General features: G+C 45.7%; 3 protein-coding genes across 5 annotated transcripts; all 3 read right to left on the bottom strand.

Moving 5' to 3' along the window:
• Nucleotides 1-548: 548 nt before the first annotated feature.
• LOC115466477 (CD5 antigen-like) lies at nucleotides 549-9875 on the bottom strand. Its single transcript, XM_030197724.1, has 6 exons — nucleotides 9710-9875; nucleotides 9089-9112; nucleotides 8141-8464; nucleotides 3879-4193; nucleotides 2409-2726; nucleotides 549-1003 (listed from the first exon to the last, which is right to left on the bottom strand). Exons 1-6 carry the CDS (start codon nucleotides 9738-9740, stop codon nucleotides 978-980), a joined length of 1038 nt encoding a protein of 345 aa, XP_030053584.1. The 5' UTR covers nucleotides 9741-9875; the 3' UTR covers nucleotides 549-977.
• Nucleotides 9876-18019: 8144 nt separating this feature from the next.
• On the bottom strand, nucleotides 18020-50476 carry LOC115466458 (soluble scavenger receptor cysteine-rich domain-containing protein SSC5D-like). Of its 2 annotated transcripts, XM_030197690.1 has the most exons (10): nucleotides 50337-50476; nucleotides 48298-48324; nucleotides 47356-47715; nucleotides 34592-34714; nucleotides 33837-34151; nucleotides 33226-33393; nucleotides 32032-32346; nucleotides 28932-29786; nucleotides 19274-19465; nucleotides 18020-18572 (listed from the first exon to the last, which is right to left on the bottom strand). In XM_030197690.1, the coding sequence occupies exons 1-10, from the start codon at nucleotides 50395-50397 to the stop codon at nucleotides 18154-18156; spliced, it is 2835 nt and encodes a 944-aa protein (XP_030053550.1). In that variant the 5' UTR covers nucleotides 50398-50476; the 3' UTR covers nucleotides 18020-18153. The 2 variants fall into 2 exon arrangements, with proteins under 2 accessions (XP_030053550.1, XP_030053551.1); XM_030197691.1 differs by lacking the exons at nucleotides 47356-47715; nucleotides 48298-48324; nucleotides 50337-50476 and adding an exon at nucleotides 47227-47249.
• Nucleotides 50477-55708: 5232 nt separating this feature from the next.
• Nucleotides 55709-67149, bottom strand: NAT14 (N-acetyltransferase 14 (putative)). 2 transcript variants are annotated; one of them, XR_003941556.1, is made up of 4 exons: nucleotides 67048-67149; nucleotides 62374-62496; nucleotides 56320-56932; nucleotides 55709-56287 (listed from the first exon to the last, which is right to left on the bottom strand). XR_003941556.1 is itself a non-coding variant. In XM_030197739.1 (3 exons), the coding sequence occupies exons 2-3, from the start codon at nucleotides 62452-62454 to the stop codon at nucleotides 56402-56404; spliced, it is 612 nt and encodes a 203-aa protein (XP_030053599.1). In that variant the 5' UTR covers nucleotides 62455-62496; nucleotides 67048-67149; the 3' UTR covers nucleotides 55709-56401. The 2 variants fall into 2 exon arrangements, 1 of the variants encoding a protein (XP_030053599.1); XM_030197739.1 differs by having other exon boundaries at nucleotides 55709-56932.
• Nucleotides 67150-71468: the final 4319 nt, after the last annotated feature.

Genomic DNA, 71468 nt, shown 5'->3' with positions numbered 1-71468 from the left:
GGGGGGGGGGGGGATCTCAATGCAGTCCTCAGGACACACCCAGCCAGTCAGCATATCCACAATGAATATGCGTGAGCATGCATGCATATTCATACGGGGTACCCTGAAACCTTGACCTGTTGGCTGCCCTCAAGGACTGGTAGGAAAGGACCAAGGGAATAGCAGGTCATGTGAGAAGAAGGTCACTGGTCTGGGGAGGGGGGACAAGGCAAACCCACATCATTATTCAGAAGGAATGGATCCTCAGAAGCTTAGTGGAGATTGGGTGGCAGAGGGGGAGGCGGGGCTAGTGCTGGGCAGACTTCTACAGTCTGTGCCCTGAAAATGGCAGATACAAATCAAAGTCAGGTATACACATAAAGTAGCACATATGAGTTTATCTTGTTGGGCAGACTGAATGGACTGTACAGGCCTTTCTCTGCCGTCATCTATTATGTTACTATGTATGTATTCTGGAGGCAGAGTTTGTGTCGATTTAAGTATCTGGGATGTGTTTCTGTGAGTGTCGATGAGAGCATTTGGGGTCTTAGGAAATGCACACAAGAGAATTGCAATGACAGGATGTTTATTAGGCAAATTATATTAAACAGGAAGAACATTTTAGTTTTGTATTTTTTCATGACTTTCTCAGCGGACCAGAGAAATCACTAGAGTGACTAGACAAGCCAGATACAATCAGGAGAGAGGGGTGAGGTTGGACAGAATGTCCTTTCTCTGTCACTGACCTATTCTTCTCCCAACACAAGTAGAAATTGCCCTGCCAATAACATTTTGAAGGAAGGAACACAAACGGAGCTTAGCAGGAGCGGTGCAGGTGCAGACAGGGTGGGGAGGGGGGAGGGTGGGGAAGAGGGAAATAATTTTCACACAGTGATTTCTACAGAGATTAAAATATTTTTCAACATTAGCCAGCAGGGTAGTGGCTGTCTCCTCCTTCCCAAGGTGCCTGTGCAGGACAGAGCAGCAGCTGCAGTCCCTCATCCCACAGACGGCGGTGACAGCACTGTGGGAGCAAATTACAGAAACCGGTAACTAGCTAGAATAGAAACGGAGGCTAGAAAATGAGCACCTCCCCCTCTACACACCCTAAACATACAAACACAAACAAATAACTTTCACAAATCTCTGAAGACACATTTCTTCAACAAGGCCTACAAAGAGAACCAATAGCTTCACTAATCCACTTTACCAACCCACCCAGCTACGAAAGTCCACCTCTATACTCACCCACCTAATCACTTCCTCTTTCTTTCCTCACTCAATCTCTGCACACTACTAATTGTATCTGATACCCTGGAATGATAATGTCATAACAAAACTATGTAAGCCACATTGAGCCTGCAAATAGGTGGGAAAACGTGGGATACAAATGCAATAAATAAATAAATACTACCACCATCCTAAATATATCCTATATATACCCCATATGACCCACCCAAAACACATCAAATATACATATGTGCACGCACACACACACACACACACACACACACACACAGACTGTCCCCCATACACACCCTATACACACAAATACTACCCTCACCCTAAACATATATACCCATACACATATATACAAAACATCCACACACACACACACACACACAACCTCACCCTAAACATATCCTATATAAGAACATAAGAGTAGCCCTACTGGGTCAGACTCAGACCAATGGTCCATCCAGCCCAGTATCCTGTTTTCTAAACACTGGCCAATCCAAGTCACAAGTACCTGGCAGAAACCCAAATCGTAGCAACATTCTATGTAGAACCCCAAAGAATAGCAAGATTCCGGAATCCCAAAGAGTAGCAACATTCCAGAACCAAAAAGAGTTAACAAGATTCTGGAATCAAAACAAATAGCAAGATTCCATAAAGAATCTCAAAGAGTAGCAACATTCCACGCTACCAATCTCAGGGCAAGCAGTTGCTTCCCATGTCTGTCTCAATAGCAGACTATGGACTTTTCCTCCAGGAACTTGTCCAAACCTTTTTTAAACCCAGATACGCTAACCGCTGTTACCACTTCCTCTGGCAAACGCACCCCATTCTACCACCACCCTAAACATATACAGACACACAATTACCCTCACCCTAACAACACACACACACTGCCCCCTAAACACATCCTATACACACACAGCCACACCTGCATCTCCCATGCTGTGTGTGGAGGACTGCAGGGTGCAAGGGTGAAAAGGCACTTTGGAGCCCAGACTCCACAAGTCCTGCATCTCTCACTCCAGCCAGGGCAGTTGGCTGGTGTATTGTGAACGTAGATTTACTGGTGTTAAGACCTCCCATCGCAACAGCCATGTCTGCAGAATTATTGTGACCACTCCGCCACTGTCACACCCCCTTCTCTATTGACCATCACCCGAATTTCCCCAGGTCACTTTTTGGGAGCCTACCAGAGCAGCTGATATATATGTCCTCTCGGTGGGTACAGTCATGGTACCCCCACACCCGATGGCGGCAATTTTGAAAGGTTCTCTCTTCCCCAGAACAGACCACATCGTCCAACCAGATAGGTCCTGTAGCACTGGCCAACCGGCGCTGCCGCTTCTTGAGGGGTTCTGGGGAGCCGCACCCCAGCTCCTGGCAGACCACCTCGGTATTCTTCTGCTGCCAGTGGTCATTGCAGACTGTTCCCCATTGCGCTTCGTGGAAAACCTCCAGCCTCCCAGCACAGGCGTGAGGTCCTTCACTGAGCCTCAGCTTAAATGGGTCTTGAGGGGTGGGGTGGGGAAGAGAAACAAAGGTACAGTTATGGAGACCCCTCCAGAACATTCACTATTGTCCACACAACACAGTCTCTTCCAGCATTTTCAGCCCCTGCACTCTATTAGAGTCTCCCTCTAGTATTTTCAGTCCCTGCACTCTCTGCATTTTACTGGCGTCTCCTCTGGTATTTTCAGTCCCTGCCCTCTCTGCATTTTGCTGGAGTCTCCTCTGGTATTTTCAGTCCCTGCACTCTCTGCATTTTACTGGAGTCTCCTCTGGTATTTTCAGTCCCTGCACTCTCTTTATTTTACTGGCATCTCCTCTGGTATTTTCAGTCCCTGCACTCTCTGCATTTTGCTGGAGTCTCCTCTGGTATTTTCAGTCCCTGCACTCTCTGCATTTTACTGGCGTCTCCTCTGGTATTTTCAGTCCCTGCACTCTCTGCATTTTGCTGGAGTCTCCGCTGGTATTTTCAGTCCCTGCACTCTCTGCATTTTGCTGGAGTCTCCTCTGGTATTTTCAGTCCCTACACTCTCTGCATTTTACTGGCATCTCCTCTGGTATTTTCAGTCCCTGCACTCTCTGCATTTTACTGGCATCTCCTCTGATATTTTCAGTCCCTGCACTCTCTTTATTTTACTGGAGTCTCCTCTGGTATTTTCAGTCCCTGCACTCTCTGCATTTTACTGGAGTCTCCTCTGGTATTTTCAGTCCCTGCACTCTCTGCATTTTACTAGTGTCTCCTCTGGTATTTTCAGTCCCTGCACTCTCTTTATTTTACTGGCGTCTCCTCTGGTATTTTCAGTCCCTGCACTCTCTGCATTTTGCTGGAGTCTCCTCTGGTATTTTCAGTCCCTGCACTCTCTTTATTTTACTGGCGTCTCCTCTGGTATTTTCAGTCCCTGCACTCTCTGCATTTTGCTGGAGTCTCCTCTGGTATTTTCAGTCCCTGCACTCTCTTTATTTTACTGGCGTCTCCTCTGGTATTTTCAGTCCCTGCACTCTCTTTATTTTACTGGAGTCTCCTCTGATATTTTCAGCCCCTACACTCTCTGCATTTTCTTGTAGTCTCCCTTTGGTATTTTCAGGCTGTACTCTCTGCCGGTTTCTGATAAAGAAGCAAGAATCAGAAGTAGAAACAGAGGATGACTGGGTACCTCGGCATACTACCCCAACATCTTCTTGATGGCTGCAGTCGTGCTCCCCACGGTTCATGGCTGCGCACTGCGTAAGACTCGACTCCTTCCCCGTGCACTGCACCTCGTCCAGCCAGATCCTGCTGGTCCCCTCACCAAATCTGCCGCAGTTGCTGGTTCTCTGCACGCTGGCACAGCCCAGCTCCCTGCACACCACCCTGGCGTCCTTGATGTCCCAACTGTCATCGCAGACTGTGCCCCATTGACCAGCGTGGAACACCTCCAACCGCCCGTTGCAGGCGGTCGAACCATTTGTCAGCCTGACCTGCAATGGTTCTGAGAACAGAGAAGGAAAACGTGGACTTAAAAACACATAATCACTGTCATAAATACTAGCATAACTCGACATTTGGAATACTTTACCTGTATCTTGACGTAAAAAGACTGTAAGTGGTGCAAAAAAAAGCTACAAAAATGGTATGGGATTTACGGTTGCAAACCGTACGAGACTTGCCGACCTGAACATGTATACCTTGGAGGAAAGGAGAAACAAGGGTGACATGATACAGTTGTTCAAATATTTGAAAGGTATTAATCCGCAAATGAACCTTTTCTGGAGACGGGAAGGTGGTAGAACTAGAGGACATGGATTGAAGTTGAAGGGGGGCAGACTCAGGACTGATATCAGGAAGTATTTTTTCACGGAGAGGGTGGTGGATACGTGGAATGCCCTCCTGCGGGAGGTGATGGAGATGAAAACGGTAATGGAATTCAAACACGTGTGGGATAAACACAAAGGAATCCTGTTTAGAAGGAATGGTTCCACAGAATCTTAGCGGAGATTAGGTGGCGACGCTGGTAATTGGGAAGCGAAACCAGTGCTGGGCGGACTCTGTGGGTGCTTGAGCACCCCCAATATTGAGAAGATTCCTTGTATGTGTCCAGGGAGGGGTTATTTCCACTGGGCTTAGCACCCCCAATAATTTTGAAAACTTGGCTCCTATGGTCTACGCCCTGATGGTGACTGAATAGATATGGTGGGCTGGAGTGTAAATTTTAAGGTGCTTCGACATTAGCTTCAGAACTTAGTACAAGAAGAGTGCTGGGTGGACTTCTATGGTCTGTGCCCTGAAAATAGCAAGGACAAATCAAACTCAGGTATAAAGTATCACATACCATGTAAAATGAGTTTATCTTGTTGGGCAGACTGGATGGATCGTACAGGTCTTTATCTACTTCAACAGTGCAATTCAGAAAAAAAAAAAATCTCACATGCATTTGCTGTTAAATAACCGATTGCTGTGACTCACTGGACTTTTGTCCCTGCTGATACATGCGGTATAAGTTTTTTTTTTTACTGGTGTTGCTGCTTTCTTTTATTTTACTAAGCCAAACATCCACACACACACACAACCTCACCCTAAACATATCCTATTACAAGAACATAAGTGGCGTCTGAAGCGCGTAGGTCCTTACCGGCCAAATTTTTTACCGCTAGGTCTATGGCTGGCAGTAAAGTCAGAGACCCAAAATAGATGCACGTCAATTTCGATTTTGCCGTACGTCCATTTTCGGGGGGGGAGGGGGGGGTAGGAAAAAGAGGCCTTTTTTACAGGCACGCTGAAAAATGATTTTGCGTGCGCCCAAAACCCGCGCCTACACTACCGCAAGCCACTTTTCAGCGCACCTTTGTAAAAGGACCCCTTAAAATTAGGTGCCAGGACGATGACTGCCACGCGAATTCTATATCGGCAATTGCATGCATAACTTCCGTTACAGAACGTCAATGTTGCGTCTGCAGTTACGCATCTAACTGTAACACTTGTGCCTAATTGTAGGGAGTTAGGCACGTTACTGCAAGAATAGCTGCTGAGAGGGGGGGCAGGAGGGGAAAACTTCCCTGGGCCTGGGCCTCCAGGGGGGCCCGGCGCAGGGATCTCTCTCTCTCTCTCTCCTGACGGGACCCGGGTGATTGCGTCTCGACAGGAGCAGGAGAGAGAAAACTTAGGCACCAGGCCCCTCTTGCATTGCCTGCCTAGCAGCTGCTGGGCCCTCAGACCGCACATGCTCAGTTTTGACACCGAGCACGTACGACCTGAGAAAAGCAGCCACAGGGGCAGGAAGGAGCCGTGCTACCTGCAGCTGGTGGGGCAAGCCAATGTATTTCGGGCAAGCGGGAGGCGGCAGCGATGACAATTTGGGGGGGGGGGGGGTGGCGGCGATGATAATTCTGCCCTGGGCCTGGCGGCAGCCCTGCCCCAGCTCAGCCTCTTGGCAGCCCTGACTGCAAGCATTTAAGTATTTTAAATTCATTTTTGCAAAACCTTCATTGGCTACCAGTACAAATACAGGGCTAAATTTAAAACTCTATGTCTGATCTTCAAGGCCCTGAAAGGAAATGGCCCCGAGTATGTGAAGAATAGGATGATCCTCCACACACTGCCAAGGACACTAAGGTCCTCCCAAGGACTTTCACTAACTACACCCTCTCCAAAACACATGATGTGATACCCGCAAGCGAGCCTTCTCCGGAGCAGCCCCCACACTCTGGAATGCATTGCCTGAAAGGCTCCGCTTAACAAAAGACTATCTCTACTTCAGGAAGCAGGTGAAAGCTTAGCTCTTCAACCAGGCCTTGAATGGAATAAGTAACTAACTTGTTAGTTTCACTCACACACACAAAGATTGACTCGGGCTGCACATACTGCAGAAGGATATGTTTATTCACTCCTACCCTAGCTGAGATAATATTTAACCATCTCTCTGACCTCACGTGCAACTTTCTTCAAATCAATCACCTTACTTTCTAATTCTTCCTACTTTCTTACTCATCTATATGTTACAACTTTGCCTTACCCTTCACTACCAATTATAATGTTCTAGTACATATCTCCAAGAACGGGTACGTGAAGGGGTGGGCCAGACCGTATTTTTCGAAAAAGATGGGCGTCCATCTTTTTTTTCGATAATACGGTTTGTGCCGGGCAAATGCATCGGATTTGGGCAGATTTGAGCTGGGCGTTATCGTTTTTCAGCGATAATGGAAACCGAAGGCGCCCAGCTCAAAAACGAACAAATCCAAGGCATTTGGTCATGGGAGGGGCCAGGATTCGTAGTGCACTGGTCCCCCTCACATGCCAGGACACCAACCAGGCACCCTAGGGGGCACTTGTAACAATTACAAAAAAAAATTAAAATACCTCCCAAGTCCATAGCTCCCTTCCCTTGGGTGCTGAGCCCCCCAACCCCCCCCCCCCCCAAAACCCACTGCCCACAACTCTACACCAGTACCATAGCACTTATGGCTGAAGGGGGGCACCTAGATGTGGGTACAGTGGGTTTTGGGGGCGGTTTGGAGGGCTCCCATTTACCACCACAAGTGTAACAGGTAGGGGGGATGGACCTGGGTCCACCTGGCTGAAGTCCACTGCACCCACTAACAACTGCTCCAGGGACATGCATACTGCTGTGATGGAGCTGGGTATGACATTTGAGGCTGGCATACAGGCTGGAAAAAAAAAAGTTTTTAAAGTTCTTTTTTTTTGGTGGGAGGGGGTTAGTGACCACTGGGGGAGTCAGAGGAGGTCATCCCCAATTCCCTCCGGTGGTCATCTGGGCAGTTGGGGCACTTTTGGGGACTTGTTCGTGAGAAAAAAGGGTCCAGAAAAAGTGACCCAAATTCTCGCTTCTGGCGCCCTTCTTTTTTCGATTATCGGCCGAGCGCACCCATCTCTCCTCAGCCGATAAACACGCCCCAGTCCCGCCTTTACCACGCCTCCGACACGCCCCCGTCAACTTTGTCTGTTCCCACAACAGATTGCAGTTGGAGACGCCCAAACTCGGGTTTCGATTATACTGATTTGGGCGCCCATCTCCCGATTTGGGTCGAAATATGGGTGTCTTTCTCTTTCGAAAATGAGCTGGATTGTGTTGTCATTGCAAGTTGTCATTGTTGTTTGAATATTTTTACTGCTCTAATTGCCTATTGCTCATGTTTGATCTATTCTTACTGTACACTGCCTTGAGTGAATTCCTTCAAAAAGGCGGTAAATACATCCTAATAAATAAATAAATTTGATAACACTGCAAAGTCAAGGAATATCTAAGCAGTTTACAGAGTAATAAAATAAGGATGGGGGGGGGGGGGGGACAACAAAATAGAAGGCAAACTTTTGAGTGAAGTTAACAGGCTTTCAGTGCTGTCAACATGTGAAAAGAAGGGGGGGGGGAGCATGGTGAGGTAAGTAATCCTGTCGGTATTTTGTTAAACATTTAGTTATTACCTTCACACTTCACTCCAGCATCTTCGTCGTGTTTACAATGAGGCTCACCCTCTTCATTATACCGGCAATGCCCCAGCAAGCTTTCCGTGCCCCGGCAGTTCACGTCCGTCAGCCAGATGGGTTGGTCCGTAGCCCCTTCCCCGTAAACACCTGAACTGTAGGAACCGATTGGCGCCCCACAGCCCAGCTGCCGGCACAACACCTTGGTGTCATTCAGGTCCCAGTCATCGTCGCAGATGGTGCCCCACTGTCCTTCCCGGAGCACCTCGATGCGGCCTGAGCAGGATGAGGGGCCGTTGACCAGCCTGGCTCGAAGTTCGGTACCTGAATCATACAATCACAGAGATCATGTAGTCAAAAGACTGACCTGGAAAGACAGCGAGAAGAATCCATCTCTCTAAAATCAGGAAGCAAGTGAAAGCTCTGCTCTTCTCCCAAGCCTTTAATAGAAGAAGCAATTAACCAGCTAATCGCACACGCAAAGACTAACAACGGCTGCACATCCTGGGACAGGACTTGTTTTTTCCTTTCCTACCCTAGCTGAGATCATATTTATGCGTCTTTCTAACTTCATATGCAACTTCCTCCACCTCCGCTTGCACCTTGTGCTATTAAAGATGTTTTCTTGTGCATTGTGTTGACATTTTAAGTACCATCTGCTTTTATTTGAATATTTTTATCCCTGTAATTGTCTGTGGCTTGTGTTTGGCTTTTTCTTGCTGTACACTGCCTTTGGTGAATTACTTCAAAAAGGCAGAATAATAATTAATCGTCATCAACATAAATAAAAGTGGAAATGGGATAGCAGCCAATCATGAAAGTACTTAATTGTGTGGACTGACATATGCGTTTTTCTATTACATTATAACACATTAATGGGACGCAATGGGCCGATGAGGGTGGGGGAGACCAGTTTAAGCGCTGGGAAAAGCATAAAGAACAATTTACCTGAGGCTGAAAGTCCAACGATGACTATAAAAACATGAAAAGAGACAAGTGAAAAATACAGATTAATAGTGAAACCAGAGAGCAGGATCAGAGAGTAGGGAAAGATGAAATGGACTCCATTCAATTATTCTGATATAAACTTTATAAAAATAATTAGAATCAGGAGGTAAAATGACTCTGCCCAGGGCAACAGAGAATCAGGGACAGAACTGGGGATTAGAACTGAAGCACAGGGAGATAAAGCGACTCATTCTAGGGTCACACACAGAGTCGGTATCAGAGCTGGGGATTAAAGCGGAGGTACAGGGGGATAAAATGACTCACCCCAGGGTCAGACATTGACAGAGTTGGGGATTAGAGGTGAGACACAGAAAGTCCGTAACAGCGCTGGGGATAAGAACTCAAGCCAAGGAAGATAAAATATCTCACACAGAGTTATACAGAGCCGGTGATAGAACTGGAGATTATAGTTGAGTTACAGGGATAGTTGCATTTCTCCTCTTCCTCAGAACAGTTTGGCATTCTCCCCTCCCCTCGTTCCAAATTTCTAAGGAGCAATCAGGAGCTCTTTGGATAGTGAGTTTGCAGGAGGTAAAAGTCAGGTGCCCAAGCCATACTTACCCAGTAGAAGAACTGTAGCAGGTAATGCCATGTTGCTTGGTGCCTGGTTCTGGACCTTGTATTCAGCTGGGCATGGAAAGTGCTCTAAAGAGACCCCTGAAAGAGGAACCTTCCCTCCCTTGGCAAGGCTGACACCACACGAGTCATACACCAGGCTCCAGCCTGGCAGACCCGCGGGTTACTTAGAGGGGGAGGGGAGGAAACTGGTGATTTGAGATAGAGGGGCACAGAGTGAGAGACTGATTGAAGGGTGATAAAATGGAGGGGAGAGACAGAGGGCACAGAGAGAATAGGGGAACAGAGATAAAGGAGAGGGGAGAGGGGTAGAGAGGAGAGATTAAAAGGGACAATGCAGATGGGGAGACGGAGAAAGAAGGGCAGAAGAGAAGGGAATACTGATGGGGTAAAGAGAAAAACAGGAAGGGGAAGGAGAAAGGATGATGGAAAGAAAAGAGGTGGGGAGGAGGAGAATAGGATTATTGAAAAGGGTAACAGGTGGGGACAAAGTGGGATAGAGGTGAAGGAAAAAAGGAGGGAAGGAAAGAAGGCTGGAGGACAGGAGGAGAGAGGAGAAGGGACAGAGATAGGAAGATTAGAGTGAGATGGGGTAACAGGGACAGAAAGATAGGTGAAGGGAGAGAAGGGCAGGTGATAACAGTGTTAGTTGAGAGATACTTGAGCACAAATAGTCATAGAGGAGAGAAATACATCAGGGTAGCTTCCAGGGATCTCTCAGATTATATCACCAAAGGGTCTAGAAAATTTTCAGTCCTCCAAGGTTCAAGGGATCATCACCTCCCACGGATGGGATGGTGTCTTCTATTGTGCATAAGTGAAATCACATGCTAGCAGAAGTCATGACCCCTAAATTGATCCAAAGCTATTTTACAATTTAAATGGTCAAAGCTATCTGTGTAAAAGGGCTAGATTTTTATAAACATGCATTTATGTACATGGCACTGCTAGATCACTCCTGAAACTTCTTTTTATTGGTCACTGTACCCTTTGGCTGATTTTTGCAATAGGTTACAGATTGTTAAGAACAGGACTGCAATTTTATTTTCAAGGTTTTTCAGAACTCTGGGGTGTAAACCGTCTGGTCCAGGTGATTTGCTGCTGTTTGTTAGTTTGCTCTAATACATCTTCCAGTTTCATCATGATTTTGTTTCAATTCCTTTGACTTATTACCCTCAAAGAACAGTTCCAATGTGGCTATGTCCCAAATATCTTCCTCATTAATGACCAAAACAAAGAATTCATTTATAGCCTGATATTCAGCCATGGCAGTTGACATTTATTAAAACACTGGTTGCTATGGTTAAGACATACCCAGATATTCAGCACCAGTATCCAGATATTGGGCAGACTAGGCAAAGCTATGAAGTACCCAAGAAACTCTTGGCTCCGACCTAGACCACCTGGGTGCACTCTGGATAGTACGAGTGGTTTGTAGAGATTTTCAGCAGCATTTTCTGGATAATGCTGCTGAAAATCTGGCTATGGCCCAAGTCAGCAGCAATTCTCTAGATAGCTGATAAGTGCCACTAAATACAACACTCTTAGCTTTTTCTATAATGGCCTTGTCTACTATAATAAAACGCACCTCCAACATTCTGAAGCTGACTCCGTGGCTTCAGTGAAGGGTTCATAACGGTGTCACATCTCTCTCTGCCCCACCCTCGCGTTAACACGTGATGACATCGACACATGATGATGTCAAGGGTGGAACAGTAACAGTGAAGGAATCGCTGGAGTTGCCAGGCAACGGTATGCCATGTCAGACGCATAAGGACCTATCAGAGGGAAGTGTATGGTAAGAAGGGAGGAGCGTCAGGAAGGATCGCTGCACAGTTGCCAGGCAATGGTATGCCACGTCATACGCATGAGGGACCTATCAGAGGGAAGTGTATGGTAAGAAGGGAGGAGTGTCAGGAGAAGGGGTCATTTTCTGTGCAGCACAACACAGAAGAGGAACATCGCTGGAACGAGAATAACATTGTTCCTATGTGTTGAAAGTTTGGGAAAAGAGGTCATTTTGTGTGCAGCACACTGGAGCGGAACATCGCTGGAACGAGAAGAACATTGTTCCTATGTGTTCAAAGTTATGAGGAACTTATCGCTGGGTGGCTGGAGGGGGGGCAGGGGAGACTGCAGAATTGCTGGGTGGATGGAGGGGGCAGGGGAGAAAGGAGAATCGCTGCATGGCTCGAGGGGGACAGGGGATACAGGAGAATCGCAGGGTGGCTGGAGGGGGGGGCAGGGGACACAGGACAATCGCTGGGTGGCTGGAGGGTGGGCAGGGGAGACAGCAGAATCACTGGGTGGACGGAGGGAGGCATGGGAGAGAGGAGAATTGCTGCATGGCTCAAGGGGGGCAGGGGATACAGGAGAATCGCAGGGAGGATGGAGGGGGGGCAGGGGAGAGAGCAGAATCGCTGGGTGGCTGAAGGGGGGGCAGGGGAGAGAGGAGAATTGCTGCATGGCTTGAGGGGGGGCAGGGGATACAGGAGAATCACTGGATGGCTGGAGGGGGGCCAGAGGAGACAAGAGAATAGCTGGGTGACTGGAGGGGGGCAGGGGAGACGAGAATCGCTGGGTGGCTGGAGGGGGGGCCAGGGGAGAGAGAAGAATCGCTGGGTGGCTGGAGGGGGGCAGGGGAGAGAGGACAATCACACACACTCTCTCTCTCACAGACACACTCGCACCCAGTCTCACTCTCTGTCACACACACACACTCGCACAGTGCTGCCAACCACGCGGGGGGGGGGGGGGAGAGGCAGGGAGTCCTGAGACCACAGGGGGGGGAGGGGGATCCTGAGACCAGAGGGGAGGGGATCCTGAGACCAGAGGGGGGAGGGGGTCCTCAGACCACAGAGGGAGGGGGGAGGTATATCTGTCACACACACTCTCTCTCTCTCACACACACTCTCTTACAGTCAGTGTCTTTCTCTCTCTCACTCTCACACAGTCTCTCACACTATGTCTCACACTGTATCACATTCACTCTCTATGTGTCACACAGTCGGTCTCACACACACTCTTGGTCTCACAGAGAGTCTGTGTATCGCACACATACTCTCTCACACACAGTGTATCTGTGTGAAACACACTCTCTCTCACAGTCACTGTGTCTCACATATGCACTCACACACACTCTCATTCTCACACACACTGTCTCACAGACACACTCGCACCCAGACTCACTCTCTCTCTGTCACACACACACACACTCGCACATTCATTCTCTCTCTCTCACATAGTCACTCTCACATGCATTCTCTCAAACATACACACTCCCAGGAAAACCTTGCTAGCGCCTGTTTCATTTGTGTCAGAAACGGGCCTTATTTACTAGTCTTTTAATAAATTACACACCCGGTCATCTAGTGGTCCAACTGATTTTCTCATAAGTGTCACACGGTTTTATTTTGAGTTTTGCCTCTATGGCAAGTTTATTCTCAAATTCTTTCTTGGTTTATCTATTACTACTGTTTTACTCTGACTTGCCAGTGTTCTTCCTCTTTCTTCTTATTTTGACTTACTTTTCACTGCTTAAACATGTTTTGTTTTTCTTGCTTTAATAACTATTTTGCAGCACTATTAAACCATGCTGGCAGACATTTGGTCTTGTTTCAATGGTTTGTAGTGTGTTTATATTTTGTCTGGACTTTCAAGGTATTTTTAAACAGTGGCAATACCTCAAGCAAACTTCTAGCCTCCATAACTGCTTTTTCTTTCCTAACTGAATTACTCATTTTATCATAGTCTCCCTTTTAAAGCCGAGTACTCCATTAATTTTACTTTATATTTTCCCTCTGTTGTTTACGTCAAATTGGTTTGCATCATGATCACTAAAGCCAAGCAGACCAACCAGTCTTACCCCTTCCACTAAGTTTTGCATTCTACCAAGGATTTGTTGGCTCTAGATCAGCTTGCTCCATGAATTAATCATTTAAGGCATCTTGAAACTTTACCTTCCCAGCACATTCTCACGGGACAGTCAATAGGTATATAAATATTTCCACCCTTGGACAGACCAAAAGTCCATCAAACCTAGTATTCTGTTTCTATAGGGGAGTCATTCTGTCCTTTTTATCATTTTGGACGCTCATCTCTGAACCTTTTGTATTTCAGGTATATCTTTTTTGAGATACAGCGACAAGAACTGTACGCAATATTTGAGATGCAGTTGCACCATGGAGAGATAATGGAGGCATTATAATGTTCTCTGTTTTATTCTTCATTCTTTTCCTAATTCCTAATAGTTCCTAACATTCTTGGCCACTGCTTCACACTGAGCAGAGGATTTCAATGTATCATGAACGATGATACATCCTTTTCCTGGGCAGTGACTCCTAATATTGAACTTTGCATTGTGTAGCTATAGTTTGGGTTCCTCTTCCCTAGGTGCATCACTTTCTCTTCCCTAATTCCCTATTCCAGATGGCCTACTCCCAGGCTCCAAACTAAAACCCAAAGTCCTTCATAGCAGCATATAAATGGACCATTTTGGACTCTTTTACCTTTACCCTTTATACCATGTTCTTTCTATCCACTCTGATTGTCACAATCTATTGTAGTTGTATAACTACTGGACTGGCGATAGCCTTTTTGGTCTATTGTAAGCCACATTGAGCCTGCAAACATGTGGGGAAATGTGGGGTATAAATGTGATAAATAAATAATTGCTCAGATTAAATTTCATCTGCTATTTGGATGCCCAGTCTCCCACGTCTCATAAGGTCTTCTCGCAATTTCTCTTATGATTTAACTTTAACTAACTTTGTGTCCTCATCAAATTTGCTCACCTCTATCGTTATTCCTATTTCCAGGTCATTGATACATATATTAAAAAGCAGTGGCCCCAGCACAGACCCTTGGGGAATCCCACTATTTTTTTTATTACATTTGTATCCTGCACTTTCCCACTCATGGCAGGCTCTATTTGGCAGGCAATGGAGGGTTAAGTGACTTGCCTAGAGTCACAAGGAGCTGCCTGGGCCGGGAATTGAACTCAGTTCCTCAGGACCAAAGTCCACCACCCTAACCACTAGGCCACTCCTCCACTATTCACCTTTCTCTATTGAGAATATTGACAGTTTAACCCTACTCTCTATCTTTTAACTAGTTCTCAATCTGCCTTCTATTCTAATCAGGTTGGTGGTAGTAGATCCCTATTGCTATACCATTCTCCATCACACTTGAAATTTCTATCCATAAAGATTCCACAGTACAGTTTATTTCCTGCAGAAGTTTTGTTTTGCTTCACTCTAGGCCATTCACCCCTCCATCCTTTGAATTTGATGCAGTTTGTACCCTAAAATTACATTCCCCTGATATTCAGTCGATGGTAGTCGGTGTTTTTTTAAACGCTTACTGTCGCCGGCCAAGGTATCCCCCGATATTCAGTGCCAGGCCGTAGGAGGAGCCAATATTCTTAGTAGACTGGTCACATAAAAGATCTCAGGTACACATCTCACTGTTGTTCCCTTTATATTGTATGCTGAGCCCTCCAAAACCCATCAAACACCTACTGTACCCAATTGTACAGCACTACATTAGCCCTTATGGCTACAGGTGTCACCTATACATGGAGTACATTAGGTTTTTGGTGGGTTTTGGAGGGCTGACACTTTCCACCACAAGTGTAACAGTTACATTATGGGCCTGGGTCCCCATCTCCACAGTGCACTGCACCGACCACTAGGCTACCCCAGGGACCTGTTTGCTGCTCTAATAGGAATGGCTATAGCATCTGTGGCTGTCATAGGAGCTGGTATGTACTGTTTCGTTCACATTTTTGGGTAGTGGGAGAGAGGTCAGTGACCACTAGGGGAGTAAAGGGAGGTCATTCCTTTCCTGGTCATTTTGGGCACTTTTTCTGGCTTATTCGTTCTAAATAACAAACAAAACAGCAAAGATGACTAAAAGAAAATGGACGACGCTCCAGATAAAAATCCAATGTTTATTGATTGATGAACAAGACTCGACACAGCTGTGTTTCGGCCTAGAGGGCCTGCATCAGGAGTCTTATATTTCTGTGGGAATGGGGAATAGGAAAACCAGGAGGTAGCTGTGGCTTCCCCAGAGTGGTTTTCCAACCTTGTTGTTCAATGCGAGCAGAGATTTATTTTATGCTGCTCCAGGATGTGTGTCTCACTATATCTTTTGACTATTTCAGATGAACAGGCATTGTATGTATCACAGGCCCTTCCAACATCCAGGTCTTAGGAACGACCAAATCCTGCCCTTAACACATCCCCTTGAAATCTGGGACATACTGCAGACGAACTGCATAGAAAAATGTCTAAAATATAGGTTTTGAAAATACTGATTTGGACACTTTATGCCACTTTAGACATTTTCTCTTTCAAAAATGAGACCCATTGTCTCAGTGGTTACCCTCTTTCCACCATTATGCCTAGATCTTCATTTGGTGCCGTACAATTTACCCGTCCAATTCTCTTTTTTAAAATTCTGGCATTTTCTTACAGAGAGCTAAATCTACAGGATCAATTTACTGAACTACATGAATGTATTTAATGTGCATTGATTCGATTATAAGAGTAGCCATACTGGGTCAGACCAATGGTCCATCCAGCCTAGTATCCCGTTTCCAAACAATGGTCAATCCAGGTCACAAGTACCTGGCAGAAACCCAGATAGTAGCATCATTCCTGCTACCAACCCCCAGGACAAGCAGTAGTTTCCCCATGTCTATCTCAATAGCAGACTATGGGCTTTTCCTCCAGGTACTTGTCCAACCTCTTTTTAAACCCTGATACGCTAACCGCTGTTATCACATCCTCCAGCAGTGAATTTCAGAGCTTAACTATCCCTTGAGTGAAAAAACATTTCCTCCTGTTTGTTTTAAAACTATTTCCATGCAATTTCATTGAGTGTCCCCTGGTCTTTGTACTTTTTGTAAGAGTAAAAATCGATTTACTTCTACTCGTTCTACACCACTCAGGATTTTATAGATCTTAATCATGTCCCCCCTCAGCCATCTCTTTTCCAAGCTGAAGAGCCCTAACCTCTTTAGCCTTTCCTCATACAAGAGGAGTTCCTTCCCCTTTATCATTTTGGTCACTCTTCTTTGAACCTTTTCTAATTCCACTATATCTTTTTTGAGACACGGTGACCAGAACTGAACGCAATACTCAAGTGCGGTCGCACCATGGAGTAATACAGAGACATTATAGTATTCTTGGTCTTAGTTACCATCCTTTCTTAATAATTCTTAGCATCCTGTTTGCTTTTTTGGCTGCCACCACACACTAGGCAGAAGATTTCAATGTATTGTCCACAACGATCTTTTTCTTGGGTGTTTACCTCCAAGGTTAACCCTACCATTAGGTAATTATGATTCGGATTATTCTTTCCAATCTGCATCACTTTGCATTTGTCCATATTAAATTTCATCTGCCATTTGGATGCCCAGTATTCTAATTTCCTAAGGTCTTTCTGTAATTTTCCACAGTCTACATGTGTTTTAACAACCTTGAATAGTTTTGTCACCTGCAAATTTAATCACCTCACTCGTTGTTCCGATTTCCATATCATTTATAAATATGTTAAATAGCATCGGTCACAGTACAGATCCCTGCGGCACTCCACTATTCACCCTCCTCCATTGAGAGAAATGGACGTTTTCTGTCCAATAACCTTTCTACTCCATAACAGAACATTGCCTCCTATTCCATGACTTTTATTTTCTCAGGAGCTAAGGGTACAGTTAGTAAGTAGACTTGCATTAGTGTATTGACGTGTTATTGTGCGTTAACATAGCTTGGTCAATTGAACTCTATGCTTTTCATCACAGCCTTATTGTTAGCAATTGATTCAGGTAATTTAGAAGCTTTTGTATTTGTCTGCTCATCATTTAAATCCACCTGAGCTAATTAAACCTTTACCACGTCTTCCTATTTAGGATATTCTGACTTCCCTGTTTTTACAGTTTCCTTTGAAGACACCTTAAGTGAGACTATATGGTTCAGAAAGCCTGTAGCCTTTATCTAAAGAAAATCAAAATATGTTCTCTTTCATGCAGTGGAGGTAACACTCTGTCTGTTCAGTTTACCTGGGATGAGGTGTCAGGCCTATACATTATAATGGGGTAGGGAGGAAAAGCAACATTTGGCTTCTTTCCCTTTCTGGTTACCTGAGACCTGGGGATGGCCTGTCTATTCTCTCCTCTCTTCCCCAATGACCTAGGTCCCCCTGGTGGAGTCTCCGCCAGGCCTGAGTTTCTCAAGCCCTCCCGTCCCATGATAATTCAGAAAGTGATTTAAAAAATATATGAAATACAGCTATGCTCAATTAATGTTTTAATACACTTCTTCAATTAAAGACATGAAAAGGTCTTCATCTCTTGATATATATGTTGAAGGAAAAGTGGAATTAGCTGTTCTTTTCTTCTTCATCATCCTGCTCCTCCTTAGGTATCAGAGAAGGGAAAATTCTGCCATTCTGGCTGGAGAGCTGGCATTTGCAGCTGACCTGGAGGGACAGTGGCAGCTTCCTTCCTGGGCACGATTAGCAGCTCGGGTGAGAAGGAGGGCAAAAATCTTATGGAGAGATGATGTCAGTTGGGCAAGTTGATAGGTGATAGCCTTCAGCTCACTCTTCTCTTGCTGGTATACACGAGAGAAGGCGGTAAGTCCGTCACATGATGCCTTGGTGGCCTGCATGAGCGCGTAGAGCTGGGGGGTCTCGCAGACCTTTCTGTGATGCTGAGGATCCTGGGTCCATGAAGTTCTATCACCCCCTCTCTTTGGCTGTGGGGAGGCAGAAGGCTCTGGCAAGAAAGCACTAGCAGACAGGTCACTACTGTTCATCACCTTTCCCCAAGAGCTGAAAATATCTGTGGGGAGAGAGTTCATTGTATGAGTATGGAGTCCTCAGAGGGCTCCCAGAGGTCTCTACTCAGACTGTCTCCTTGGCATGCTGGCCTCTCTGTTTTTCCTTGATTTCAGTAAATTCCATGTTAATCTAGCAAACCAATGCCAGTTATTCAATTAAAACACATTAAGTGGAAAGGGGGATGGAACGAATGTGGTCTCCTCTAAACTGGAGAGGTCAAGGGATGAGTACGGGGATAAAAGAGCCTGTGACCTCTAGGACAGAAGGGTTCAGGGGATGGACACGGGACACAGAGCCTGTTACCTCTAGGACTGGAGGGTTCAGGAGATGGACACAGGGATACAGAGCCTGTCACCTCTAGGACTGGAGGGTTCAGGGGATGGACACAGGGATACAGAGCCTTTGACCTCTAGGACTGAAGGGCTCAGGGGATGGACACAGGGATACAGAGCCTGTCACCTCTAGGACTGGAGGGCTCAAGGGATGGACACAGGGATACAGAGCCTTTGACCTCTAGGACTGAAGAGCTCAGGGGATGGACACAGGGATACAGAGCCTTTGACCTCTAGGACTGAAGGGCTCAGGGGATGACACAGGGATACAGAGTCTGTCACCTCCAGGACTGGAGGGTTCAGGGCACAGGTGCAGAGATGTACAGCAAGACACCTCTAGGATGGAAGAGATCGGGGGAACAGTTGTTACCTTTGTGCTGGCTCTCTGTGCCTGTGAATTCACTGGATGCCCTTCTGCTGGAAGTAGTTTGCTCTTGAGTTCTGTCTATACTAGGTTGCTCCATTTCTTCCCCATCAGTAAAAGCAGTCGGGACTGTGAGGCTGGTGGCAGTAGAAGACACCTCTGTAGGCGAGTGTTCTGGAGAAGTATAGCTGTCAGGGTCTGCAGGAAGATAACACAATACAGAGGAGAAGGCTCCTTACCAAAACACTTTCCACCGCAGGTATTTTAATGACACACACTCCCCCCCCCCCCCCCCCCCGCCGCCCCAACCACCACCACCATGCCAGTGACCCACTCTCCTGTACCTACAGTAACCAGCCTAGTAATATGGTCAGCAGGTCTTGTGTGTCAATGACCAACCCTCCTGTTATAGTGACTGGTCAAGAACACCCTGGGCAATCTAGGAGATTGGGACCCCTCCGACGACAAAGCTACACTCTATGACGTTCTGGGACCTCTTGCTATGACAGCAGCACTAAGGCAACCTGGTATCCTTCCACCTGTTGATGCATATCGACCCCGGGCAGTCTCCTGTCCCTTATGACTGACCCTGCTGCTGTAGTATTTTCACAACAGGGCAGCTAGGTAGGAAAAACATACAGACAGATACGTTGCCCTTTAGGTACTGATAAGAATCAGCACATATTTCACAAAATAAGTGCATAAGTACCGATTCCCCACCCCCACCATTGCCTGCCTCTGACACATTTTGTACAAAGAAAAGGCAATTCTATGACTGGATGCCCCCTTTCAGGAGGCCCAATGCCACTCTGTCACAGCATAACCTGGCATCGGTGCACTTCACAGTTACACGCCTGCTGTTATACCAGCCTTAGACCCGGCATAACTGAAAGTGCAAATAATTTACAATATGCGGTCAGAAAAGTTTTTCTTTTTATGTTACTACCTCAGAAGAATTTCAGAAGAGTTATACAGTGCTTGATAACTCCGCTCCTAGATCTACCAACCCGAAACAGAACCAGATCATCACGATCACACCTAAACCTACATTACCCAAACTGCAAAGGACTAAAATACAAAACAACTTATGCATCTAGCTTCTCCTACATAAGCACACAACTATGGAATGGACTCCCATATGCTGTGAAACAGTCCATGACCACCTAAACTTCAGGAAATCACTGAAAACTCACCTCTTCAAAAAGGCCTATCCCACTGATCCAACATAAATCCCCACACCCAGCAACACAGCATAACCAATGATCGTACTGGACAATCCACTATCCACACTCCCTTCGACCCCATGATGCCTGATTCACATCTACCTCATCTGACCATAATATAACCTTGTATTTGTTATCAACCGAACTGGCAAACGCCTTTACGGTACTATATAAGCCACGTTGAGCCTGCAAATAGGTGGGGAAAATGTGGGGTACAAATGTAACAAACCAATAATAAATTATTGTAATTAATTATATCCAGGTCTGCTCGCAAATTGCACAAAATACAGCAGCTGGTTTACCTACAAATACTTCTAGATTTGCTCGTCTAACTCTGGCTCTTAATAATTTTACATTAGTGACCCATTCAATGGAGAATCAAACTAAAATTTTTGACATGGATGCACTGCTCGTTATTGCTAGCTCTCTGAGAACTTAGCGACCTGTTCGTTCTTTGCACTCTGGGGACAAAGTTTTGCTTAATGTTCCCTCTTTTTCTCATCTCAGACGATATGGCGGAACTAGTGCCCTATTTACAATGATGCGCTAGCGGTTTTAGTGTGCGCTAACCATGCAGATGCCCACAGGTACATGGTGGGGGAGGGGGGCCCCTCGATTTTTTACAAAAATGAATCGATTTGAATCGCGAATCAGACAGCACCAGCGCCAGGCCCTCCTTGAAGGCCAGAGCCAGGGAATCTTGCCCCCTCTCTCGGCAGCCCTACACCTTAGTAAAAGGACCCCTGCGTGTGCATAACCTATTATGTGTAACTGCAAGGGGGGGTGTAGACCTGGGAGGGTCAAATGGGCAGGTCAGGGTGGGCCCAGCACTTCCATGCACAAGTTCTAGAATTCTATCAATTACGCGTCTACACCCGTCTTCTGTTAGTATAACTCTTTATGCTAAAGTTAGGGCAACTGTAGATTTACGCTAGTATTGTAAGGGCAACTGTGTGGGCGATCATAAGAACATAAGCATTGCCATACTGGGACAGATCAAAGGTCCATCAAGCCCAGCATCCTGTTTCCAACAGTGGCCAATCCAGGTCACAAATACCTGGCAAGATCCCCAAAAAGTACAAAACATTTTATACTGCTTATCCCAGAAATAGTGGATTTTCCTCGTCCAGTTTAATAATGGTCTATGGACTTTTCCTTTAGGAAGCCGTCCAAACCTTTTTTAAACTCTGCTAAGCTAACCGCCTTTACCACATTCTCTGGCAACGAATTCCAGAGTTTAATTACACGTCGAGTGAAGAAACATTTTCTCTAATTCGTATTAAATTTACTACTTTGTAGCTTCATCACATGCCCCCTAGTCCTAGTATTTTTGGAAAGCGTAAACAGATGCTTCACATCTACTATTTCAACTCTACTCATTATTTTACAGACCTCTATCATATCTCCCCTTAGCCATCTTTTCTCCAAGCTGAAGAGCCCTAGCCGCTTTAGCCTTTCCTCATAGGGAAGTCGCCTCATCCCCTTTATCATTTTTGTCACCCTTCCCCATACCTCTTCTAATTCCACCATATATTTTTTGAAATGCGGTGACCAGAATTGAACACAATATTCAAGGTGCAGTTGAACCATGGAGTGATGCAAAGGCATTAGAACGTCCTCATTTTTGTTTTCCATTCCTTTCCTAATAATACCTAACATTCTATTTGCTTTCTTAGCCACCGCAGCACACTGAGCATTATAGAATTCACACTTTTTTTTCGTCCTGGTGCTTGAGACGTCCTTTGAGAATTACCCCCATTCACTTATGCGCACTTTACATAATGGCGCTTAGTTTCTTTGCTGGCGCTTACCCATGTTGAGTGTACATTTAACCGCAAAAGCGTTTCCTGCTCTGCGTATCTACGCCCGCAAGTGGTGTGGAAATGCAGCCGCCCAGATAAAGAACTGCCCTTACACTGCATAAAATTAGCTACTATGATTCCTCTACGCCTAATTTTATGCATGCATATCCCCGGGCACTTTTATATGCCCCTACTCAAGCATGTAAAATGGTGTTATACAAATGCAGCTCCATTATAAAATTACCCCATAGTAAATGACTTTCTTGTGATAGTAACTGACTCCCCTTCAAAGGGACAGCACCTTTTGCAGGGCAAATAATTATCACTCCGAGGTAAAAAGTATATGGGTAAAGTTAATTTCTCCGAGGACAAGCAGGCTGTTTGTTCTCACGACTGGGTCGGTGTCCACAATGGCCCAGGAACGGAAATCTTCCATAGCAACAAAAAAATTTGCCAGAGCCTTCCAGCACGCGGGGCGCGCGCACCGCACATGCGCGGCCATCTTCCCGCCCGTTGTGCAAGAGCCCCAATCAGTTCTTTCTTTTTCCGCGGTAGAGAGTGGCTGCTTGTCGGTCTCTCTCTTCAGCCCAGTGAAAGAGCCTTCGGTTTTCACCATCTATTTCGGCAGATTTTTTCTCTCCCTTTTAGTTTATTTTTGTACCCTGTCTTCACAGTTTAAAAAAAAACAAAAAACTCCTTTTATTTATTAGTTTTGCCCCTTTAAGTTTCCTTTCATTTTCGTCGCGGCCCTCTTAGGCCGCCCGTACGCATTCTCTCATTTTTGTGCCTTTTTTATTGGCACAATCGAGAATTTTGACTTCGCCGCCGCTATTTTTCCATCCATGTCATCGAGGACTCCCAGCGGCTTCAAGAAGTGTACTCAGTGCAACCGGACGATCTCGGGTACCAACCCCCATGCGTGGTGTCTTCAGTGCCTTGGGTCCAACCATCGCCCAGACACATGTAAGTTGTGTCTTAGCTTGAAAAAGTGGACACAGGCGTCGAGACAAGCTCTTTGGGACCGACTTTTCAGAGCTTTGTCCGGTTCCTCGGTGTTTACGTCGACAGCGGTACCGAGGTCGGCGTCATCGATGTTGGCACCGGGGATGGCATCGACTTCAGGAGCGAAGGTAATGGCTAGGAGCAGTGAGCCGTCGAGTGGGTCTCCACCTGTCTCAAAGACTCCTGCTGGGTAGGCCCACCGGGACCGATCACTCTCGGACCCGATCCCGAGGAGATGTGTGGATTCCACGTCTTCCTTGTCGGTACCGAGGAGTATCGATGACGTGCATCGAGCGAAGGCTAAGAAGCACAGTCATCGGTCTCCTTCTAAGCACGGTGCTGGGAGCTCCGGGCGTCGAAGGATTCGGCACCCGTGAAGCATCGACCCCGAGAGGAACGCTCATCCTCCATCCAAGAGGTGTCGGTGCGTCAGTCTTCGGGCAGCCCAGTACCACCTCCTCAACCTCTACAGATTCTGCTGCAGATTCCTGCACCGACTCTGCAGCCTTCCTCGACAGCGACTCTGGACAAGCGAATCCGAGCCATTCTTCCAGGTCTTCTGGAAGGGTTTCTGCGTCAGTCTGCTCCGGTACCGGGGGTGCTTGCGCCCTCCGTACCGTCGATGGAAGCGGCAGCTGGCTCTCCGCCTGTGGTGAGGTCTCCGACGCTGGTGCCGCCTGCGGCATTGGCCTCGGCTGCCACCCAGGTCGACTCCCTGTCGACATTGCTGGAGGGAGCTTCATTGCCGCCGGCATGGGAGTCAACTTCCTGACATTGCCATCGAGGACAGGGTTCCTCGGCATCGAGACGGGCCCAGTTTCGGACTGCAGTTAAGGAACTTTTGTCCGATACCAATGAGGATGCCTCATGGGATGAAGGGCAAGATCCCAGGTATTTCTCTTCTGAGGAGTCTTGTGGTCTTCCCTCTGATCCTACTCCTTCTCCAGAAAGGAAGCTTTCTCCCCTGGAGAGTCTTTCTTTCTCTTCATTTGTCCGGGAGATGTCTGTAGCTATTCCCTTCCCTGTGGTATCTGAGGATGAGCCCAGGACTGAGATGCTCGAGGTCCTTGACTATCCTTCGCCACCTAAGCAGTCATCCATAGTTCCTTTGCATAATGTGCTCAAGGAGACTCTTAAGCGGAACTGGATGAAACCCCTAAGTAATCCCACCATTCCCGAGAAAGCTGAGTCCCAATATCGGATTCACGGAGAACCTGAGTTGATGAAGTCGCAGTTACCTCACGACTCTATAGTTGTGGATTCTGCTCTCAAGAGAGCCAGGAGTTCTACAGACTTTGCCTCGGCGCCCCTGGGGCGAGAATCTCAAACCCTGGACTCTTTTGGGAGAAAGGCCTATCAGTCCTCTATGCTCATGGCCAAAATTCAATCTTACCAGCTCTACACGAGCATTCACTTGCGGAACATGGTGAAGCAACTGGCGGACTTGGTTGATAAGCTCCCTCCGGAGCAGGCCAAGCCTTTTCAGGAGGTGGTCAGGCAGCAGAAGACGTGTCGTAAATTCCTGTCCAGGGGTGCTTACGATTCTTTTGATGTTGCATCCAGAACCGCTGCCCAAGGTATAGTGATGCGCAGACTCTCATGGCTGCGTGTCTCTGACCTGGACAATCGAGTCCAGCAGCGGATTGCGGATGTTCCTTGTCGGGGGGATAATATTTTTGGTGAGAAAGTCGAACAAGTGGTTGATCAGATCACTCAGTGGGAAACCGCTATGGACAATCTCTCCCGCCGGGCGCCTTCTGCTTCTACCTCATCAGGTAGACGGTTTTTCCGGGGAAGGAAGAATGCTCCCTATGCTTATTCCAAGCGTAGGTACAATCCTCCTTCTCGACAGCCTTCTCAGACTCATCCCCAGCGCGCTCGTTCTCATCAACAGCGTGCACCTAGGCAGGCCCCTGCAGCTCCCCAGCAAAAGCAAGGGACAGGCTTTTGACTGGCTCCAGTTGAGCATAGCCGCTGTAAAAGTGTCCGTGCCGGACGGCTTGCCAGTCGGACGGAGGTTAAAATTTTTTCACCAAAAGGTGGCCTCTCATATCCTCCGACTGGTGGGTTCTTCAAATAGTCCGGTTAGGATGCTCTCTCAATTTGATATCCAAACCTCCAAATTGCCCACCAGGAGCTCAGTCCTTCAGCTTCCAGCACAGGCAGGTACTTACAGAGGAACTCTCTGCCCTTCTCAGCTCCAAAGCGATCGAGCCCGTTCCACAAGGGCAAGAAGGGTTGGGATTCTATTCCAGGTACTTTCTTGTGCAAAAGAAAACAGGGGGGGATGCGTCCCATCCTAGACCTAAGGGCCCTGAACAAATTCCTAGTCCCACAAAAGTTCAGGATGGCTTCTCTGGGCACCCTGCTTCCCATGATTCAGGAAAACGATTGGCTATGCTCTCTGGACTTAAAGGATGCTTATACACACATCCTGATACTTCCAGCTCACAGAAAGTATCTTCGATTCTGTCTGGGAGCGCAGCACTTCCAGTATTGTGTGCTGCCCTTTGGTCTGGCATCTGCGCCCAGGGTCTTTACAAAATGCCTGACAGTAGTTGCAGCGTTGCTACACAGACTGGGAGTGCATGTGTTCCCTTATCTCGACGATTGGCTGGTTAAAAACACCTCAGAGGCAGGAGCTCTACAGTCCATGCAGATGACTATTCAACTGCTGGAGCTCCTCAGGTTTGTTATAAATTACCCCAAGTCCCATTTTTTCCCTGTTCAGAAACTGGAATTTATAGGAACTCTGCTGGACTCACAGACGGCTTGTGCCTATCTTCCAGAAGCGAGAGCAGACAATCTTCTGGCTCTAGTTTCCACGGCCAGGGCATCTCAGCAGATCACAGCTCAGCAGATGTTGAGACTTCTAGGCCATATGGCTTCCACAGTCCATGTGATACCCATGGCTCATCTTCACATGAGATCAGCTTAATGGACCCTTGCTTCTCAGTGGTATCAAGCTGCAGAGGATCTAGCGGATGCAATTCAGCTGTCCACCGATTTTCACAACTCCCTTCAATGGTGCACAATTCGGTCCAATTTGACCTTGGGACTTCCTTTTCAAATTCCTCAGCCACAAAAAGTGCTGACAATGGATGCATCCCTCCTGTGGTGGGGAGCTCATGTAGATGGGCTTCACACTCAAGGAGTTTGGTCCCTCCAGGAAAAGGATCTTCAGATCAATCTCCTGGAGTTGCGAGCGGTCTGGAACGCTCTAAAGGCTTTCAGAGATCGGCTGTCCTTTCAAATTATCAAAATTCAGACAGACAATCAGGTTGCAATGTATTACATCAACAAGCAGGGGGGCACCGGATCTCGCCCCCTGTGTCGGGAAGCCGTCAGGATGTGGCTTTGGGCTCGCCGTTACGGCATGTTTCTCCAAGCCACATACCTGGCAGGCATAAACAACAGCCTAGCCGACAGATTCAGCAGAATAATGCAACCTCACGAGTGGTCGCTCAATTCTGGCGTTCTTCGCAAGATCTTCCAAGAGTGGGGCACCCCCTCGGTGGATCTTTTTGCCACTCAGGTCAATCACAAAGTTCCTCAGTTCTGTTCCAGACTTCAGGCCCACGACAGACTAGCGTTGGATGCTTTTCTCCTACATTGGAGGAAGGGCCTTTTGTACGCTTATCCTCCCATACCTCTGGTGGGAAAGACTTTGCTGAAACTCAAGCAAGACCGCGGGACCATGATTCTGATTCCTCCCTTCTGGCCGCGTCAGATTTGGTTCCCTCTTCTTCTGGAGTTGTCCTCCGAAGAACCGTGGAGATTGGACTGTTTTCCAGCCCTCATAACTCAAAATGAGGGGGCGCTTCTGCACCCCAACCTTCGGTCTCTGGCTCTCACATCCTGGATGTTGAGAGCGTAGCATTCGCTTCCTTTGGTCTCACTGAGGGTGTCTCCTGGATTTTGCTTGCTTCCAGGAAAGATTCCACAAAGAGGTGCTACTTTTTCAAATGAAGGTTTGCCATCTGGTGTGATAGCAAGGCCCTAGATCCTCGCTTTTGTCCTTCACAGACCCTGCTTGAATACCTTCTACATTTGTCAGAGTCTGGTCTCAAGACCAACTCCGTAAGAGTTCATCTTAGTGCAATTAGTGCTTATCATCAACATGTAGAGGGTAAGCCTATCTCTGGACAGCCTTTAGTTGTTCGCTTCATGAGAGGTTTGCTTTTGTCAAAGCCCCCTGTCAAACCTACACCAGTGTCATGGGATCTCAATGTCGTTCTCACCCAGCTGATGAAGCCTCCTTTTGAGCCACTGAATTCCTGCCATCTGAAGTACTTGACCTAGAAGGTCATTTTCTTGGTGGCTGTTACTTCAGCTCGTTGAGTCAGTGAGCTTCAAACCTTGGTAGTACATGCTCCTTATCTAAAGTTTCATCACAACAGAGTAGTCCTCCGCACGCACCCTAAGTTCTTACCGAAGGTGGTGTCGGAGTTCCATCTAAACAAGTCAATTGTCTTGCCAACGTTCTTCCCCCGTCCTCATATCCGCCCTGCTGAACGTCAGTTGCACACCTTGGACTGCAAGAGAGCATTGGCCTTTTATGTGGAGTGGACAAGCCCCTTCAGACAGTCCGCCCAAATGTTTGTTTATTTTAATCCCAACAGAAGGGGAGTCGCAGTCGGGAAATGCACCATTTCAAATTGGCTAGCAGATTGCATTTCCTTCACTTATGCCCAAGCTGGGCTGACTCTTGAGGGTCATGTCACGGCTCATAGTGTTACAGCCATGGCAGCGTCGGTGGCCCACTTGAAGTCAGCCACTATAGAAGAGATTTGCAAGGCTGCGATGTGGTCATCAATCCACACATTCACATCTCACTACTGCCTCCAGCAGGATACCCGACGCAACAGTCGGTTCGGGCAGTCGGTGCTGCAGAATCTGTTTGGGGTTTAGAATCCAACTCCACCCCCTAGGCCCATTTTTCTTCTGTTCCAGGCTGCACTCTCAGTTAGATTTCTACTTCGTAGGTCAATCCTTGTTATGTCCTCACCGTTGCGAGGCCCAATTGACCTTTCTTTGTTGTTTTGAGTGAGCCTGGGTGCTAGGGATACCCCAGTCGTGAGAACAAGCAGCCTGCTTGTTCTCGGAGAAAGCAAAGATACATACCTGTAGCAGGTATTCTCCGAGGACAGCAGGCTGATTGTTCTCACATACCCGCCCACCTCCCCTTTGGAGTTGTCCTTCTCCTTGTTATTGCTTTCTTATCTAACTGATCGGAGATGGCCGCGCGTGCGCAGTGCACGCGCCCCGTGCGCTGGAAGGCTCTGGCAAACCTTTTTGTTGCTATGGAAGATTTCTGTTCCTGGGCCACCGTGAACGCCGACCCAGTCGTGAGAACAATCAGCCTGCTGTACTCAGAGAATACCTGCTACAGGTATGTATTTTCGCTTTAGCAACGTGACCATCTCCTACTACAGAAATGTAATTACAGATGCTTGCGACACATTATAGACATACACTCCTCTGAAACACACACCAGTGACTGGTTATGGATACTAACTTCTGTTATAGAAACCCCACCACACAGGTCACTGGGTAAATCATTGTACAGTTTTGGCAACTCACAGTATCTGTACACCCAGCAGGTGCCATTATCAGTGACCATCTGATCTGCCGTACCTTTCTCAAGTTTTTCCACGTATGCTCTTCTGTCAGTGGTTTTCTGTATCCAAACCTCCACAAAGCCTCGTAGACGAGATTCTGAAGGTTGACGACTTAAAGAGTCTGAGGGCAGGTGGCTTGGGGATCCTCCAACATGCTGGGTAGAGACATCAGGTGGATACTTAGTGGTGAGGTCAGATAGATGCTGAGCAGAGAACTCGGGGGGATGTTCGGTGGTGAGGTCAAGTAGATTTTCAGCAGAGAACTCGGGAGGATGTTTGGTGGTGAGGTCAAATAGATGCTCAGCAGAGAACGCAGGGGGATGCTCGGTGGTGAGGTCAGGTAGATGCTCAGAAGTGAACTCAAGGGGATGATTGGTGGTGAGGTCAGGTAGATGCTCAGAAGTGAACTCAAGGGGATGCTCGGTGGTGAGGTCATCTAGATGCCCAGAAGTGAACTCAAGGGGATGCTCGGTGGTGAGGTCAGCTACATGCTCAGCAGAGAACTCAGGGAGATGCTCAGTGGGGAGGTTGGATAGATGCTCAGTAGAGAACTCATGGGAATGCTTGGTGGCGAGGTCCATTAGATGTTCAGCAGAGAATACAGGGGGGTGCTCAGCAGAGTTGGACAGATGTTCAGCAGGGGAATGCTCTGTGGAGATGTCAGGTGGATGCTCAGTGGAGACTTCAGAAGGAAGCCACCAGTAGACTGAAGGCAGCTGAGTGTGGGTGAGTTGAGAATGGAGAATCCTAGACTCTGCAGTGGACATGGTCTTCGGGTCTGGAGAATGATGATGGGTAGGGACATCTGAAGGTTCTTGCACTTGGTGTGAGAGATCCTGATTTCTTTGTTCCAACACTGAACCTGCAACACCTAAATAATTTCCATAATCAGTAATACAATGGATGGACCGAAGGACTTAATGATTAACACCTCAAGAACAACATACACACTGACTCATCACAGCACAGGCAACAATAAAGCAAGCTTAACACCCACCACACACATATAATCTCTAATTTTAAAACCATCTCTGTGTGCTGAGCTGCCCTCTCTCTCGCTGGGTCACTGGGCCCAGCAATGGACTAAGGATTTAGGGTTGTGAAGAGTTATGCTAGCCCTTGCTCTCAGTGAAATACAGGCCAATGGCTCATAATAAGAGCTAGGCTTCTTAAAATCAGAATCATCTCTGATACAAAAGAGAGCTAGCCTGTAAAAATCAGAGATCGCCTTTGACACAGTTATATTTCACTGTGGCAAGTGCTGAAATGAGGTAATTGAGAGCTGGCAAGGGTGGGGGCAATCTACTCTATAAACAATCCTGAGATTGGCACCTTCAAGACGTCATAAGCAAGGGTTGCTATGGTTATGTAGAGATAGTGCTGGGTCAGCTGCACCCCGAGTGAGAACATCCAAAGGGGGGGCTAGGGAAAGTTTGGGGAAAATGCAGTCATCTAATAAGATGCGCTTTGAGCATATCTTGTTTATACTTAGAGCTTGATAGCATGTGAAGTCATTCTGATCAACTGATAAGGGCTAGGAGCCCTGTTGAGACAGCTGGGGTCCATTGAAATGAATAGGGCCAAAATTGTATATAAGCAGCAGTTTGAGGAGTATTAGTTCAGACGAGACGAGAAGAAGAAAGAGACAAGAGGAGAAGGAAGACTCCAGAAGGCTAGAGAGAGAGGACATACCATGATATGCTGCCCCATTATGTGAATGCTTAACTTGCATGTACTACCATTGGTAAGATTGTAATAAACTATCTTATTATATCTACTACATACTGGGTTCCTTTCTAATTACAAGGGTCTATACTGCCTTGACGGTGTAAGCCTGTCATGAGCAGATTCAAGGTTGGGAAAGCTAGATATTTGGAGGGCATATGTAACTTTGCCCAGAGAGAGATGAGACGGGCCACTGCTTCCGCTGCCTGATTAGCAAAGGCAGATTCTGAGAAAATAACAACAGTTGGAAATTACACCCACAATGCTAAAAGGTTTAGTTCTTAAACCCCCAGTTCCTTAAGGAACAAATTTATACATTTGTTTTTTGAGCTTATATAACGCCTGTAGGAACCGTCAAGATGGGCATTGCCTTTAATGATCATTGTATAACATGGAAAGTAGGGGCGAGAAGGGGGCATTTATTCTGGCTTGTGAAGGTTTCCAACAATTTTGGAAGCAGGTACATCGTTAGACAATTAGAGTTTTGTATAAGAAACTTCTATTTAGTCCTCAGTTTTTTTCTGTTTTATGATTGTTCATGCACCAGAAAACCAATTACTTTACTGTTTGTTTCTTCTAGCCCGGAAATGTATACATCTCCAACTGGGGAGTAACTTCCCACCAACTACAGCAAAATGGTTGAATATGGTTTATGCGATGATGGTGGCCACTGGATAAGTTTTAAAAAATATGGGAGCCAATTTGGAGTGGAATGTTCCATAAGGCACAAAGCTGGATTCTCAATTATTAGCTCAGAGGGTCTCTTGTATTTGTTTGTTTGTTGGGTCTGGTTCTGGCGTAAGGAACACCGTGAGAATTGGATTCATTATTGGGATGTTCTTGATAGAGGGAGAGACTAGGGTGAGTTATGGGAAGGGGATAAAGTTAATAACGTAAATCAAAAGGCTAAATTTGTTCAAATCTCGTCGATATAAAACTTAGCAGTTTGCCTGTTATTGGTACCTTTTACACTGTGTTGTTGGATTTTGATGTGTGCTGTCCTGTATTTGTAATTTTCAGTTCTTAATAAAAATTATTATTTTTAAAATTCTCTCTCTCTCTACATCTCCCATTTTTTAATTCACACAACTGATGGAATTAATCCCTTCACACATAGGAGCCAACTTTTCTATATTTATTTATTTATTTTTTCATTTGGATTTTGCTGACACCTTTTCAGTGGTAGCTCAAGGTGAGCTACATTCAGGTACGCTGGGTATAAATGATTGTGGGGGTGGGGGTGCTAAGCCCAATTGAAATTACCCCTCCCTGGATGCAGTCAAAGAGTTTGCTCAATATTGGAGGTGCTCAAGCACCCCAGAGCTGGCTTCTATACCTTCACAGCACGTATACATGGTGCAGGACGAGGGGGGGGGGGGGGGTTATCCTACCTTTGCACCTGACTCCAGCATCTTCTGCATGTTGACAGTTGTGTTCGCCCCATGGCTGTGAGTTACACATTCGCAGCGAGATCTCAAAGCCCATGCAGGAAACCCCGTCCATCCAAATGGGCCCTGTTCCCTGGCCGTACTTGGCCACTCCTTCAGCAGATACTGCCTTACCACAGCCTAGCTCCCGACACACCACCACAGCATCGTAGATGTCCCACAGATCGTCACACACTGTTCCCCACCTGTTATCATGGAAGACCTCCACTCGCCCGGTACATCTGTTGGGCCCATCTGCCAGCCTTATCCATGTGGTGTCTGAAAATCATATGGTGACGTATTAAGACTTCTGGACCCATCGAGTCCCTGCCTATTCTCATCTTGTTGCAAAACCACAGATCCCATTGAGTCTCCAGCTTTACACCTCAACCCCCACCACTGAGGATCCTCTGTACCCATCTCAGGCTTTAACCCTTCATTCTCCTCCCACTGAAGATTATTTGTACCCATCCTAGGATTATACCTCAACCCCCACCACTAAGGATCCTCTGTGCCCATCCTCTACTTTATCCGTCATTCTCCCACCACTGAGGATCCCGTGTGCCCATCCTAGGCTTTACCCCTCAACTCCCCCACCACTGAGAATTATCTATGCCCTTCCCAGGCTTTACTCCTCGCTCCCTCACCACTAAGGATTCTCTGAGCCCAAACCAGGCTTTACCCCTCAGTCCCTACCACTGAGGGTCCTCTGTGCCCACCCCAAGTTTATCTCCTCACTCCCCCACCACTGAGGATCCTCTGTACAAGGCTTTACCCCCTCAGTCTCACACCACTGATATTCTCTGGGCCTGTCCCAGGATTTACCTCTCACTCCTCCACTACAGAGGATCCTCTGTGCCCATCCCTGACTTTACCCCTCACTTCCCCACCACAGGATTCTCTGTGCTCCTCCAAGGCTTTACCCAGTTACTTGCAGCAGCAATGACTGGCTTTAACAGGACATGTTCCAGCAAATGCTTCTATGCTGAAACACGGCACGTGGCCTGAAATGGCCCAGCACATGGCTCGGAACATCTTGCAAGGTGTAGGAAGCTGAGAAGACTGCCCTGTTTCTCAAGGTTCTGCAGGTTGGCAGCCAAGAAAGTTTCTCCTACAATGAGTTCCCTTTATTAAGATTTTTAATAAATCACAAGGTACCTGGCAGAAAGAATTCCACAGGATTGTTCGGCTGGAGAGGACCCCAGTACTCAGGCCAGCCTAGGGTGGGGTGTGTAATGGTATCTGCCGGGGTCTTCGTTCTGGGGTCATCACTCTCCGGGGTGCTGAAAATTGTGGTCTTGTGAGTTGGGGAGGTGGGAAATTCACCTGTAGGAGGAAGTCAAAAGGCATTAGGTGGCCATTTCTCTCACTGCTCTTTCCTGCAGCACTTCTGACCTATCCTGCTGCTAAAATCTGCTCTTTTCTCCCTTTCATTCTCTAAGAATATTTATTTATTGGGATTTATTAACCATTTTTATCAAGAGATTCATCTAATACTACTAATTAACATAAAATAAGTCAAGCTGAGTAAGACCAAGATCCACTGAGCCCAGCATCCTGCCTTTAATAGCGGCCAGGCCGGGTCACAAGTTCCTAGCAGATCTGTGTTCCCTTTCCAAGTGACTTTTCTCTTCCTATGTCCCCTTCTCCCAAGTTCGTCCCCACTTCCTAATCCCCCACCTTAATCTTCCAATCCTCTCCCTTTCATAATGAGGCAGAAGGAAGTCCGTTTGACGAGTGGAGAACGTTATTCTCATGGTGGAGCTTACCCAAGCAGACCACGCTGGCATCCTCATGGTGGGTACAGTCATGTTTCCCCCAGGGCTCCGTTTCGCAGTCTAGCAGTGACCTCTCTGCCCCGGTGCACCTTACATTGTCCAACCAGACTGGCCCAGTTCCTTCTCCGAAGAAGGCACCGCCCACAGCGGAGACCGGGGTCCCACATCCCAGCTGCTGGCAGACTACCTGGGCGCTGTTGAGCCCCCAGCCATCATCACATACGCTGCCCCATATTCCATTATGGTAGACCTCCACCCTGCCGGCACAGGAATTCTGCCCATTCACCAGCCGCAGAACTGAAGACTCTTGGGGAGGAAGAGAGAAAGCAGGGTAGGTTACAAGGACCCACAAGGAAAGTGAGGGGCAACCAGATGAGCTGAAGGCTATTGTAGCCAGACTGCGTGTACCTTCTCAGAGAGGGCCTCTTAAAGCTAGCTCATGGATGTCTAACCCAAAACTAGCATTGGATTGGTCTATTTGGGTTGACCCAGTTACGATTGCAACTTCTACCTAAGGCACTATTGTACAGTTGACCACCTCATTTTTAGGAGCACTAAGGCCATATGGGACAGACTGCACTACACCCCCCCATCTCTAACCATAACATTATGAACATAGTCTATGAGTGGGACAGCAGCTACCAAGACTGGCAAATGTTCCATCCATTTCAAAAGGGAACGCCAACGAGAAAATCACCAGCCTTGGATAACCTGGAGAAAATGGCGAAGGCTTCTTCTCTACTCACCACTGCCAGGAGGCCTCATCAACACAGGAGTGTCCGTGCTAAACCCCTGCTCATTCCATGCCATGACAGGAGTGATGTGGTCCCCATAGGGCATGCTGGCCATGCCTAGGAAGGAAGCAGAGTCTGAGAGAGAGAGAGATCACGTGTGTCAGAGCACATTCAGAGAACTCAGGGGAAGTCAAGGCTTTCATGCAACCTTTTCCAAACCAGGTGCCTTGCTTCATTTCTCTGTCTGTTTCTGTTGTGATAAACAGCAAATCCTGTCCGAAGCAACATATCCCTTCTTTCTCCTTAGACGTCTGCTATTCCAAGTGACTTAAGCAGTAGGTGTACATGTTTTGTATGTATTCTGTTATAACTCTAAAGTGTGTTCAATGCTGCTCTCACTTCTTAAGATCGTCAACGTTACCACTCCTACTAGTCACTCCTTTGCATGTGACCCCTTCCTCCCTCTCATTTCAGCCTTTCATCTCCCCACTGTCATTTCCTGATTGTCTCCACCCCCCACAGGTCCAGCACTGCTTCCTCACCTCTCTCACTCCCCCTATAAAGTTTACGTTGGATGCTGGCGGCAGCAGCAGTATGACAGGCTGCCTTTGGGTCTTCCCTCTGTCACACCCTGCCTCCTTTGATGCAATTTCCTGTGGACGGGACGTGGCAGAGGAAAAACCCAGGGACTAGCTGAAGGTAGCCTATCATGCTACTGCTGCAACTGGAGTGAGATAGGTGAAGCAGTAGTGCTGAACCTGTAGTAAGAAAAACAGAGGAGGAGAAAAAAATGAGACTGGACCGGGAAGTGGGGGGGGAGGGGGGGAGATGCTGAACCTATGGGGGGAAGGAGGGGACGCCGGAAGTGATGCAATAAGGTGGGAGCAGTCCAAAGGCAAGTTGGATCAGGGCACCCTTGAGTCATCCCTGCTACTGACCCCTGTCCTTGCCCTCTAGTCTTGTGGGTGCTTTTTCTTGATCCCTCCCAGGCAGTGCAAGGTAGATACTCCGTTTTGTAGAGCATGGTGCTCACTTTCTCTATTAAGATGAGCCCTCTTGTCAGCCTATTTGCACAACCTCAAAATCCTTCTTCTCAGCCACTTCAATTCATCTACTCAATATCGCCATCTCTGCAATAAACAGCTTCTTCATCAAAATGTCAACAGCAGTGGTGATTACCCAGTTCAAAGGCTCTTACCTTGAAGCAGAAAGACTTCTGATTTCAGTTGCACAGTTTCCTGTGAGGTAGGATCAGCTGGCAGCTATCTCATACTGATAAAGCAAGCCCCTCCGTAGTATAAATGCACAGAGGCAAGTCTCTTTCAATTGAAAGAAAGCACTGGAATGATGGCTTATAGGACAAGGGTAGATTTAGGAGTAATCTAAGGAAATACTTCTTTACAGAAAGGATGATGAATACATGGAACAGCCTCCCAGGAGATATGGAGGAGACTCTCACTGGACCAGAGGTGGAGGCATAGCACTTATTTACCGAACCCAATTCACCACTGAAACTATTGCCGAATCCATAACACCCCAACTAGAAATTGCTTCATTCAGAATCCATAACAAATCCCTGATTGATCATCTGAACTGCATTCTGTTTTACAGACCGCCCGGTAACTGGAATGAAAGCCAGCCTATCTTCACAGACTTCATCTCAAACACTTGTATAAACAACTCCAATAAACTAATACTAGGTGACATAAATCTTCACCTAGAAGACCCCAACTTCACCAATGCACGTGAATGCAAAGACTTCCTACAGTCCTGGGATCTCAAATGGCCTCACATGCAAGCTACCCACACCAAGGGACACACACTGGATCTCTTATCACACAAATTGTCCACAGATCATAACCTATTAATAACCGACATCAAATGGACAGAAACACCTTGGACCGACCACTACAAACTGAACCTATCCCTAGGAAGGGATTAAACCGTACACCAGAACATACAACTTACACAACGAGAGGGCAAATAGACCCACAAGTATTCTGGCAACTGATATATGACAACGAATGGACATCACGAACAGATTCCATACATTATCTCAATCACTGGGAGGATAGATGCAGAAATGTACTAAATGAAATAACACCCTTAAATACAAGAATATCAAGAAGACAAAACTCGATACCATGGTTCAATGATGAACTAAGAAAACTCAAAACACAATCCAGAAAACTTGAACGAGCATGGAAAAAAATAGAAGACGAACATACACTCAAAGCATGGAAACAAATACAGAGAAAATACAAATATGCAATAAGACAAACCAAAAGGTTCTACTACAAAACGAAAATAGGACCGGATTACACAGATCTGAAGAAACTATTCCAACTCGTAAATAAGTTACTTAACACCACCCCTATCAACACAACCAACAGAGACATCCCACCCACAAACTTGCTAATTACTTTAATGAAAAAATAACAAAATTATGCAGCACACTTCCTCAGCATAACACCGACATCGAAAACTTCATCAATGACCTGGACCTAATCCCTGGTGGATACCCAGCTGACTGTATCTGGTCAACATTTACTCTCCTCACCACTGAATCAGTTACACAAGCGACCCATAGATTCGCCAACACCCACTGCAAACTGGATATATGTCCCAGTCATCTACTTAAATCCGCCCCCGGCTGCTTCATAGCAGACCTCACATCCCACCTAAACTTCATGCTTCAACAAGGTCTCTTCCCCGAGGAATATGGTAACATCCTACTCACCCCAATACCAAAAGACACCAAGAAAAGCACAAACGACCTCACCAATTACCGCCCAGTTGCACGTATCCCACTAGTAGTCAAACTGATGGAAAGCTTGGTGACCAAACAGATTACGGAATACTTGGACAAGTTCTCAATACTACATGAGTAACAATCAGGATTCCGCCCCCACCATAGTACTGAAACTGTCCTAGTCACTCTCCTGGCGATATTCAATCAGGAAATAGCCACAGGTAAAAGCATACTTCTTCTCCAATTCGACATGTCGAGCGCATTCAACATGGTAAACCACAATATACTACTAAGTTTATAAGTCTCCTTGGCCACTTTGGAATTGTTGGAAATGTACTTAATTGGATCAAGGGTTTTCAAACCACCAGAACATACCAAGTAAAATCAAAGTCCAGCATATCACCACCGTGGAAAGCAGCCTGCGGAGTACCTCAAGGATCACCATTATCACCAATACTCTTCAACATAATGATGATCCCACTGGCAAAATCCCTATCCAATCGAAGCCTCAACCCGTTCATCTATGCAGATGACGTTACAATCTACATTCCCTTCAGACATGACTTAACAGAAATAACCAATGAAATCAATGACAGCCTGAACATCATGGACTCTTGGGCAAATTCATTCTAACTGAAACTGAACACTGAAAAACACACTGCCTCATCCTCTCATCTCAACATAACAAGTAAAAACCCACAACCATAAACACCCCAGGACACACCCTCCCTACCAGGGCCGTGCCGATGCGGTAAGCGGGGTAAGCACCGCAGGGGGGGCGCCCACCTCTGGAGGGCGCCGCCGCAGTGTTTACCCTTGCCCCGTGCCGCCGAGGCCTTTAAATCTTTTACCTGGTCGCAGCAGTTTCAGTGAAAGCGCTGCCGACGTCTCCCTTCCCTTGCACTCATTGGGTCCCTCATTGTCCCGCCTTCTTCTGACGTCAGAAGAAGGCGGACACTGAGGGAACCAAGAGCGCGAAGGGAAGGGAGACGTCGGCAGCGCTCCGCTTTCACTGACGCTGCTGCGACCGGAAGTAAAAGATTTAAAGGCCCCAGGGCGTGGAGGAAAGAGCAGAGAGGCATGGATGGGAGGGCATGAATGGGAGGGCAGAGAGGCATGGATGGGAGGGCAGCAGCAGGGCCCAGGGAGAGGACAAATTGCTGGAAGGGGTGGGGAGAGAGGAGGATTGCTAGCTATGGATGCAGCAGGGAAGGGCAGAGAGGGACAAGGATGGACATGGGGGCCCAGGGAGAGGACAATTTGCTGGAAATGGAGGGGAGGGGAGGGGAGGGGAGGAGGATTGCTGGCTATGGATGGAGGAGGGAAGGGCAGAGAGGGACAAGGATGGACATGGGGGCCCAGGGAGAGGACAATTTGCTGGAAATGGAGGGGAGGGGAGAGAGGAGGATTGCTGGCTATGGATGGAGGAGGGAAGGGCAGAGAGGGACAAGAATGGACATGGGGGCCCAGGGAGAGGACAAATTGCTGGAAATGGAGGGGAGGGGAGAGAGGAGGATTGCTGGCTATGGATGGAGGAGGGAAGGGCAGAGAGGGACAAGGATAGACATGGGGGCCCAGGGAGAGGACAAATTGTTGGAAATGGAGAGGAGGGGAGGAGGATTGCTGGCTATGGATGGAGGAGGGAAGGGCAGAGAGGGACAAGGATGGACATGGGGGCCCAGGGAGAGGACAATTTGCTGGAAATGGAGGGGAGGGGAGAGAGGAGGATTGCTGGCTATGGATGGAGGAGGGAAGGGCAGAGAGGGACAAGAATGGACATGGGGGCCCAGGGAGAGGACAAATTGCTGGAAATGGAGGGGAGGGGAGAGAGGAGGATTGCTGGCTATGGATGGAGGAGGGAAGGGCAGAGAGGGACAAGGATGGACGTGGATGGGAGGACAGGAACCAGGGAGAGAGAAGAAATTGCTGGAAATGGATATAGAGCAAGAAATGAAGAAGAAAGGAGGAAAGTAAAGAAATAAATGGAAAGGAAGCCCTGGAAATGGAGTTAAGAGGACAGATAGCAGCAGACTCAGATACTGGGCCAGCATGATCGGAAAAAGAAAGTCACTAGACAACAAAGGTAGAAAAAAATCATTTTATTTTCATTTTAGCGTTTGGAATATGTCCACTTTGAGAATTTACATCTGCTATCTTATTTTGCAATGTATAGCAATTTGTTTCTAAGAATATTGCTGACAATTCCTGTCAGTGTAGCAAGTGGTGAGTGATCATTTTCACCGGGGGGGGGGGGGGGGGGGAGCGTGATCATTTTCACGGGGGGGGGGGGGGGGGGGGCGCCAACTGATAGTCTGCAGGGGGGCACCAGAGACCCTAGGCACGGCCCTGCTCCCTACCTCAGACAGCCTAAAATACTTGGAGTCACAATCGACCGCAACCTTACCCTTGAGAGCCAAGTAAACTCCGTAATAAAGAAAATGTTCTATTTAATGTGGAAACTTAAACGATTAAAACCTTACTTCCCGAGAGAAATTTTTAGAAACCTAATACAATCAATGGTCCTAAGCCATGCAGATTACTACAAAGGAATCTACATGGGATGCAAAGAACAACTCACAAAAAAACTCCAGACCGCCCAAAACACAGCAGCCAGGCTGATATTTGGTAAAACACGATTCGAAAGTGCTAAACCCCTCCGAGAAAAGCTGCACTGGCTCCCAATCAAAGAAAGGATCGTCTTCAAAATCTGCACTTTGGTCCACAAAATTATCTATGGCGTAGTTCCAGGATACATGATAGACCTCATAGATCTAACAACCAGAAACAGTATCGGATCATCACGATCATATCTAAACCTACACTACCCAAATTGCAAAGGACTTAAATACAAAACAACTTACACATCCTGCTTCTCCTACATAAGCGTACAACTATGGAATGGACTCCCAAAAGCCGTGAAAACAATCCATGACCATCTAAACTTCAGGAAATCACTAAAAACCAACCTCTTAAAAAAAGCATACCCCACCGATCCACCGTAAACCTCCACACCTAGCAACACAGCATTACCAATGATCGTGCTGGACAATATACAATCTTCATTCTCTTCGACCCTCATGTTGCCTGATACACACCTACCTCATTCGACCACAATACAACATTGTATTTGCCATCAACCGACGTGGCAAACGCCATTACGGTACTATGTAAGCCACACTGAGCCTGCAAATAGGTGGGAAAATGTGGGATACAAATGTAACAAATAAATAAATAGATCAAGGGCCAAGCACAGAGGATATCTGAGAGAGAGGAAGGGAGTGAAGAGATCAGTGGTTGGCATGGATGGGCATAAGAACATAAGAATAGCCATACTGGGTCAGACCAATGGTCCATCTAGCCCAGTATCCACCAGTGGCCAATCCAGGTCACAAGTACCTGGCAGAAACCCAATTAGAAGCACCATTCCACGAGCAAGCAATGGCTTCCCCCATGTCCATCTCAATAACAGACTATGGACTTTTCCTCTAGGAACTTGTCCAAACCTTTTTAAAACCCAGATACGCTAACAGTTGTTACCACATCCTCCGGCAATGAGTTCCAGAGCTTAACTATTCTTTGAGTGAAAAAATATTTCCTCCAATTTGTTTTAAAAGTATTTCCATGTAATTTCATTGAGTGTTCCCTGGTCTTTGTACTTTGAAAGTGCATGAAAAATCGATTCACTTCTACCTGTCCTACACCACTCAGGATTTTGTAGACCTCAAATCATATCCCTCAAACTGAAGAGTCCTAACCTCTTTAGCCATTCCTCATATGGGAGATGTTCCATCCCATTTATCATTTTGGTCGCTCTTCTCTGAACCTTTTCTAATTCCACTATATGTTTTTTGAGATACAGCGACCAAATTGAACACAATACTCAAGGTGTGGTCACACCATGAAGCGATACAGAGGCATTATAATATTATTGGTTTTATTTTGCATTCCTTTCCTAATAATACCTAGCATCCTGTTTGCTTTTTTGGCCACCGCTGCACACTGGGCAGATTTCAGTATATTGTCTACAACAACACCTAGATCTTTTTCTTGGGTACTGACCCCCAAGGTGGTAAGTATAATTCGGATTATTCTTCCCAATGTGCATCACTTGGCATTTGTCCACATTTAACTTCATCTGCCATCTGGATGCCTAGTCTTCCAGTTTCCTAAGGTCTTCCTGCAATTTTTCACAATTCACAAACTGAATAGGCTGTATAGTCTTTACTTGCAATCATTTTCTATGTTTCTATGTACAGAGGATCCCTGAGGGAGAGGAAGGGATAGCTGGTGTGGATATGCAGACAGGATACACTGTATGGTCTATCTGCTGTCATTTTCTGTGCTTCCGAGTTATTGCAAGGAGCTCAATGGAGCCCAGATGTTGCAGAAGTCCCCTTTTCAACTTTTGCATGCTCTGTGGACAGTTAATTAAAGACAAAAAAACTCTAAATTGGGACAAATTCTGGATTCAGTTGCTCAATGTATACCCAGTCTAAACAGGGAAACAGAAATGCCACCCACTATATTGAGAAACTCCATCTCATAAAAAAGAAACAACGTGAACTTAAGAGCATTGTTAGCAAAAAGATAGGGAATCAAGAGACACAAGTAAACAACACGTTAAAAAAAAGGGAAGCAGTTAAGATAGCCAAAACTTTGTTTCTGTGGAGGCTCATTTTCAAAGCACATAGTAACCTACGTAACGTCGTAAGTCTATACGCTTTGAAAATGAGCAGCTTAAAGATTAACCAGCACAATGCAAGATTACCAAATAAATTGAATTCAGACGCATCAATAACTAAAAAATGCAGAAACATGACTTACTACACATGCCATTAGTTGCCGATATGAAGCCTGAAATTCTCTTCACTAGATGCCCATTTTTTCTCAGCAGGACAGACTTTAACTTTACTCTGGCTGATTTGTGAAATTAAGCCCCATCAATCTGCAGAATACTTGCCATCTCGTGTTCAAAAACATAAACCAGACCTTAGATTTTGAGCCCTCTAGGGACAGCGAAAGTACCTGTATGTAATATGTAAACCTCTTTGGTCATACCAGAGAAAGAAGTCTCAATGAATCGTAGCAGGGGCGTAGCCACGGGTGGGCCTGGGCCCACTCACTTTGGGCTCAGGCCCGCCCAGCAACGGTGCACCTCAAAGACGCCCAAACCGCAACTTTTCCCTTCCTGCTGCTCACTTCAGCTTTCCCTTCTCCCAGCCACCCGCCGGCACGCCACAGGTTTTGTTCCCTCCCTGCTCCCTCCCCTGTCATCCCCGTCCAGCAGCTGTGTTAGTTCAGCAGAGCCGCGTGGCGCCAGGGCCGTCCGCACGCTGCTACGAATGCTTCCTCTGTGCTGGCCCCGCCTCTTCAGAAAGAGTATCGGAGAAGGTGAAGCCGGCTGGAAGGAAGCAGTTGCGTAGCGGCAGCATGCTCACGGATGCGGCCCCACTGCAGACGTGCAGAGCTAGACCACGGCGCCGCCCAACGGAGATGGAAGGAGAGGAAGGGGAAAGAAAGCAGGTGGCTGGGAGGTGGGAGAGAACAAAAACTGCAGCAGGTGGCTGGCGGGGGGTGGGGGGAGAGGGGAAAAATGTGCAGTATGTCAGCTGGGGGGAGGGGGAGATAGAGAAAAAACCTACAGCATGCTGACAGGTGGCTTCAAGGGTCAAGGAGAGAGGGAGAGACAGGAACACTGTTGGGATGAGGGAGGGAGACAGGATAGTGCTAGGTGGGGTGGAGGAATAATTGTTCGATGTGGGGGGAGGGATGGAGAGATGCTGCAAGGGGAAAGAGAGGGAGAATTGTTGGATATGGGTGGGAAAGGCTGCATAGGAGTGGTAAAGGACCAGAGAGAGAAAAAAGTATTGGACATGGAAGTGGAAGAAAAGAAGGGAGAGATGAGAGGGGGAAATGTTGAACATGGCATTGAGGTGAGGGGAAAGAAGGATGGAGAGATGCTGTGTGGCGGGGGGGGGGGGGGGAGAGAATGAGAAAGGCAGGGAGAGGGAGAAACGTTGGACATGAAGGTGGAGGAGAGGAAAGGAGAGATGCACAAGCGGGGGAGGGGAAAAACAGGAAAGATGGATCCAGGGAGAGAAGATGGACAATGGATGGTAGGGAAGAGAAAGGGAAAAATGCTGAACAATGGGGGAGGGGAGAGAGATGGGACAGGAAGATGCTGGTGGTGGGAGGTAAAAGGGATAGGGAGATATCAGGTACGAGGGTGAGGATATGAGAAAGAGGGTACAGATGCTGGGCTGGAAGGGTGGAGGGAGGGAGACACTGGGAATGGTGGAAAGCATGAGGGAGAGGCCCAGGGAGTGGAGATGGCAAGGAAATAAATGAGAGAACAGTGATTACAGGGGTAGAAATATGGTAATGGTGCGTATATTGAAGATGGAAAGGAATGATAGGCTGGGAAGGAGAGAGATGGGGAACGGGAGAGCTAGTGGGTGAAAGGAAATGGAAATGTGATAGATATCTTAAAAGTAAAAAGAAGGAAGAGATTTAGAAAGAGGATGAAATTTGAGTGTACAGAGGCAGAAAAGAAAAAAGAAAAGAGCTAAAATGGAAAGATCAATATTTTAGAGGCAGGTGTAGTGAGGAAATGAAATGAGAGGAGAAAAAAGACAAATGGACAGCCGCTTGAAGAATTAACAGAAGACAGACAGGAAAGAGGGAAAGAGAAATTGGAACCAACATGATGGAAAAATAAAATGTCCAGACAATAAAGGTAGAAAAATCATTTTATTTTGAATGTTTTAAATGGAATATGTTAAGCTTTGGGAAATGTGCATAGTGGATGTCTATTTATTGTGTTAAGTAGAAAAGGAAATGCGCTTTTTTTTTCTCCAATGTTGCAGTGCATGCTGAGGTTCCCAGTTCAATTTTGTCTACATATTTTTATTTCTAATTTGTGAGGGTCTGTCAGTGTGACTGTAATGGCAGGTGAAGAGATTGGAGAGGAGAGGGAATTGGGGGAGGGGCTTCTTTATTTTCTGCCCTGGTCACCAGCATGGTTAACAGCAGCCCTGACCCTTGCTGTGGCTAGTGGGGATCCCCAAGCCCTGCCAGCTGGGGATCTCTTCTGGGGCTAGCCGGAGCTGCCTTAAGCCGAGCTTGGCAGATGGGGGCAGCATCCTGGAGCCACTGACAACTAAGCATGTATGGGGTGCTGGCATCAGTGGCTCGAGGAGTTGCTGCTGCCTGCTGGGCTTGACGGAGAGGAGTTCTGGCCATCTCTAATGGAGGTCCCTAGCTGACAGAGATTGGGGATCCTCATCAGCTAAAGTATTTATATTTTGAGTTGGGAAGTGCTGGGGGAGAGGGGGGAGAGAGAAAATTTTGTGCCCACCCACTTTGTGCTCAGGCCCACTCAAAATTGGTTGTCTGGCTAAGCCACTGAATCGTAGATGGTAAAAAAACTTTGTGATTCTGAGCATCAATAAGGCGAAAGCAGTCTTTAAAAAGACTTTTGTAAAGGAGGAATCCAGATTCTGTAAATAGTGCTGACAAGGCATCTACGATTCATTGAGACTCCCGATGAAGACACATTAGCCAAAACACAGTGCCGTGTTGAGTCCTTTTGTGCAATAAACTTGTGTTTATATATCTCCATCATCCTCGTGTTTTCTTCTGCAAATGTCCTGTTGAGTACACTACTTCGCCCTTTCAGCGTCTACCCTACGTTCCTTCATTTTGTGGTAGTTTTTTAAAATGTGTATTGTAACACAGTAACACAGATAAAGGAGTCTGCCCAACAGTCACATTCACTCACTCTAAGTGGCATACGATACCATAATGTGTATTGCTATTTGAATATGTTTCTCGCTGTAATTGTCTGAGTGAATTTCAACAAGACATTAAATAAATTCTAATAAACAAGTACAACTGCAGTTTAGAATCCAACACAAATCCCTAACAGACCAAAGCAAAATAAAAAAAAAACAACAACCCACAGACAAGCCTAAAGCAGGATAAACAACAAGTTTATCCTGGAGTGGAGGAGTGGCCTAGTGGTTAGAGCACTGGTCTTGCAATCTAGAGGTGCCCAGTTCAAACCCCACTGCTGCTCCCTGTGATCTTGGGCAAGTCACTTAACTCTCCATTGCCTCAGGTACAAACACAGATTGTGAACCCTCCAGAACAGGGAAATACCCAGTGTACCTGAATGTAACTCAACTTGAACTACTACTGAAAAAGGTGTGAGCAAAATCTAAATAATAAACTAAATAATAAACAAAATCAACATGAGACCAACCACAGCAAGCAGGGGAGTGAACAGGGCAATTCCAACCAGCAACTGAAAAGGAAATGGAAACCCAGGATACCCTGGCTGTCTGAAGTGGCTTTTACTGGAAGAACACCTTCATGTTATCTCATTTCATAACAGGATGTTCTTTTACTGTTGTAACCTGCCTCATCGCCATAATTGGGAAAGGCAGAATGGGAAAATGATAAACAAAGACACAGAAAGGAAGGCAAACAAACCCCAAAAGGCCATTGCAGAAAGCTGTGCGTTAGGGATCTGTGCTATGATCAACACGCGATCTCCTAATGCACACATTAAAAATATATGTTCCCCAAAGCAATAAGCTATGCAAAAAAAAAAAAAAACCTAAAACAGAATATTGCAGGAGAGCATGTCTGGAGGAGCAGCCTAGGGGGCTGACAACCAGGGAAGCCTGGTTCAAATCCTGCTGTGGCTCCTTGAGATCTTGGGCAAGTCACTTAATCTTCCATTGCCCCAGGTAACAAAAAAAATGTAATTTCAAGCCCTCAGGGAACAGGGAAGTACCTGAATGTAATTCACTTTGAGCTAATACTGCACCTAAAAAAGGGCATTACAAATCTACCATTAACTCTGCTTTTTTCTTTTTGGCTCTGAAATTGTGGAACGCCCTGCCACCTTATATTCGTTTTATCATTTGTTAAATTTAAAACCTTGTGTTCCTGATCCGTCTAAGGGCTTCTTGGTAGCATTGAAAGATCTGAGCAGTCTTTCCCCCCCTTAGGAGTAGCCTAGTGGTTAGTGCAGCAAACTTTGATCCTGGGAAACTGGGTTCAATTCCCACTGGAGCTCCTTGTGACTATGGGCAAGTCACTTAACCCTCCATTGCCCCAGGTACAAAATAAGTACCTGAATATATGTAAACCGCTTTGAATGTAGTTGCAAAATGCCACAGAAAGGCAGTATATCAAGTCCTATTTCCCTTTCCCCTTTTAGGATGACTTTCATGATGTTGCTTTCAATTCTCTTCAGTACTGCCCTATTTATTTGATGGCGTTCTTTTCTTTATTTAATTTACATGTAATCCACCTTGACCTGACTCCAGATAAGGTGGTATAGCAAGTACAATCAATAAATCAAAACAATACTGTAAAATGTGTGAGCTCCATCCAAATAAACAGATACCGGCTGCACAAAAGGTTGTATTGGTGCCTGGACTTGCATATGCTGGAATGCAAGCATCCCAGCACATGTGCAGATGTACAATTTCTGCAAATACAAATATATGTGAACAGTCCAGCATCCTCCCCCCCCCCCCCCCCCCCCCCCTCAGCTACGCCTCTTCAATGAAGCCAGAAACAGTTGCCAGGCCTGTATGGTAACAGTAAATGAGAAGAAATGGGCATAAAGTCCTCACTAGCACAGACTGCAGAAGAATGAGCTAACCCGTCACCCTGCACAGACCTTATGTTAGAAAACCCCTGTGCTCAGCCTTCTGGTGTTCTGCGCACTTCTCTGTATCAAAGCTGAATAGCCAATAGCTTCATTACCATGGGATTTATATGAGCTAATGTCTACCCAAGGCTTTGCACGCACTTAGCTCATCAGCAAAACTTTTTACGTAAGATGGCCAAAAACCTGTGTTGCTAAAGCTGAGCTAACCTGTACACGAAGCCTAGAGCACTTCATTGATCACCCCCAAGATGGGAAGAACGTGGATTCTAAGAGAAGAAAAACAAAAGGAAAGTCATGTTTTTGGTTGTGATTTGCTTGTGGACTCGTGACTCTCACCCTGGTGCTGCCCCACAGAGGGGAAGTGAGGCAGCTGCCACCCGCCACCTTCACAAACAACACTGGCATCCTCCCCATGTCGGCAGTTGTGCTTTCCCCAGCCAGGGTGCTTGCAGGTGAATAAGGAGACCTCTGTTCCTCTACAGTTGACGTTGTCCAACCAGATATCATTAGTTCCTTCCCCGAACCAGGCCTCGAGCGGGGCAGAGAGGGGTTTCCCACAGCCCAGTTCTCGGCACACTACTGCTGCATTCTCCAAGTCCCATCCATCATCGCAAACTGTACCCCACTCGTGACGGAAGAGCACTTCCACCCGGCCAGCACACTGGCTGGGACCTCCCACCAACCGTATTTGATAATCTGCAAACAGAATAACAAGATGAATGGACAGTGAATAACAGGTGTGCTGACACCACACCTGTAAATCATGGGAGCTAATCATAATCCTGTGTGACACTACTTGAGATACACTTCCTAAGATGGCTGACCATGGGATATTTTTGCCAAGATGGCTGCCTTCTGTTTACAAACTTTTTCCAAGATGGCCACTCTTATTGGAAAATACAGCAGACGCTTAAAAACGGACATTAAGAGATTCCTTAATTTTTAACTAACTCAACAGTTTAAAAAAACAAACAAAACGTGGCCCCCATTTTTCTCACACAAGCTAATTCAGCTTTGCTTTTACCTCCCACCCACCCATGACATGCATAAATCAATGGTTCTGAAGTTTCTAAGAAAAATTACAGGAACTATAAGTAGCCGCACATACAAAGGGAGAAAAAAATCTAGACTGAACCTCAAAGAAAGTAGAAATCGCCTTGCTCATCCTAGAACCAGCAGCAACAAGTTATCTCTGCTTGGGAGAGGAGGCAGAACGGAACGAAAACCCAACTTCAATCATGATAATATTTGTGTAAAATAAAATGAAGAGATTATTACCTGCCCAGGAGAATCGAAGCACGCCAGCTGAAAAAGACATCAAAGGATTATAAGCTAGTGCATCACAACACTCGGAGCAGAATTCGATGAGGCTGAGGGGGCTGTGGGCGGGGATATTTCCTTATAATAAGAGACTTTCATGGGGGAAATGTCCTTAACATAGTAACATAATAGATGACAGCAGAGAGAGACCTGCACGTTCCATCCAGTCTGCCCAACAAGATAAACTCATATGTGCTACTTTATGTGTATACCTGACCTTGATTTGTATCTGTCATTTTCAGGGCACAGACCGTAGAAGTCTGCCCAGCACTAGCCCCGCCTCCCACCACCGGCTCTGCCACCCAATCTCCGCTAAGCTTCTGAGGATCCATTCCATCTGAACAGGATTCCTTTATGTTTATCCCACGCATTTTTAAAATTCCGTTACCGTTTTCATCTCCACCACCTCCCGCGGGAGGGCATTCCAAGTATCCACCACTCTCTCCGTGAAAAAATACTTCCTGACATTTTTCTTGAGTCTGCCCCCCCTTCAATCTCATTTCATGTCCTCTAGTTTTCACAAACTTTTGAGCAGACATAGGGGAAAGTACTTATAAAAATGAACTTGGGGAGTAAGAACGGTTTTACAGCATGAGCTTTTGGGAAGAGGGACACACTTACAAGGGATTTCAGGGAGGTGGCACATCCTTATCAAGTGGAGGCCTTCAAAAGAGTTAATATCCTTATAACAAGTGTTATCAATGAGGGGAAAAGGGCACAAAAGAGAGATTATCGTTATAACAAGAGGAGAAAGAACGGAGGTATTCTGAGACAAGTTTAGAGACTTTCTTGCAGCTTAGCCTTAACGTGAGATTCTCCCCATCCACCCCTGATATGCCACCAAGCAGAAATCAGAGGATCAGGGGTCACCTCAGGCTACTGAAAACCCCAAAAGAGGAACAGAGTGGCTACCAAATGGCTTTGTTCCAAAGAATAAGATGAAGAGGGAAGAGAGAGTGATGACTTCTGAATCTGAGGAGATATATTTAATCAGGAGAGGGGAGGGGGAGAGAGAAATAAACCAGGTCAGCTTTATACATGTTCGACCACATATGCCCCGTGTCCAGGGAGCCAATTCCTGCTCACATGCGAGCAGACCCCACAAGCCTCCTTCTCTCCATGCTCACACATCAAGCTGGAAGCTCTCTGGAGCAGGAACCTCCTCCATCTCTTGGTACAGAACCATGGGCAAATGACTGAACTGTAACACTAGCCCTTCTTTTCTTAAATTAATGCATTTTAGCACAGAAGATTCATGAAGGTTTTCATCCACATTTTCCCTCTCTCCACGATGGCTCCAGTCTGCACAATTTATAGGTTGCCATTTGCCCCCATTAACACTCAGTTCTTTGGGAAAGGGCCTAATTGAACCTTAATTCTTATAGTGCTGCAAGACACCCTTCACCATAATTTGGAAAAGCGGGTGAAAAGAAAAACAAGTCAAAGGTCCTTTTCTTATGCACTGGAGTACTGCAAAGTGGAAACAGAATAGGAAGCATAGGCTGTGGTATTCTTCTTGCCCACATAACCAGATTACTGGACAGCTGCGTTTGGTTATTAAATTGCATCATTGGGTAAGAATGATTCCTCTGAGTAATATGAGCACTTGTGGCCCTGCTCTATAATTCCTCCACTACTTTTCAGTATTGACAAATAATGCTTTCAGTCTTACACATATGCCCCATGCCCCTCCCCACCCCTAATGAGAAGACATTAAGAACACAGCCTGAACTTCATTTGCTATTTGCACCCTGCAAAATTTACAACCACAGAGAACTTTAAAATGACTGGAATGTACATCATAGTCCATTAAAGTCCCCTCCCGACCCTTCCTGCAGCTTTACAGATGGCAATGTTTGCAGGGAAAAGGATTTTGCTTGCTATGCCCAAGAGACTGGATAGGCATAAGGTGTCTGATCTTTCTCAGAGCCTGGCTCCAAGCGTATTCTCCTCTGCTCAAAACTTATGTGGGAGGAAAGTTCCAACACCGTACTCACCACAGACAAAGAAGAGGAGAAAATGCATCCTTGCTTCTGGCTGAACAGTAACTCTGCTCATTCAGACAGCTTTCACCATTTCCACTGCTAATTCCAACCCCCGCCCCACGGAAACCCAAATGTCATGGGGACGGGCGATGGCTCGCATGGGTTGTAAAATCAGACATTGGCTCCAGAGGGCGAAATTTCACCCCCCAAAAAAGTTCATAAATGCATATGTACAAGGAAAAATTAAGGAACCACATTGCTGCGGTTTGTCATGAGGAAAATAACATTTGAGAAATGAAAGTAACAAGAATGAGAAAATAAGAAAACGCGTTTTTAAAAAAACCACATCAAGGGAGGGAGTAAGGAAAAGAAAATGGTCACAATCAAAACTTGATAGGAGTGTGCAGGAAAGAAGAGAAATCCCAGAAGGGGTCATAGGATCAAAACACAACATTGCTTCCAAAAAAAAAAAAAAAACCAGAGACAAGGAGCAGGAAAAACATAAGAAGAGACAAAACAAAATGAGAAAAACAAAACAGCAAAGATAAGAGAACACAGTTGAAATGCACATGGAAAATAAGGGCAAAAACAGGCAAAAAAACATTTGACAAATTTTCAAAAACTAAAATTAGCAGAAGAAAATGAAAAGATTTTTAAAAATCTGGTATACGGACATTTTCTGTAAACTTATATTGTGTAAGCATCAGGGCGGGGATGAGATGCACTAGCAGAGCAACGGGGAGGTGTGTCTCAATACTGGAATAGTAAACAGTGCTGTGGGGCAGGAATGAGGTACATTAAGAGTGATGTTTTTCAGGTCTTAACACTAGCATAGCCAAGGGATACTGCAGGGTAAGAGATGAACCAGTAGAGCTGTGGGAGCCTCAATACCAGAATAGCAGGAGGTGTTGTGGGGCAGGAGTGAGGTGTATTTGCAGGGTTGTGTGCTGGCAGAATCTCAGTAGGAGTGTAGTGCATGGCAGGATTAGGGTACATTGGCAAAGTAACACAACTCAGAAAATCGCCCTTTATTACAAATGCGCCACAAAAGAACAGCTGGTGTATTTAAAAAACAAACAAAATCTCACACACTAGCTGAGAAATGTTCCTGCCCAGATACAGGCTTCACATTCCAGCTCAGCAGATTGTCTGCCCTTTTCCGATAACAATTTCATGAATCGGTCATTTTGGGTTAGCCACACTTCCCCTCGTGATCAGCCCCCAGCTGGTGAGAAAGGAGGAGGAAAACAGTTTCATAGTGAATTGGGCTGAAGGTAGATATAAGAACCATCAAGTCCAGCCTATATAGAAATTTCTCTTCCATAGTTCATTCCACTTGCCAAGCTGCCACTTTTCCCCTACATCCAACTCCTGAGAGAAAAACCCGGAGCATTTGAAAATGATAAAGGGGTTGGGACGACTGCCCTATGAGGAAAGGCTAAAGCGGCTAGGGCTCTTCAACTTGGAGAAAAGACAACAGAGGGGCGATATGATAGAGGTCTATAAAATAATGAGTGGAGTGGAACGGGTAGACGTGAAGCATCTGTTTCCAAAAAGCACTCTTTCCAAAAATACTAGGACTAGGGGGCATGCGATGAAGCTACAAAGTAGTAAAATTTAAAACAAATCAGAGAAAAAGTTTCTTCACGCAATGTGTAATTAAACTCTGGAATTCGTTGCCAGAGAATGTGTTAAGGCAGTTAGCTTAGCGGGGTTTAAAAAAGATTTGGCCGGCTTCCTAAAGAAAAAGTCCATAGATCATTATTAAAATAGACTTGGGGGACATCCACTGCTTATTTCTGGGATAAGCAGCATAAAATGCATTTAACTTTTCCAGGATCATGCCAGAATGAATAAGACAGGAGCAGACCGGGCTGATCCCCTGATATCTGAGAGATATGATCCCTCCTCTCCCCTCTGCAGATCTGGGACTGGGGTTTGCAGGGATTTCCAGTGCTGGGAAGACATAAAGTTTTTGTTTTGTTTTTGGGGCACCTGTGAGATGGAAAGTTCAGATACATATAGATCTGTTACCTTAATAACTGATAGACATGTTGCCTGTTCCTTACAGGTGTCTCAATAAAGAGATTAGTACACACAAAAATGTATGAATCTAACTTATATATAGGGAAAAATATATAGGGAAAAAGTTTAGATTATTTTTTTGTCCCGTTTGTCTGTCCTAATTAGATTGTAAGCTCTGTCGAGCAGGGACTGTCTCTTCATGTTCAAGTGTACAGCGCTGCGTACATCTAATAGCGCTATAGAAATGATAAGTAGTAGTATTTGTAACATGGATTGGCCACTGTTGGAAACAGGATGCTGGGCTTGATGGACCTTTGGTCTGTCCCAGTATGGCAATACTTATGTACTTATTCCCAGGGTTAAGTCAATTAGCCTAACCCTCACTGTAAGCCTTCTTAAGAAGCTTTATAATGTTCTACCATAATCCCACATCTAGTGACACTAGGGACGTAACTGTTTGCCTTCGGATTCTTAGACCACCTTTAAATAATGCTCGAGGTAGCTTGCAACATTATTAATATTCAGTACCACTACTCCCTGTCCCAAAACTCTAAGAGAATATCCGAGAACAAAGGAACATTAAGCGACTTTCCCAAGGTCACAAGGAGCTTCAGTGAAGAAAGTGGAATATGAACCTCTAAGCCACCTCCCCTCAACCCCTCTTATATGGATACCAAGCCCACATTAAGCATATCAGGTCAGTAGGAGATGTTCGTCCTGGAGAGCATGGCTCCACCCAAACACAAGATTCATCTAGAGACCAAACACTGTAAGTGCAAACGCTGATTTCACTTAGCCCAGGGTTAGCTCAGACGAGCTAAGTCTGGCCTGCTTTCAACCCAATCGCAAGCTTAGAGTATTAATCTTTGTACCTAGGACTAGGGGGCATTCAATGGAGCTACAGAGTAGTAAATTTAAAACAAATCAAGAGAAAATGTTTCTTCAATCAACGTGTAATTCGTTGCCAGAGAATGTGGTAAAGGGTGTTAGTAGCTTAGCCGGGTTTAAAAAAGGGTTGGCTGGCTTCCTAAAGGAAAAGTCCATAGATCATTATTCAAATAGACTTGGGGAAAATCCACTGCTTATTTCTGGGATAAGCCCAGCATCCTGTTTCCAACAGTGGCCAATCCAGGTCACAAATACCTGTCAAGATCCCGAAAAAAATTCAATACATTTTATGCTGCTTATCCCAGAAATAAGCAGTGGATTTTCCCCAAGTCAATTTAATAATGGTATATGGACTTTTCCTTTAGGAAGCTGTCCAGACCCTTTTTAAACCCCACTAAGCTAACCGCCTTTACCACATTCTCTGGCAACGAATTCCAGAGTTTAATTACACGTTAATTGAAGAAAATGTTTCTCCAATTCGTATTAAATTTACTGCTTTGTAGCTTCTAAATAAATACAATTCAAAATGCACTAAAATAGGAGTTTGTTTCACTGATCTACATAACATATGCTACAATTCCAACTATAGAAATATAAAAAAATGAATAAGAAACCCTTTGCCAGAAAAAACACAAAATCAGTGGCAAGACCTGAAGACTGCAGTCCACACAGATCCACCAACCACCTGAAAGACCCCGAGGTATTCTGGGCAAAAACTGCACCTTCCTATTGTGTTGGTAGATACCTTGTCTTAAATGATTCATGAGAAAAGAGGCTTCAACCAAGTACTGGATCAAGGGGTGTAAAGACTTTTAGTAAATGTCAGCAGTTAAAGGTCTGCACAGTCCATCCAGTCTGCCGAACAAGAAGGCCACAGTTGAATCCGACATTCTGCACAGGTTCCACTTTTTCATAATTAAATACTGGTATACTTAAGCTTTCTCTCTCTCCTTGCCAGTTTTGCGGCACAAACTGAAGAGGTCGGCCTGGCAGTGATCTTACTTCCCTACTGGAGTTGCCGTTGAAGCCCACTCCAGCCTTTATCCTAATCCGTTTCTGACATTAACTGGACCCAGACCATAATTTCCCAACCTCTGAAGCTGCCGTCAAAGCTCACTCCATCTATCAGATCTATGCAACAAAGACTGTTTTGGTTTCTTAATCTGAATTACTTTACGTTGAAAGTGTAGAGTAGTCGTGTAGATAAGTGAAAAACTTCCACGTTCGTGCATTTTGAATTGTAGTTTTTAAACAACCGAATGCAAAAAATCTACAAAGGTGTGTGAAGACTTTTACGAGGCACTTAATCACTATTCAATCGTCAAGCTAATGCATCTACAAAGAAAAGGGGGAAATATTTAAACAGTGTTATTCAAATTCAAGAGAGTCCAAGATGGTGTAATGCTCTCTTTATTGGTAGGGATCCAAGAGTGGTGATCCTACCTATACCCAAGTGTGTTATCATTAGAGGGATTTTTTTTCTTTTCAAGTTTGTAGTTGGTATGGGGGGAGGGGTAGGATGGGAGGGATCGGAGGGGAATTTAACGGACATTTAAATCAACAGTCTTTTGCATGAGGCTTCAGTGTTTAATATTCCTAGTTTGCTGAATATAAAATTTGAATAATCTATTTGTCAGTTGGGTTCTCATTGTTCAAGGTTTTGCAGGTCTTGGGAGGGTGGGGATAATGAAAGTATAGGGGAAGGGGGAGGGGGTTAGGTGGAAGAAATTTTGATGACAGATTGTATATGGAGTAATCTTTTGTTGTGCTTTGATCATGGATACCTTGTGTTTCCACGTTTGTATTGCTCCTTTTGGTATGTCATCAAGAAAAACTGTTGTCACTAAAATTCAAGAGAGTCCAGGTGGGTAGAGAGGATCCTGAGTGATGGGGAAGCAAAGGGAGAAATCCTGGGATAAGCACAAAGGATCCTCAGTGCTGGAGGAGTAAAGCCTGGGATGGGGCTGGAGTGAGGGATAAAACTAACGGCCCGTGAGTGTAGTATTATTGTCGTAAGGAGTGTGGAAAGATACTGATCTGGTCTTATACATAGACATTGCCCCAAACTACAGTTATGCAGGACCCAATTAACTTCTTCTGGAGCAAGACATGCTTTGCCCAACACAGCAGTAAACTCAGCCACACTCCTGTCCCCCCACTGCTTACATTCAGCTCAGCACTGCCTTGTGTTTCAGATATTGGCAAAGGATAACATCCAGTGCAATTAAATCGGGCTGAGGATGGGTGGATTTCCTTGGGTTCCCAGTGAGAGTTCTCTCTTGTGAAATAAGAGCCACCATCAGATGCGAGGATGAGGAAAAGTCATTTTGGCAGAAGCGAGGTTGGGTCAAGTTAGGCAAGACTGTTCTTACAGTATCAATTTGTTCTTGCATCTCGTGGTGAGGAACCAGCAATAGGAGGGAAAATTTACTTCTCATTTGATGCACTTTTTTTTTAAAGGTTTAACGTTTTTTATTCAGGATCGAAAGAACGATACATCAAACATCAAGTCCAAGCAATGACAGCAATTTGTAACATAAGAATAGGCAGATGAAAAAAAGAAAAAAATAGTGATTAACACGCTTTACAAAATAAAACAAACCAAAAAAAAACTATAAGATCCTGGGTTTCTGAACCACCATGCATTTTTCTTTTTTTCCCCATTACCTTTGCAGGTGTATATAGGCAGAAACAGAGCTGCACGCTCCAGCTGTCACCTTCTTAAAAATAAACTAAAATAAATATTAATTTACAGACCCTTTTCCCCCAGGCTTGCTGTGCTGTGGGACAGACATGCAACCACTCCTGGACTGCCCAACAGGAAGGAGAAGGAAGAAAGACCCTTTGTCTTATACTGGGCAAACTGGATAACCCATATAGTCTTTTTCCAGCCATCACATTCTCTTGTTTCTGTCATTACCGTATGTAACGGCCAGCAGATCAAACATCTTCCCCATGATCATCAAAGATATTCATTCTCCTTTTGTTCCAGGCAATTTTTTAAGTTTATAATAGGAGTTAAGTAACGCACAAATGGAAGATTAGAAGCCCTGAGCCAAATGATGTGCGTTGTACAGAAAACCTGAAAGGGCTCAAACTGCTATGAAAGGGAAGCCTCAATAACATCCCTGCTTTTCAGATTCCACACTGCCCACCCTGCACTCCTACAGCACTTTCCTAAATTTCCGCACCACAGCGTACCCCAGCCAGTCTCGGCCTCCGCTGGCAACGTACCCCCCCTTTTCTAATAGTGCCACAGCGGCTGTGGCCATCACAGAGACATGAACCACCACCGCAGTGAAGCCTTCCCTCCGAGCCTTCTCCTCCATGAAGTGCAGCAAGGTGGTGCCCACCCCAGAACGCCGGTACCAGCGGCTCACCGCCAGCCGCCTCAGCTCCACCACTTTGGGTTCTGCGGTAGGCTCCAGCGCCACACAGCCGCAAACATCTTCTGTACCGTAGACGGCTACCCAGAGGCTGTGTTGGCTACCGGTGCCAGTCTGAGAGAGGTCTGGGGAGCGCCACAGGACAAGCTTCAGGACAGCCACAGTGAAAAGGACAGGCAGGAGCAGAGCAGCCAGAAAGGAGTGAAGGAGGAAGCGTAGGCCGCTGCTGATCACAGCCAGAAGAAGCAGAGTTGGCGGACGGGTCAAAACATACAGGATCAGGCGGTTCTCCAAATCCTTGAAACCCTCCTGCAAGATTAAAAACAAACCAGAATAATCCGACGTTTGCTAGTAAACATATATTTCACTCCTTTTTTTTTTTTTTTTAAATGCCAAATCACAGCATAAGTGTAAAAGTCTGAGGATATATATTTTTTTTTCTGTAGTTGACTGTTGGGCTCGTTTTCAAAAGAGAAAAACATCCAAAAAGTGGTAGAAGTCTGCATTTGGACGTTTTCAAAACCAATTTTTAGACTTTCTATGAAGTCCATCAGAAGTGCGTTCAAATCACAAGGGGCGTGTCAGGGAGCATATTAAGGGTAGACGTTTTTCAGCCATAATGGAACAGAACAAAACCATCCAAGACTAACACTAAGACGTTTTCAGCTAGACCTGTTTTTATAACGAATAAGGCACAAAAAGGTGCCCTAAATGACCAGATGACCACTGGAGGGAATCAGGGATGATTTCCCCTTACTCCCCCAGTGGTCATTAACTCTCTCCCACCCCCAACCCCCAAAAATGTGATTAAGAACATTACTTGCCAGCCTCAGATGTTATACTCAGGTCCATCAGAATAGCATGCAGGTCCCTGGAATAGTCCAGTGGTGGGTGAGGTGCACTGCAGACAGTTGGACCCAGGCTCCTATCTCCTTCTACCTGTTACACTTGTGGAGGAAACTGAACCCTCCAAAACTCACCAGAAACCCACTGTACCCACATATAGGTGCCCCTTCACCCGTAAGGGCTATGGTAGTGGTGTACAGTTGGGGTAGTGGGTTTTTTTTGGGGGGGGCGGGGCTCAGCAGACAAGATAAGGAAGCAATGGTGAGATGTATACCTGGGTGCATTTTATGAAGTCCACTGCAGTGCCCCCTAGGTGCCCTACTGCTGTTCTGGGATGTCAGGGGGACCAACCAGTCTTCTAAAAATGCTGGCTCCTCCTACATTCCAATGGCTTGACTTTGTGCGTTTTGCACTTGGACGGTTTTTTTTGGAAAATGGACCAAAAAAACAAAACATCCAAATCACAAAACCTTGTTCAAAACAGTATTTTCGAAAACAAAAGATACGTTTTTCTTTTTTGAAAATGACCTTCTTTCCTATTCAGATTTTGGATGTTTTTTTGCAAAACGTCCAAAGTCGGACTTAATCATATCGAAAATGCCTCTCTATAACATTAGGCAACAGAATGGGAAGCAACCTATGCGAACTGAAGCTAAAAGACTCAGGGGTAACAGTAACAGGTGTTTCTTAAAAAAAAAAAAAAAAAAGGAACACGCTCCCGAGAGAGGTGCTATATAACCAACAGCAATGACATTCGAGAAAGTTAAATATCATATACAAAGACCCAACCCTGTAGTGTAGTATAAAATTATAATTTTAGACCATTGTACAAGAGTTCATTGAATACAGAGCCTCAGCCGGTGACTCATTTCACATGGAAAGTTCAGCTCAAAATTATTAGACAAGAGACAGTCAGTGATGATTATTCGTGAAAAACGCAGGTGGTGAGGTCCCCGTGTGAAACAAGTCACCAGCTGAGGCTCTGTAGATCAATAAGCTCCTGTACAATGTTCTAAAACTGTATTTATATACTACAGTACAGTGTTGGGTCTTTATATATTATGTTTCATGTAAATCCCCGCTAAAGAGATTGGATAAATGTGATTCAAGAAAGTTGAGGCAGAGGATCCTTAAAGAAGAGTAAGTTACGTTGTGAAGACAATGAAATCAATTCCTACGTTAATGCATTGGGAATTGTATTTTTTAAATTTGAACAAAAAAAAAATATTGCCCTGGCCAGGCACAGAGGAGGAAAGCAAACAAAGCAGATCACTATATAAAATAGGTTTAATTAGAAAAAAGTGGAGTAAAATTAGGGAGCCCGACAAAACACCATGGTGATATCAGCCTAGCCTTTGATTATGATTATATGTTTTAAATTATGATTCTCTTGTTTTTTTTTATAAGTTTTTATTATTATACTAGTAAATAAGGCCCGTTTCTGACACAAATGAAACGGGCGTTAGCAAGGCTTTCCTTGGAGTGTGTATGTTTGAGAGAGTGTGTGTGAGAGTGACTGTGTGAGAGAGAGTGAATGTGCAAGTATGTGTGTGTAACAGAGAGTGAGTCTGGGTGTGAGTGTGTGTGTGAGAATGAGGGTGTGTGTGTTTGAATGAGTGTGTGCGAGTGCATATGTGAGACACAATGACTGTGAGAGAGTGTGTTTCACACAGATACACTGTGTGTGAGAGAGAGAGAGAGAGAGTGTGTGTGAGACAGAGTGTGAGAGAGTATGTGTGTGATACACAGACTCTCTGTGAGACCGAGTGTATGAGACTGAGTGTGTGAGAGTGACTGTGTGACACATACAGAGTGAATGTGATACAGTGTGAGACATACTGTGAGAGACTGTGTGAGAAAGACAGACTGTGAGAGAGTGTGTGTGTGACAGCGATACTCCCCCCTCCCTCTGTGGTCTCAAGACCCCCTCCCCCCCTCTGGTCTCAGGATCCCCTCCCCCCTCTCAGGTCTGAGGCCCCCCACTCCCCTCCTCTGCGTTCCCCTCCCCTGTTGTCTCAGGACCCCCTGCCTCTCTGCGTGGTTGGCAGCACCGTGCGAGTGTGTGTGTGTGACAGAGAGTGAGACTGGGTGTGAATGTGTCTGTGAGAGAGACAGTGTGTGTGATTGTCCTCTCTCCCCTGCCCCCCTCCAGCCACCCAGCGATTCTCATCTCCCCAGCCACCCATTCTCCTGTCTCCCCTGCACCCCCTCCAGCCACCCAGCGATTATGCTCTCTCCTCTGCCCTCCCTTCAGCCACCCAGCGATTGTGCTCTCTGCCCTGCCCCCCCTCCAGCCATCCAGCGATTGTCCTGTGTCCCCTGCCCCCCCTCCAGCCACCCTGCGATTCTCCTCTGTCCCCTGCCCCCCCCCCTCCAGCCACCCAGCGATTGTACTGTGTCCCCAGATTAGCTCCGTCGAAGTGGCAGCGTTATTGAACGCCCTGGCCGTCCACGCAGTCAGCTTCAGAACGTTGGAGGTGAGTTCGTTCCCTGTCCTGCCTTCAGATTACCCCGCCCTCGACGTCGTCACGTTTTGACGCGAGGGCAGGGCAGAGAGATATGTGACAAACTTACGAATGTTACGAACCCTTCACTGAAGCCACGGAGTCAGCTTCAGAACATTGGAGGTGCTTTTTATTATAGTAGATGTTCAATTTGTCTTTCTAATTGTGTTTAATTGTCATACAATTGTGTTTTGTAGCCCCTGATGCAGCCCAGTTGGGCGAAACACGGCCTGTGTTGGGCTCCCTAATTTTACTCCATTTTTTTCTAATTAAACCTATTTATATACTCATCTGCTTTGTTTGCTTTCCATCTTGGAGTTTGTGGATCGGTTACCCTGTTGTTTTCTCAGGCACAGAGGAGAACTCAGTGGTGGTCAAGTAAGAAGTACAAATTTGGAAGAGGCATAACAGGATCCACTGTGGTGGTGGAATGAAAAGCAAAGCCTTGGATGGGCAGACGGGATCCTTGGCAATAGGGAAATGGGGCGTCAGCAGTGCTTCTCAACCCAGTCCTCGATGCACACCCAGCTAGTCAGGTTTTCAGGATATCCACAATGATTATTAACAAAGCATTACCAAAAGCCTTGAAAATGACGCACGACTACCTAAACTTCCGGAAATCACTAAAGACGAACCTGTTTCAAAAGGCATTCCCCATCGACCCAACTTAAATGCCTGAACTGTGCAACTACAACAAAACTCAAATACGTAATGGGCATACCTCAAATCTTCCGCCGTACGATTCCCTAATGTGGCCAAGCTATATGAACTTTATCCTATTACAACATCACTTTGTATTTGTTCCCCGGAGACTTCAAACCTCTCCAGTACTATGTAAGCCACACTGAGCCTGCACATAGGTTGGAAAATGTGGGATACAAATGTAACAAATAAATAAATAACTTATGCATGAGATCTGCTAAAAGCCTACCTGTTTAAAAAATTCATCACTGACACCTTCATCCCCACCGTCCCTACCTGGCCACTTCAGGATTAAAGGAACTGTACTTAATTGGATTAAAGGTTTTCTAACCACCAGAACTTATCAAGTTATCAAACTCAAACATATCACCACCGTGGAAAGCAGTCTGCGGAGTACCTCAAGGATCACCATTATCACTAATATTCTTAAATATGATGATGATTGCACTGGCACAGTCCTTATCCAATCGAGGCCTCAACCCGTTCATTTACGCTGATGATGTTACAATCTACATCCCCTTCAGACATCAACGATGGCCTGAACATCATGGACTCTTGGGCAAACTCATTCCAACTGAAACTGAACACTGAGAAAACACACTGCCTCATCCTCTCCTCTCAACATAACAAGTACAAACCCACAACCATAAATACCCCAGGACACACCCTTCCTACCTCAGACAGCTTGAAAATACTCACACTCGACCGCAACCTTACTCTCGAGAGCCAAGTAAACTCTGTAATAAAGAAAATGTTCTATTCAATGTGGAAACTCAAACAATTAAAACCTTTCTTCCTAAGGGAAGCCTTTCGAAACCTAATACAATCAATGGTCCTAAGTCATGCAGATTATTGCAACGGAATCTACGCGGGATGCAAAGAACTCACAAAAAAAACTCAACCGCCCAAAATACAGCAGCCAGGTTGATATTCAGCAAAACATGCTTAGAAAGTGCCAAACCCCTTCGAGAAAAGCTGCATTGGCTCCCAATCAAAGAACGGATCATCTTCAAAATCTGCACTTTAGTCCACAAAATTATATATGGCGTAGTCCCAGGATCTACCAATAAGAAACAGAGTCGGATCGTCAAGATCATACCTAAACCTACACTACCCAAATTACAAAGCAACTTACGCATACGGCTTCTCCTACATAAGCGCACAACTATGGAATGGCCTCCCAAAAGCTGTGAAAACAATCCATGACCACCTGAACGTCAGGAAATCACTAAAAAAACAACCTCTTCAAAAAGGCCTACCCCAACGACCCTACGTAAACCTCTTCACCCAGAAATACAGCATGCCTAATGATCGTACTGTACACACAATCTTCATTCCCTTCCGACCCTCCACATACACCTCATTCGATCACTATACAACCTTGTATTTGCTATCAACCGACTGGGCAACCGGTACTATGTAAGCCACATGTAAACTGAGGATGCAGTGCATGCAAATATTTCTCATGCATATTCACTGTGGATATCTTGAAAACCTAACTGGCTGGGTGTGTCGCAACGACTGGTTGAGAAGCACTGGATTAGAGGTTTGTACTGGCCCTCATTCTGGAGCTCTTTACCTGTTCGGTCCCTCAAGTTAGGCTGTGCCACATAACTGAAAAAAGCCGCGGGAGTAATATCTGGCAATGCAGAGACCCACTAACAATTTGCAACCTCATACGTATATAATGACACGTACCTTCAGAATCTCCAGGACTATCTGCTGTTCATTTTCTCGCATCTCTCGGACAGAAAGCTGACTTTCATCCAGCAAAGGCATGACCACGGTCCCAGGGCTCAGTAACAGCCTTCTGAGGGACTCCTAGGGATAGAAAAATATGAAGGCTGTGGGGATACCGGGCACTATTACACCCAGGCCTGGAGTTATGTTGGCATCTCCATGTTCCATGGCAGATAGACCTTTCTCTCTCCATGACAGAAACATGACGGCAGATAAAGGCCATATGGCCCATCCTCTGTAACCCCTAACTCTTCCTTTTCCTAAGCAATCCCACATGCTTATCCCATGCCTTTTTAAATTCTGACAGTCCTCAACTCCACAACCTCCACCAGGAGGCCATTCCATACCTCCACCACCCTCTCTGGGAAATAATACTACCTCAACAGCAGACCATGGAATCTGTCCAACCCTTTTTTAAACCGAGATACGCTAACCGCTGTTACCACATCCTCTGGCAAAGAGATCCAGAGCTTAACTATTTGTTGAGTGAAAAAATATTTCCTCCTATTTGTTTTAAAAGTATTTCCATGTAACTTCCTCGAGGGTCCTCTAATCTTTGTACTTTTGGAATGAGTAAAAAATTGATTTAACACCACTCAGGATTTTGCAGACCTCAATCATATCTCCCCTCATCCGTCTCTTTTCTAAGCTGAAGAGCCCTAACCTCTTTAGCAGTTCCTCATATGAGAGGAGTTCCAGCCCCGTTATCATTTTGGTCATTCTTTGAACTTTTCTAATTCAGCTATATGTTTTTTGAGATACAGCAACTAGACCTGAACGCAATACTCAAGGTGCAGACACACCATGGAGCGAAATAAAGGCATTATAGTATTTTTGGTCTTATTTACCATCCCTTTCCTAATAATTCCTAGCATCCTGTTTGCTTTTTTGGCCCCCGCCGCACAGTGAGCAGAAGATTTCAGTCTATTATCTACAACGAAGCCCAGATCTTTTTCTTGAGCGCTGACCCCCAAATTGGACCCTGGTATCAGGTAACTATGATTCGGCTTATTCTTTCCAATGTGCATCACTTTGCATTTGTCCACATTAAATTTCATCTGCCATTTGGATGCCCAGTCTTCCAGTTTCCTAAGGTCTTCCTGCAATATTTCACAGTCCACACGTGTTTTAACAACCTTGAATAGTTTTGTATCGTCTGCAAATTTGATCACCTCACTCGTCGTTCCAACTTCCATATAATTTATAAATATGTTAAATAGTACTAGTCCTAGTAGAGCTCCCTGCGGCCCTCAACTGTTCACTCTTCTCCACTGAGAGAAATGACCATTTAACCCTACCCTCTGTTTTCTGTCCAATAACCAATTCCTAACCCACACCAGAACATTGCCTCCTATCCCATGACTCTAATTTTCTCAGGAATCTCTCATGAGAAACTTTATCAAAAGCTTTCTGAAAATCTAGATACACTACATCAACTGGCTCACCTTTTTCCATATGTTTATTGACGTCTTCAAAGAAATGAAGCAAATTGGTGAAGCAAGACTTCCCTCGGCTGAACCCATGCTGACTCCATCCCATTAAATTTTTTTTTTTAATTTTTAGTTACATTTGTACCCCGCGCTTTCCCACTCATGGCAGGCTCAATGCGGCTTACATATACAGGTACTTATTTGTACCTGGGGCAATGGAGGGTTAAGTGACTTGCCCAGAGTCACAAGGAGCTGTGCCTGAAGTGGGAATCGAACTCAGTTCCTCAGGACCAGAGTCCACCACCCTAACCACTAGGCCACTTCTCCATTAAACCATGTTTGTCCACATGTTCTGTAATTTTAATCTTTATAACAGTTTCCACTATTTTGCCTGGCACCGACATCAGGCTTACAAGTCTATAATTTCCTGGATCACCCTTAAAAACAAAATCAGCGTCACATTGGTCACCCTCCAATCTTTAGGTACTATGGACGAATTTAACGACAGGTTACATATTACTAACAGAAGATCACCAATTTCATGCTTGAATTCTTTGAGTACCTTTGGATGTATGCCATCCGGTCCAGGTGATTTACTACTCTTTGTCAATTTGGCTCAGTACTCAAAACAAAGCAAGTAAACCTATGAGCTGCTGCATTCAAGTTGTCGTTCTTTATTGCTGGTAACATTTTTATTAATTTCACTATATTTTCAAACATGCCGGCTTGTGCAGTATACAGATCTGTACATCTGCTGTCTGCAATTTTGGTAGAAATAAGGATATAAAAATTAAATTTTGAACGTATTCTATAGAAGTTGTTTACTTTTGCAATGTGATGAATGCTTGTTCTGGTGTGTGCATCTGATAATCTTTGAATAACTGCCTATACTAATGGCTATGGATTTCTGACCATGTGGTATCATTAAAGGACAAACTTTTAAATGCTCAGTTGGGTATATATGTTAATCTCAAATGTTTCTGACATATCCATCTATTTGTTCCCATGATATAACTATAACTGAATTCTATTATTCTGTCTCACTGTATTTTCAATTGTAAGCCACATTGAACCTGACTTTGCTTGGGATAATGTGTGATATAAATGTGAAAAAAAAATCCTTTATCCTCCACCTTTTAAGACATTGCCTACCTGCTGGATAGTGATGGCACAAGAAAAGTAAGTTTGGTCCAGTGAAGACTAACTCAAAATAACCTGTTCCTTAGCTAGGCCCTAGTATTACCATATTGAAAATGCAACCATACCACGCCTGTGGTTATGCTCCACTAATAAATTAAAAGATTAACTGGATTTCTTGAAAGGGTTATATAAACTTAGGATGCATGACTAGGGACACAAACATACATTTATTTATTCAATATCACAATTCTTCATTTACAGCCACAAAACAACCTTTTAGGGTGGACAGTGTTCACAATGAGCTCCTTTTATTAATGACCAGATAGATATAAGAGTTTTCAATTTTGGCACAGTATAAGTCTTCACAAGAACAAAATATAAGAAAACCAATGGACTGCATTAGGGGCTTATAGCCCATTTATGTTTAAACAAAAGAGATTTATTTATTACATTAGTATCCAACATTTTCCCACCTGTTTGTAGGCTCAATGTGGCTTACATTGTACCGGAGAGGCCTTTGCAGGTTCCGGTGTGAACAAATACAAGGTGATGTCATGGTAAGATAAAGTTCATGTGGTACAGCCACATTAGGGAATCACAGAGCAGAAGAGTTGTGTTATGTCCATTACATGCTTTAGTTTGGTGCATGAAACAAAATATTTTTATTTTGACTTATAAAACCACTTGCCCCTGCAACATGTTCAAAAACAGAATAATCCATTTGTGTATCTAAAAGGTAAACTTCTACAAAACAGACAAAGATGTGACTCCATGTGCCCCAATGAAAGGAAAGTTTAATTCTACTTCCATTTCATTTTTAATATATTCCATCATCTTTATAACACCAGGCTTCCCAAGGCAGATTACAACAGTTAAGATGAAACAGTGTATTTATTTATTTCATTTTTAATGTAGAAAAATTAGCACAGAATACTGTTTTGCTGTTTCTACCAGCCATAATAATTTTTTAGCTGTTTCAGTGATATTCAATTGTTATTCATGGCATTTATATCTACATATGGGAAGCTTTCAAATAAATTAAAAAGCTGTCCAATAAGTGAAAAAAAATCTTTTGTCCTCCACCTTTTAAGGCACTGCCTATTAAATTGAAACAGCTTTAGACTTGTTACAGATGGACCCATTGGAGCTGACTCTGTGGGTGCCTGAGCACCCCCAATATATATATTTTTTGTTACATTTGTACCCTGTGCTTTCCCACTCATGGCAGGCTCAATGTGGCTTACATGGGGCAATGGAGGGTGACTTGCCCAGAGTCACAAGGAGGTGCCTGTGCCTGAAGTGGGAATTGAACTCAGTTCCTCAGGACCAAAGTCCGCCACCCTAACCACTAGGCCACTCCTCCACATACAAGGAGAAAATTCCTTGTATGTGTCCAGGGAGGGGTCATTTCCATTGGGCTTAGCACCCTCAATAATTTGGAAAAATTGGCTCCTATGGATGGACCAACAATAAAAAAAAACCCGACAATGTGGAAGCAGCAGCTCCAAGGTGTTCTTGCTTTGTTTTGAGTGTACTAGAGATTACGGCTGCGCGGGGGAGTGGAAACTGAGATTAACCAAATTGGCTTCCTTCCTTACAATGGACTACAGAGGCTGACTTCCACTCTTGTCTATTAACCCTCCCGGCAGCAGCTCATAGTTGTTTTGAGTGTATGACAATGACGGCTGCGCGGGGGAAAACAGATATTAACCAAATTGGCATCCTTCCCAGATAGCCTCACTTCCACTCCTGTCTATTAAACCCCCTTGCTTCTAAGCATCGGGGCCTAAATGCATTCCCGGGGCTTCCTCTTTCTCTCTCCTCCCTGTCCACAAACCGGCACCTCTCTCGCCTCAAACACCCCACCATCGAATTCACAGAAGTTTCCCCAACCTGCAGAAAACAGGAAGCTGCGTCACAAGAGGGCGGGGCGCCAAGGGGACGCTGCGGGGCCTATCACGGGCGGTTACAGAGCTGCGCGGGAACGGGGTTTGCGGGAATCCCGCGGGGACGGAAGTGGCTCCCGTGTGCTGTACAAGCCTCTCGGTAACCGAGCACCTACCCAAGTTCCTCCAAAAGACGTTCAAGTACCGCCTCCGCCTCCTTGCCGTTAGTAATTCAGCGCAGCCGCACTTGCTCCCCACGCCACTCTCGGCTCACGTTAGAAATCACATGATCTACTGGCGCATGCGCTTTATGGTAACTGATCGCTGCACGTGGAGATCACCCTTGTCTTCCACGCGCCACTGTGGACTTGTTGCACTGTGCGATAAGTATTAAATAATGCACCGGAAGTTAATTTTTGTTATTCTTATTTTTTTTTAATTCGCGCCGTTTCTACAAATAAGTTTAGGTATGCAGGGCATAGGTTATGAGCAGAGCATAACTTAAGTCAACTAAATAAAAGGTCTATTTTATATGCATGAATGGTGACAAAGTTACTGCTTATATGGATTAAGTTAGTTCAATAAAAAAACGTATAATTTTAATGTTTGTTTTTATGTGTTAACATCGGTTTCCATGCTTTAAAAGACAAAAAAAACAGGCAATCACAGCACTCCATCCATGGACAGTTTCAATTTAAATGAATGGACCCACTGAATATCATGTCCTCCGAGTCTGTCGACAAGGCTGTCTCCACTTACAATGCCACTCTCTCCTCTGCACTGGACACCCTTGCACCATCCATCTCCCGTCCCACAAGGCGTACAAATCCCCAGCCCTGGCTGACCCCTTGCACCCGATACCTTCGCTCCTGCGCCTGATCAGCTGAACGCCTCTGGAGGAAATCTCGCACCCATACTGATTTCATTCATTATAAATTCATGCTATCCTCCTTCCAGTCCTCCCTATTCCTCGCCAAACAAGACTATTACACCCAATTGACTAATTCCCTCAGCTCTAACCCTCGTCGTCTCTTCGACACCCTTAACTCCCTCCTCAAAGTGCCCTCCGCTCCCACTCCCCCATCTGTCATATCCTCAACCTCTGTCTCTCCACTGCAACTGTCCCCGACACCTTCAAGCATGCTGTAGTCACACCACTCCTCAAAACATCACATGACCCTACCTGTCCCTCCAACTACCGCCCAATTTCCCTCCTACCCTTCCTCTCCAAGATACTTGAATGCGCCGTTCATAGCTGTTGACTTGATTTTCTCTCATGCCATCCTCGATCCGCTTCAATCCGGCTTTCGCCCCCTACACTCGATAGAAACGGCACTATCTAAAGTCTACAATGACCTGTTCCTCGCCAAATCCAAAGGCCACTATTCCATCCTCATCCTTCTCGACCTATCCGCCGCTTTTGACACTGTCAATCACAATCTACTCCTTGCCACACTGGCCTCATTTGGGTTCCAGGGCTCTGTCCTCTCCTGGTTCTCCTCTTTCTCTCCCACCGTACCTTCAGAGTACATTCTCATGGTTCTTCCTCCACCCCCATCCCGCTCTCTGTTGGAGTTCCTCAGGGATCTGTCCTTGGACCCCTTCTTTTTTCAATCTACACCTCTTCCCTGGGCTCCCTGATCTCATCTCATGGCTTCCAATATCATCTTTATGCCGACGACACCCAGCTTTATCTCTCCACACCAGACATCACTGCGGAAACTCAGGCCAAGGTATTGGCCTGCTTATCCGACATTGCTGCCTGGATGTCCAACCGCCACCTGAAACTGAACATGGCCAAGACCGAGCTTATTGTCTTCCCACCCAAACCCACTTCTCCTCTCCTTCCACTCTCTATCTCAGTTGATAACACCCTCATCCTCCCCGTCTCATCTGCCCGCAACCTCTATGTCATCTTCGACTCCTCCCTCTCCTTCTCTGCGCATATCCAGCAGATAGCCAAGACCTGTCGCTTCTTCCTCTATAACATTAGCAAAATTCGCCCTTTCCTGTCTGAGCACACCACCGAACTCTAATCCACTCTCATTACCTCTCGCCTTGACTACTGCAACCTACTCACTGGCCTCCCACTTAGCCATCTATCCCCCCTTCAGTCCGTTCAGAACTCTGCTGCATGTCTTATCTTCCGCCTGGACCAATATACTCACATCACCCCTCTCCTCAAGTCACTTCACTGGCTTCCGATTAGGTACCGCATACAGTTCAAGCTTCTCCTACTAACCTACAAATGCACTCGATCTGCAGCCTATATGTGGTCATGTGCTGCAGGAAACTCCTCAGTATGTTCTCTATCTCAGCAGGTGGTGGTCACACACAGCAGCAGCTCTGGCTAGGCCTCCAAGCCTAATTTTTAGGTTTTGTTGAGTGCCTGGGGTTGAGGGCTCTTCTTGAGCAAGTGCAAACCTGGTGGTGCCAGGTCCCTCCTTTTCTCCCCCCTCCCGCTTCTCAGCCTTTCCTCATAAGGAAGTCGTTCCATCTCTTTTATCATTTTCGTCGCCCTTCTCTACACCTTCTCCAATTCCTTTATATCTTTTTTAAGATGCGGCAACCAGAATTGGACACAATATTCGAGGTGCGGTCGCACCATGGAGCGATACAATGGTATTATAACATCCTTTTGTTTGTTTTCCATCCCTTTCCTAATAATTCGCAACATTCTGTGCACTTTCTTAGCCGCTGCAGCACACTGAGCAGAAGTTTTTAACATCTTATCCATGATGATTCCCAGATCCCTTTCTAGGTCTGTGACTCCTAACGCAGAACCTTGCATGACATAGCTGTAATTCAGGTTCCTCTTACCCACATGCATCACTTTGCACTTGTCAACATTGAACTTCATCTGTCACTTGGACGCCCAATCCCCCAGTCTCGCGAGGTCCTCCTGTAATCTTTCACACTACTCCTGCGACTTGATGACCCTGAATAATTTTGTGTCATCTGCGAATTTATTTACCTCACTAGTTACTCCCATCTCTAGGAGTGGCCTAGTGGTTAGGGTGGTGGACTTTGGGCCTGGGGAACTGAGGAACTGAGTTTGATTCCTGGCACAGACAGCTCCTTGTGACTCTGGACAAGTCACTTAACCCTCCATTGCCCCATGTAAGCTGCATTGAGCCTGCCATGAGTGGGAAAAGCGCGGGGTACAAATGTAACAAAAATAAATTTATAAATATATTAAAAAGCAGCGGTCCCAGCACAGACCCCTGCAGGACCCCACTAACTACCCTTTTCCATTGAGAATATTGACCATTCAATCCTACTCTCTGCTTCCTATCTTTCAACCAGTTCTTAATCCATAGTAATACCCTACCTCCGATCCCATGACTGTCCAGTTTCCTCTGAAGTCTTTCATGAGGCACTTTGTCAAATGCCTTTTGAAAATCCAGATACACAATATCCACTGGCTCCCCATTGTCCACATGTTTGTTCACCCCCTCAAAAAAAATGCAGTAGATTGGTGAGGCAAGACTTCCCTTCACTAAATTCGTATTGACTTGGTCTCATCAGCCTATGTTTTTGTATGTGCTCTGTAATTTTATTCTTAATAATAGCCTTTACCATTTTGCCCGGTACCGACGTCAGACTCACCGGTCTATAATTTCCCAGATCTCCTCTGGAACCTTTTTAAAAAATCGGCATAACATTGGCTACCCTCCAGTCTTCCGGTACCACACCTGATTTTAGTGATAGATTGCATATTACTAACAGTAGCTCTACAAGTTCATTTTTCAGTTCTATTAATACTCTGGGATGAATACCATCTGGTCCAGGTGATTTACTACTCTTCAGTTTGTAGAACTGAGCCATTACATCCTCCAAGTTTACTACTACTACTTATTCTATAGTGCTACAAGGCATAATCAGCGCTGTACACCATACATGAAAAGACAGTCCCTGCTCAAAGAGGTCACAATCTAAATAGGACAGGCAAACAGACAGAACAACTAAGAGGTAAGGGAATTAAAGAGGTGGGGATAAAAGGGTACAGGGAAAGTGAGTAGTGGTTAGGAGTCAAAAGCAGCGTTAAAGGGGTGGGCTTTTAGCCTGGATTTGAAAACTGCCAAAGACGGGGCTAGACGTACAGGCTCGGGAAGTCTATTCTAGGCGTGAGGTGCAGCAAGATAAAAGGAACAGAGTATGGAATTAGCAGTAGAGGAGAAGGGGACAGACAAGAGAGATTTATCCACAGAACGGAGTACCCGAGGGGGGGCGTAGGGAGAGACAAGAGTGGAGAGGTACTGGGGAGCGGTAGAGTGAATGCACTTATAGGTCAGTAAGAGAAGTTTGAATTGAATGCGGAAACGGATAGGGAGCCAGTGAAGTGACTTGAGGAGAGGGCTAATGTGAGCATAGCGACTCTGGCGGAAAATGAGTCGTGCAGCAGAGTTTTGGACTGATTGAAGAGGAGAGAGATGGCTAAGTGGGAGGCTGGTGAGAAGCAGGTTGCAATAATCTAGGCGAGAGGTGATAAGAGTGTGGATAAGGGTTCTGGTAGAGTGCTTAGAGAGGAAGGGACGGATTTTGCTGATGTTATAGAGAAAGAAACGACAGGTTTTGGCAATCTGCTGAATGTGAG

The sequence above is a fragment of the Microcaecilia unicolor genome, chromosome 3 (genome assembly GCF_901765095.1).
Source record: "Microcaecilia unicolor chromosome 3, aMicUni1.1, whole genome shotgun sequence".
In the NCBI taxonomy this organism is placed as follows: domain Eukaryota; kingdom Metazoa; phylum Chordata; class Amphibia; order Gymnophiona; family Siphonopidae; genus Microcaecilia; species Microcaecilia unicolor.
This window is presented reverse-complemented; position numbering and strand designations above follow the sequence as displayed.

Bases quoted from the DNA above. Each gene is read 5' to 3' on its own strand.
- LOC115466477 (XM_030197724.1), bottom strand. From the start codon at position 9,740: ATGGCATTACCTGCTACAGTTCTTCTACTGG. The intron at 8,465-9,088 runs GTAAATTGTTCT...TGTATGATTCAG, and splicing joins CGTTGGACTTTCAGCCTCAG to GTACCGAACTTCGAGCCAGG. The intron at 4,194-8,140 runs GTAATAACTAAA...CTCTGTTCTCAG, and splicing joins TGCTGGAGTGAAGTGTGAAG to AACCATTGCAGGTCAGGCTG.
- NAT14 (XM_030197739.1), bottom strand. From the start codon at position 62,454: ATGCCTTTGCTGGATGAAAGTCAGCTTTCTGTCCGAGAGATGCGAGAA. The intron at 56,933-62,373 runs GTACGTGTCATT...TTAATCTTGCAG, and splicing joins TAGTCCTGGAGATTCTGAAG to GAGGGTTTCAAGGATTTGGA.
- LOC115466458 (XM_030197690.1), bottom strand. From the start codon at position 50,397: ATGAGCAGAGTTACTGTTCAGCCAGAAGCAAGGATGCATTTTCTCCTC. The intron at 47,716-48,297 runs GTAATAATCTCT...TTCTGTTTGCAG, and splicing joins GCTTCGATTCTCCTGGGCAG to ATTATCAAATACGGTTGGTG. The intron at 18,573-19,273 runs GTAACAACTGTT...CTCTCCCCACAG, and splicing joins CACAGAGAGCCAGCACAAAG to ATATTTTCAGCTCTTGGGGA.